This window comes from Cuculus canorus, chromosome 1 (genome assembly GCF_017976375.1).
Source record: "Cuculus canorus isolate bCucCan1 chromosome 1, bCucCan1.pri, whole genome shotgun sequence".
Classification (NCBI taxonomy): domain Eukaryota; kingdom Metazoa; phylum Chordata; class Aves; order Cuculiformes; family Cuculidae; genus Cuculus; species Cuculus canorus.
Window position 1 is genome coordinate 131,753,313 of NC_071401.1, and position 63,652 is coordinate 131,816,964.

General features: G+C 44.1%; 1 protein-coding gene across 5 annotated transcripts; it reads left to right on the forward strand.

The window, feature by feature from the left end:
- Positions 1-15,472: 15,472 nt before the first annotated feature.
- On the forward strand, positions 15,473-55,521 carry CCND2 (cyclin D2). Of its 5 annotated transcripts, XM_054053374.1 has the most exons (7): positions 15,473-16,197; positions 16,807-17,027; positions 18,487-18,702; positions 22,140-22,299; positions 33,583-33,713; positions 47,450-47,535; positions 51,397-55,521. In XM_054053374.1, the coding sequence occupies exons 2-7, from the start codon at positions 16,833-16,835 to the stop codon at positions 51,437-51,439; spliced, it is 831 nt and encodes a 276-aa protein (XP_053909349.1). In that variant the 5' UTR covers positions 15,473-16,197; positions 16,807-16,832; the 3' UTR covers positions 51,440-55,521. The 5 variants fall into 5 exon arrangements, with proteins under 5 accessions (XP_053909349.1, XP_053909323.1, XP_053909339.1 ...); XM_054053348.1 differs by lacking the exon at positions 47,450-47,535; XM_054053364.1 differs by lacking the exon at positions 47,450-47,535 and having other exon boundaries at positions 15,473-15,860.
- The last annotated feature ends 8,131 nt before the right edge of the window (positions 55,522-63,652 follow it).

Consider the following 63,652-nt stretch of genomic DNA (forward strand, 5'->3'; position numbering starts at 1 on the left):
AAATGCCAGATGTATGGCGATGTAGTTTTGTTTTCCATTGTTTTCTCTGCCAGATGGGTTTGTATCACACTCCTGACCATGGTTTGCAAAGCACTGACAATTTAGCTTTAAAAAAAAAATCAAATTCTCATATTACTTCCTTGCAATGTATTTTGTTGTGGTAGATACTTGCTAAAGTTCATTCTCTCCTTCCAGTCTTTTATCTTCCTTGTCACTTTCAGCACTGTACATTTTAGCTACAGTGGATCCTTTTGATTCAAACATTTACATCTCCAGTACTGGCTCACGAGAATGCCCTTCCTTACTGCAGTGGCTCTTTTCCTAAGAAGTCCTTTTAAATGAAGGATAATTCAGAACCTAGTCACTCCAACATAAATACTTCCAGTCCTAGCTGAGACATCGAGGGCTTTTTCAAGGTATTTTTAGGTGTAATAATTTAAATAACACACTGTTTGCCTATCCAACACTGATGGCTGGGTCATTTCAGACCACAAGTGAGAGACCTAAATATCCAAAGTGATCAGCCATTTTGTTTGTTTTTCTTTTGACTGCTTAAGAGTTGATACCTTCTCTTTTGAAAGTTGCCATTTGGAACACAGACCAAGGATGACACTTTGTGAAAACACTCCCAACCACTAGTTATTTTGTCAGGGAAGCGTTTCATCTAGTGACATGTTCAGTAACAACCCCTCTCTGGAGGCATTCCTTCTTCCCAGGACTTATAGCCCAGTGTAATGTAGGGTGGCCATGAGATTCCATAATCCCTCAAGTCCAGCTTCTGTCCAAAATACAGTATGGAAACAACGAGGGGTGGCAGGAGGGGGTGGTACATCCTTAGACATCTCCAGGGTAAGCAAATCATGAAAAATAGGCAGCAAGAGGTTGAGAAGACTGTTTTTTTGCCAAATAAACGTGATTACTTTTTGGATGGGTTACACAGTTAATGGGTAAAGGGAATATAAGGGATACAGCACGCTTGGATTTTAAAGAAATATTCAATCTCATGTCCCATGAAATCATCAGTAGAGAGATTAGTTTAGATTGGTTTGGAAGAAAAGTATTAATATGTGGGCTGCAAACCAACTACAAGACCAGAAACAAAGGGTAATGATAAACAGCAAAGAATCAGATTGGAAGGACTTTGCATTTTCTTTCCAGAAGTGTTAAAATGATCAGAGTTAATACTGGTGTTATTAAACCTCATTCATCATGTGGTCAAGGATGATTGAATTATTTCCACATGAGCGAAAGTTGCAGGGTATAGTAAATTGGAAAGAAATATAAACACAATCAAGGAATTTTTTTTTTTTTTTTTTCAAAGGCACAGGTATTAAGGAGTTTCTGCTGGAGCCTGGAAAACGAAGAGATGAGAGAAGAATCAGGTGAGGGTTAGGACTAGGGCAGTAATACTGAGAAGGGTATCACTAAGGAAGTGATCACTAAGAAAGTTCAAAATGAGCCTGATCCCAGGGGTGCTCGGAGTTCAGGCTGTGATCCAGCAAAATTCCTAAGCAGGTGCTTATGTAAATAGTTACTCAGTCACTGAGAATGAAACTAAGCCTTCTAGAAGCTTTGCTGAGACAAGGCTGCTCAGCACCTTGCAGATCGAGAACTTTGCTACTTTTTCCCCATGATGCATCTTTCATCTGCTCAATATGTGCTTAGGGTAGGGGTTTCCTGGGACCGAGGCTGTTTCTTAAGGAGCTGTACCCAGCAGCTGTGGGTTCTGTTCACAGAAAAGGATTTTGGATGTCCAAATACAGCTCAGCTTCTAGCAGGAAGAATACGGAAAACTCCACACTTCTCTGCAGACAAATTCACATAAGCAATGATATCTTGTGCCATAACAGTCCAAAGGATTTCAATTTGTGCTTAGCTTTTCTTTGACAGCAAGATCATACAAACTCAATATAAAGTCTCATTGAAAAAGGTTATTTCAGAGTGAAAAATGAATTTTTTTTTTTAAAAAAAGGTCAAACTGGGTATTTTCCTAGGTTTTCCTTTACACAGTTTCAGAGAAAATGAAACCAGTTTGCCAAATAACTCATATTTCACAAGACTGCCATTTTCTAAACTGTTTGATCTGTCCTTCTCCCCTTGCATTCACCCAGTACCATTTTGTCTTTGTCATAACAAATACTGAAATCACTGATTCTGTGCATGACTTGTACAAGAAATTCTAATTTTTGATTCTCATCAGCTGTTCACATGCTAGCCAGTGCACTCTGTTCCTACTGCTCTACAGTCCCAAGAACTTACCTTTCCCTTCCTAGCTCTTCAGAAACTTCACCTCCAGGTCTGCTTGGCCGCGAAAACTCCACAGACTTATAGAGTAACTTTTTTCAAAACATTTCTCTTTGATCAACTTTGGGGGCAGTGGAGGGTGGGTAATCCCAACAAAAACTCAGACCCAAAGCAATCAAACAAAAAAACCCAAACTCAAACAAGAAAACAGTATGGATCTTCTCTACACCCTCACAGCGTATAGAGTATTTTAGTAGGTCTTGGGGATTTTTCTTATGGCTCCAAGTTCTAGAGCCAAACACCATGGAAGAATTTTCAATTTCACAGATAAAAAAGAAAAAAGGAAACATGAAAGTAAGATTTCAGTGTTTGGAATGGAATGGAATGGAATGTATCACTGGTTTTAAGGTCATGTATTTTAGGGGATCCTTGTTCATGTTATATTAAGGTTCATGCTGCCATTGTAGTAACTATCACACCAGGATGGCATCTGACATTTTGCTACACTACTATTTTACCTCCTTATCAGAAGGCTTTGCTTCATCACTTGCCACCTGAAGTCCCCACCACAGCTCTGCCCCAAACTCCAGCTTGGACTGCACCACTGCTCAAAGAAACCACCATCATTCAGGAGAGAAAAGGCACAGAAAAGTTTCTGCCATCTCTTTAGAAGCTCTTTTTCCTCCACACCCAGGTGGTTTTGACTTGACAGCAACTCAAGCTCTCCCTAGAGGACTGCTGGGTAGAAAGGTTATGCAAATGAAGCTCTATCACTTTCTCGCCCTCCCCTTCATCACCAACAGGTGGGAGCAGAGAGCTCCCTCATCAAAGATCCAGCCAATCCAACAGTGCCTCCTACTCACCCCCTAGCTCCTGCTCTCCTTGCAGAAGTCTCTTCCATCCCTCCCTAATCCAGCAGGCGAAAATCCACTACTGTCATGCTCACAGCTTCACCCATACCCCATGTAAAGTTGTGAACTGTAACTGGGAAGTGATGAAAAAGCTTTACCAAAAATATTACACAGTTAAATACCAGAAGTGGTTAAAACTGAGCAGGATGGCTCCTACATACAGAAGGAGCTTAGGGACCCAGAGACTTTAAGAGATATATCAGGGATTCACCTTTTCTTGCGCAATACCATGCACTTACCAAGGTTAGATTCCATCTGTCCTTTGAATCTTCTTTCCTTTGCTTTTCCCCGGTGAAGATGAAGTTTTAAAGACTTAGAAAAAGAAGATTATTCCTACAAGGAAAAACTGCCAGAAGGGGAGAATTATCCCTGTGATTGGAGTCCAGAAGTGTTTGCATCATCACCATTGATGTTGGAAAGATGATTGAACTACTCTTCATTTATACCAGCTGATGAATACCATGCTTTCAGGAATATTGCAGTTTTGTTTTTCCCTGTAGAACCACAGTTTGAAGGAAGATGCAGGTCACCATGCAGGGCCCCTGGGAGCACCAAAACTTCTTGCATCCCTCGCCAGTGGTTGTGCTGATAACCTTTGAATATATGAATGTGCCAAATGACAGAACCTTTGGAACATGTTTGATGAAGAACCAATTTTCAGGATCAACAGGGAAGTAAAACTCCCTGCTAGTGCAGGAGCTGAATACCCCAACAAAGTCCTTGATATATCCAACTCTTCCATGACACAGTCTTCCCGTCGGTGTGCTTTGGGCTTTTCCTGCAGGATTTTCTTATGGAGTGCTGAAAAACCTTCTCAGCTGTGGTGGGGTTGTTTGGAATACATGGGTGATAAACCCCTTTGAGCTCAGCACTTTTGTTCAGTGGCCTGTGATCTGCAGAGGACTTTCTTTGGTGATGAAGGTGAATCCTTCCAGTCCCATGATGATTTTAAGGGCAACCATTTTATTTCTTGCTTGTTTACAAAGCGCTGTCTCAATTAACAAGACTTTATAGATCGTAATAATTCTTTGCTGCGAAATATTAAGACACACCATCATATAAGCAATCCCCCCAACACATTTTGGCTTCTTTAGGTCTTTAGCTAAAAACGTTTTAACATTTAGGTTGTACCCATACTGTGTTCCTTCACCTCAGTTCCTCGGTTTGCTCAGATTTCTGCCAGATTTCTTAATTACCCCTCAAGCCAACTGAGATGATGCGGCATCTCTGGGCCAGTACCATGCTGCAGCCTGTCAAAATGTGATGGAAGATGGCCCTGAATCCTTCCTTGACTTAAACTGCAGCTGTCATTTTCTATCAGTGCCCACTGCTGTAGCTTAGCTCCTGCTGGCACAGCACCCTACTCAGAGTTTAAGCTGTGCTTTTTGCTGCAGGTCTCCACTTTTCACACAACTGACACTTTTAACTCTTTCCCTCTTCCCATGAAAAAGCTTCCTCTTGCTCCACTAATTTTTCTCCTCTAGCCCCGCTCCTTCTGTTCCTAAGGTCCCACACAGTTTCATTCCCCTCACTTACATTGCCAGGTCCATGCGTTCACCACAGTATTAAACCATCATTAGTGGGAGTAGAGAATAAAAGAATTCAGAGAAACCTCTTCCTAGGCTCTCAGTGTCAGATGAGGAATATTTGCAATAATAGGGTAATGCTAGCATCAATGTCTCCACACCATGAGACCCTGCTCTTAGGATGACACCTACACTGGCTGGGAAGCACTGTCCCAGGCGAGCCTAGTAACCACAGCTTAGGCTTCCATTATGGAACTGGCCACACATGCAGCAGTACGAGAGGCAGCAGGTGGGCCTGAATTGAAGGGCAGGGAGCCCAAAGAAGAAATTAGATGGTACTGTTCAGCATGCTGAGCTGGTGTCCTGTGAGCAGCAATCACAGGACACCAGATGCAGTGCCGCTGCCAAGTTTCTGCAAAGGGTGAGGAAGAGAAGAATGGAAAGGTTTGTGGGACAGTGAAGAGGTTCTGCTGTGTTTTATAAGGAGCACTTTCCTTGTGTAAAGATCAGTAAGGCAGAAAGCGCACACTTGTTGGAGAGTGCCACCAATGAACTATCTGCGTCCCATAATCCACTTACTCCTCTACTCTTCTTTTCCTCATCCCTTTCAGTTACATGTCCTGATCTCATCAATACGATGAAAACAGGGAATAACTTTTCCAGACCTGGCACTCTGGCCTGTCAGTCTATGTGAGAGCTAATTCAGCCAGAGTATTGCATTTTGTCAGTTGACAGCAAGATAAATGTCTCTCAAGTCTGACTGTCCTCCACAAATGCCTACACCAACAAAGCAATGTGCCTTGGCAGTCTGACATTTGCCCAAGGCTGGCTTCACTGTCTTAAGCTGTTAAAATCATGTAATATTTTCACTCTGCCCTCCTACATGCTGTATGCACTTTGTATAACAGGCAGATGCCATAGAAGCCTTCACATCTTTCTCCTCACAACTCTCTTGTTGCTGGGGAAGTGGACTACAGGTCTAAAATGATCAAGCTGTCCTAAGAGAAGGTGGAACTGAACCTTGGTCTCCTTGATGGCACATGGACACTTCTCCCCGGGTGTTTGACTCTGCACAAACACAAATCCGTGGCATGATCTTTTCCTCAGCAACCTTGCAATACCGTGTGTAAGACAACAAACAAATGAAGCAAAGCAGGAAAACAATGGGCCACAGCTGAGCCAGTTCAGACCAAGGACCTGCGTAGCTGGTATCCTGTCTTCAGCTATGCCCAGCTTTCTTTTAGTGCTTTCTTCTTCTGTTCTGGTATCAGGCCTGGGTCCCTCTCTGCTCACACCAGCGGCCATCACTGGTAGTGTCCCAAGTAGCAGTGACGCAGGGCTGTCTCAGGGGGGCTGACCAGAAGTGGGCATAGCCCTTTTACCCTCCCTTGTCCATCTGTCTTCATATCCCTCCCCCCATTCCGAGCCCACACTGCTCTTCCCAGCACACACAAATGTCCATGCTGGCAAAGCCCCTTGGCAGAGGGGGCAAAGAGTGGTCAGCTCTGTGCCAAACCCATCACTGCACAGCCTCGCCTCCCCTACCCTCAAAAAAACTTCATGCACTTTGATCGGCGTGAGCCCCATCATGCTCCCTGCCATGGCACCAGGATCCATTTCTGTCCTCGAGCCCAGTTGTGCAAGAGTGGATGGTGGATGGTGCCAGCTAAATGGGTCAGCTGCTGCTGGATTTATTTCATACAAGTGGAAGAATTACTTCGAGATTGGGAAAGAAGTTAAGGAAGTAGGCAAACAAACAAATAAAGCTGATGTTCTCAGGGTCCACAAGCAAAAGCCAAAGCTGTAAGGAAACGTGAAAGAGGTGCAAGAATGGGACAAGTTTACATGATAGCTCCCCACATACGCCCCCATTTCCATCCCATTCAGGAGACAATGGCAGTCAGCATGCCTGGCCCACCACCCTCTGCCTGCCAAACAGCTGGCTAAATTTACTGAATCAAACCTCAAAGCATGCCTGAGTTGGATATACGTCCAAATATTTATATCTGCTTTCCCTGTATATAGCTACAAGATTTGCATGTGTCAGTGCTGGAACTACCTGAGAAGCCCTGATCCTCTCTTAAGCTCTGACTACTAAAAACAGAGGCTCCCCTTAGAAGACAATGTTCAAGATAAATGGCATACAGAAATGTAAGCATTAGGCTGTAAGACAGCATTTCCCTTTCTGTCATATGAAAGATGAGTTCATTATAGAACATCCTCTCTCAAGCCTGTAGGGAAAAGCTTGGAGGCTCACAGATAAAACAGGCTGAGTTATGTCTTCCTTTGCTTTAAGTGAGTACAAGTACAAGGATTTTCATTGTCTACAATGTTAGCAACATTGCATCGTCCAGAAGACCTTGTCCATTTATCAGCTTTCTTAAAAATCTTTAGTTCACAAGCTTGCTTGTGTGTGAACACAGGAAAAAAATTCAGCTCTATCAGTATCAGCCCGCAGCTGTTCAGTGACAGAAGGACTCAAAAGCTACGGATATGAACATGGGAAAATTCACCCAAAGCAGAAGGAAGACACAGTGAGCAACAGCTGCATGACAAGAATATGCTGTTTCTGTAGTATGAGAAAAAGAAAAAAGCTACAGTTACAGTAAGCACCAGAAAGTTGTCAGCAAACATTATAATTGTGATTCAGTTCAGAAAAGAAGCAAACTTAGTTCTCATTCTAACTTTCTCTAGGTATCTGATGCTCTTCTAGACATATGCTCTGATTCCCAGGAGGGTTTAGAAACTCTAAGCCAGGAGCTGGGTCCTTTGAAACATCTTCTAAGTGCTGGAGTCAGCAGATTTCATTCTGTCCCTGACTTTCACAGGCAAGAGGGTAATACGAGGAAAAGAATAACCCACAGTCCTCCAAATCTGCTAAAGCCTTTCAAAACCCTACACATAATATTCTGATTATTCATAACAGGGCTGTGTTTGAGTCACAACATGTTGGACCCATGTGCTTTTCATGCTTCTTTAAACCAAACAGATCCCAGGCAGAGCAGATTTCATTTTCTCAGGGCATAGGTTCTCCCTCGAGTACTTTTCCCTGAGACCCCACAACCAGTACTGGAGGCAAACACTGGCTCTCGCAGATCTCCAGGAGTTTCAGCTCTGTCTGCCCTTGTAGGCACTCTACTTTATAATTTACCACCTCAGAGATAAACAGCCATTAAAACACATAGCAGATGGACTGTGTAATGTTTGTAAAAATAATCAATCTCCACTTGAGATGGGCAAGAAAACACACAGAGCTAAATAACGCAATGGAAGACCCTATCTGCACTTCCTTGCACCTGGTTCTTCACCATCATTTTTCAGAGCCTTTCCAGATCCTCTCAGGAGGACCTTCTTTCACTCGTACACGAGGTATTGCCATGTCAAATGGAAGCCTTTCTTCTGCAGCAGCCACTCACAGGTACTGTCTCCCTATAAAGGACTCTCTCGCATAAGTATGTTCCTCGCTTGTTTTTTTAACTTCCTAGGCTTTGCATATGCTTTCTTAGCCCTGCTTCTAAGGGAATGCTTGTCCCTCAATCTCAGCCTGCTCCAGAAAAGCTGGGTAGCCCGATCTTCCCCAAGATGGAGCAATTCCTTTGTTATCTGAAGATACAACAGATTTGCAACATCAGGGATGAAGAAAGAGCATAGCTCACAACTAAGAATGGAGCTGAGGGAGGAGAGGGTGGAGGAAATCTGGAGGTTTCAATGAAGGAGGGTAGTATGGAACATGTGCTAGTGATTTTCTTAGTTAATAAGGCAGTATAGTTCCATTTACCAATAAAACCCCCATCTACAGATCCTGTAACCTATGTCCTGAGCTATGTATATGGAGTGATGCCAGTGGACAGCAAGCACTCACCACTGCTTCTTGCCGATTTTCAAATACTCAGTAACTTCCAAGTGATGGACAAACGCTGCAGACAGGCAAACGCGGACCAGACACAAGAGGAAGGTTCTTCTTCCCTGAGAGTGGCCCAGTAGTGTGAGAGATTACCCAGAGAGGATGTGGAATCTCCATCCTTGGATATTTTGGCTGGACAAGGCCCTGAGCAACCCAATCCAGCTTGGAAGGTAGCCCTGCTGTGGGCAGTCGATTGGACTAGATGACTTCCAACTGTACTCTTTCTATGAGTGATGTTTCTGTCAGACTTGCATACAGTAAGTCAACCAGTAAAACAGCTGAAGGGCAGCAGCACCCTTCAGGGAGCATTAATTCATGCATAGGAAGTTGTGCATGCCTGTGAACACCAACTTCAGAACCAGGGAAAACAGCAATGAAGCAAAAGTGTTCCTAGTTGAGAGCAAAACAAAACGCTGTAGAAGCAAGGTAGCAAAGCTGCAGAGAGGAGAGAAGGAAAATTCATCTGAAAGCCCTGGGGAAAGGTAGCCCTTGTGAACTGTTGTGCACTGATGAGGGAGTTTCGGGAGCTCTCTGGGATCAGCAGCAGTGGATTTTACAGAGACCTGTGAGAATTTCTTTCCACTTTGACAGGAGCATAGCTATCATTTCAGCTGCCTTCCTGTCTTGGTCTCTGCCCAAGCAACGTTCTTACTCGTATCAAGAGTTTTGCCCAAACAGGAAACTTTTTAGGCTTTGGATGTAACTCAGACAAAGCAGACACAGCTTTCACCATACCTAGCAAGATACATCAATCAGCCAAAAACTACTTGAATGAAAGTGTTAGGACCTTAGATCTGAAATGACCAGGACTAGAGCTTAAAACAAAGATGTTCATCACCCCGAAGTGCAAAGGCAAAGGCCAGTCTCTGAAGTCTTTGTTCCCTGCTACTCTCACAAATGCCCAGTGAAGTCTCAAGAAAGGCAGCAGTGCTGAGGATGAGGTCCTAGGATACCAAGGGATGCAAAGGAGCTCATGAATGGGAGAGGTTTCACATCACCCATGGCTTCTTACTTCTCAAGAAAACCACGCCTTCAGAAGCAATGTGGCACCCGGCAAGCAACTGAAGACTCTGGCTGTAACTTCCACTGTGAAAAGGGGCACAAACTTTTGAAGTGCTGTTATTTCATGACTGAGTTTAAAAAGCCTGCTTCTAAATTTGTACTACACTAATGGTGAGACATTTTGTTACAGGAATAAAATAGTGCATTCCAAAAAGAGAAAGAGACAAAAAACAAGTAAATCATAGTGGTCATTAATATTATATGCAATGTAATATTTTAGGCTATTAATGTTTTAAAAGTAATTAATTTTCCCCAGTGTAGGTGTAATTGACAGACCAGAGTAGTAAAATATCTGAACTATTTGTCTAAGGGAATAACTTTTAATTCAGCAGGTTTGGAAGAGGAAATTAACAAGTAAAATTGTTTACTTCAGCAGAGAGCATTTATTTACACTGTTTTATTTTGGTTTTCTCTTGTTTTGGTTTTTATGTGCTTGTCTGCTTGTCAGGCAGTAAAATGTTCTTTATTCCATTTGTTTGTTTGATCAAGTTAAAAAGACTAAATTCCCCCTGGAATGCAAAGGGGACATCCAAGACACTACATCAGTGGTTACTTTAGCCAGAATACTTGAGAAACTCAAGTTTATGGATAGTTTTTGATGCTTTTACAGAGGAAATAAGCCAAGTGCTGAAGGAAAACCTAGCTTTTCTTGCCTTCTAAAATCCACCTGTTTTTACAACTCAGCTGTGCTCTCTACATCTGTACAAAATGAGGAGTCCAACTTACTCCATAACAAGTTGTCACATAAGCTGTCATTGACACAGCTTCCAAAACAAAACTTCATATTGATATAGCTCCGTATAAACTATTTTGCGGTTTGCCAGGCAATATATGCCTCACTCATTTCAGCAAACTGTTCAACTGTGGGAACATGTGTCAGGATAATTCTCCTACTGACACTAAAAGAATCATTATGCTTAAAATACAGCTACTTCTGGGAATAAGAGTCATGATTATTTAGCAGCTCACAGTAATGTTAAGATAACCAAGGCTTGCAGTATCCCTTCCGAAATCCCCATAAAAGAAGCAATTTGCTCTGAAAGTCTTTCTTTCTCTCTCCTTCCCTGTTTACACAGATCTGGACATGCTACACACATACACTAGATGTAAAATCTTTGCCTCAGTGCAGGCAAAAATAAAATTGAATTGAAGCTCACCATTTGCTTTGGTAAGAGCAAAAGCACACGTATTGGATCAAGACTGGGAAACCACAGAGAAAAGACAGATCATTAGTTTTGAAGGAAGGTGTGTGACAGCAAGATGCATAAAAAATTGGAGATAATCTGAAGGTTTAGGGACAGAGAGTCTTTTCTTAGTCTCTCCTAACAGTCTGGAAAGAAAAATGATTGTGCATTTAATGTCAATGCCATCTTTGCACTTAGGACTAATACAAACATCCCAGAGGGCAGGGAAATCACACAGCTGAATCAAAGAGGTTAACAGCACAGTCAGTGTTAAGCACAAAAGCAAGCTGATTCATAAGGAGGGGGGAAAAAAGGATTCCACCATGTCCAAATCCTGTCATACCATTAATGATGAAAAAGATACCAATGGTTCCTACCTGTAATTTGTCAGAACTGTTCGTGCTCTTTCAAATATCTGCTCCAAAAGGCAACTTTTTCCCCCACACCACTCAGCCAAAAAAAACCCAAAAAACAAAAAAAACCACAAAAAACTTTTTATGTACAGTGATTATGTACAGTTCTGCATACCAGGGGCCCAATCCTGTAAAAAATGTCAAGAGTTCTCCTTTTCAATTGACTTCCTCGTGTGTGGGAGGCACCTGTTATGTGTTCCTGCTCCCTTTAAAGGAACGGCAGCCTTATCACCCAGCTCACCAAGGAAAGGATTGAGTCGGTTTGCACGTGGCAGCCCTGCAAGATAAGGCTGTGGGACCAGGAGAGTTAAGCAACACAAAAATTTCCCTGTCTCTCTTACAGTGAGAAAAATGCCAGTTCTAGACTTTCAGCTCCAACAGAAATTTCTCATTGGTTTCAACCTCTTTGCTGCAGAAAAGCCTGCAAGATCTCACTCAAATTCTGCGTGTGCCTGTGTTGCAGCAGGCTGTAGGTTCTACATAGACTCAAAGATCCAATAATTTTAAAGCCAGAATGTATCACAGGATATTATGTGTCTGATTGTCCCTGGTCACAGAACCCCACATAGTAACTCCCTCAACTCTGAAACTGTGATTTGTGGTAGAATATACTTTTTAGGCTTTAACACCACCTAATCCTACAGACACAGCCCTAACTGAAATACAGAGGGATTAATTAAATTTGTAGTTGAAAAGTTCACTTTGTTGTTTACCTAGATGTACCACTATCACCTTTCCCATCCCAAATGTCCCTGCATTTCTCTAAATTTCTCTCAGCGATGTTCCTGTTAAACCTGGGAGTGTCTTTGGGCTAACTTAATATTAATTCATAACTGAATTTATGAAGACGTCCTAAACATGAGTCCTAAGTACATGAACAAACTTGTAGCTATTTTTTGACCCCTTTCCTATCTTGTCTAATAAAGAAATCTAAGAGTGGAGTTGTACACTCCTCGCACTGGGCATCGCACAAGCATAATTCCTAATTGCTGCTCTGAAGAAATATAAGCTAAGGAATGAGAAAGGATAAAGATGAAACTTCGCATAAACCAGAAAGGAATAAATCATTAAAAATATCTTAGGCAATCACACAGAAATCATTAATTAATGCTGTAACTGTTATGCCTCCATAAAAACACCCTCCAAAGGTGAATATAGTTTTATTACAGGATACATTTCACCGGCTCAGTAATTATGTTGTTTACGGTGGCTGTTAATAACAAAGCTGCCACTACACAGGTATTTAGTCAAAAATTGCCTGTAGAATTGAAAATAACTCCTTCAAAATACATGTGCAATATGCAGCAGTCCTTGTGGTTTCCAAATCCTTTTCTAGTCTTTAATTAGAAATGAGAGGAAAGAAAAGATAATTTTTATCATGTTGTTCCTGTTGAATGCACAGCATGGAATTATAGAATTCACCTCTGAACGGCTGAAAATCAGATATTAAATAACAAAAAAGAAACCACCAAGCTAGATTGCTTCCAGTGCCTGAGGCTGGAATAATTTTATTTCAAATCTATTACACATTCTGTGATTCACGTTATTTCTTTGCTTTGGGGGTTCTCCTCAGCTTGGGCAGTGGAAACACATTCATCTGTTTCTCTTTCGGCTTCCAGCCGGTTTCACTTTCAGATTCTCACGTTTCACACTCCAGCCTTCAGGTTTCAAGCCCTGCAAGGGAATACTTCTTCCATTTAAACAAACAGAAAGCCCACGGCACGCACACTAGTTCAAACGCAAAGCTGGATCCCACGCTGCCCGACAGCATCTTCAAGAGGGTTCTCCGGGTTTGCGAAGAAAATAAATAATATAAACAGGAGTGATGACGAATGAAGGATCTATTTAAAAAAAAAAAAAAAAAAAAAAAAAACCAAAACCAGAGCCACCGCGTACTGCACCACTAACTCCAATAAAATACATATCGCAGATTTCATGATAACTGCGTGTCGCAACAATGAAGGGGCTCCGCGCTCTCAGCCCTAGTGACCTGAAGAAGAGGGGCTACAAGCAGTGACGGGGGGTTGCCCTGAGGGTACTGGGAGTGGGACAGCCCCGTCCTACCGGATGCGAGGGTCCCCGCGGGTCCCAGGGATGCAGCACCCGCGGGGATGCGCGCACCGCCGCTCCCGGAGCCGCCGGGGGAAAAGCGTACACTGACGGTGTTTGACTTCATCATTTATGCTTTTAAAAGGGCGAAGCTGCTCAGCAAAAGAAGGAGAAAGAGAGTGCTGGCTTCTTCTTCTTCTTTTTTTTTTTTTTTTAAATATTTATTTCTGTTGTTGTCATTGTTTTGGGGTTTGGGTTTTTTTCTGTTTTTTGGGGGTTTTTTGTTTGTTGCTTTTTTTTTTTCCCCCCCCGAGGGAGGGTGGTATTTAACATATGGCACTCGGTAATCTCTACACGGAGGCTGTTAAAACATCTGCTGTCTCCAAACGCGTGCGGCAGCGCCCGTGGGCACGGGGACAAGGCGAAGGGACGCCCTGGCTTCCGAGCCCGAGGGGTCCCCGACGGCTGGGTTTTCAGAAGACCAGCCCTTTCCCGTTGGGAAACGGGTGTCGACTATGAAAAAGCCGTCACACCGGTTAAAAGAAGAGTGTTGGTTTTATTTTTCACGGCGCCGCTGCAGATCATCGGCACCTTCGCGTGTAGAGCTGGCACGCGTCCACTGACTAATTTAGGATGGTTTTCTTTCCTAACGGGACCCCCTGTACCCCCAGCAGGGTACCGGGGAGGCAGCAGTCCGCCCGCGGGGTTCTTGGCTCCTCCGTCTTCGTCGCCGGGCACGTGGGACGCCCGCATCCCCTCTCCTGGTCCCCGCCAGGCATCCCCGCATCCCCCTTCCCGGTCCCCGCCAGGGATCCCTGCATCCCACTTCCCGGTCCCCACCGGGGATCCCTGCATCCCACCTCACGATTCCCGCCGGGGACCCCGCATCCTTCCTCCCCGTCCCCGTCGGGGATCCCCGTATCCCTTCTCCCGGACCCTGCCAGGGACTTTCGCGTCCCCTCTCCCAGTCCCCGCCGAGGGATCCCCTCATTCCCCCTCTCCGTCCCCAGTGGGGACCCCTGCATCTCCTCTACAGTCCCCGCCGGGGATCCCCGCCTCCCCTCTCCCGGTCCCCTCCGGGGACCCCTCCATCCTCCCTCCCGGTCCCCACCAGGGACCCCACCTCCAAGTCCCCGATGGGGATCCCCGCATCCCCTCTCCCAATTCCCGCCGAGGATTTATGCATCCCCTCTTCCCGTCTCCGTCGGGGACTCCCGCATCCCGCCTCCCAGTCCCCGTCGGGCATCCCCCATCCTTCCTCCCGGTCCCCGCCAGGGATCCCCGCATCCCCCCCGCCACCGGCAGCCTCGCCGTGCCCCAGACATCACCCCACTTCGGAAAGCCGGTGCCGGACAATTAGGACACCCGTTATCCTCCCCCCCTGCCTGCTCGAAACCGACATAAATCACAATCGCTGCATTGTCAGGCTACAAAGCCAGACGGGACCGTTTATGAATTTAAGTTTGGAGAAGGAAAACGTGCGCTGACACAACACGCTCCCTGTTCACAGGAGTAGCCAGGAAGGGGAAATGAATGGTGGAAGTTAAAGAGCCTTTCATTGCGGAGCACGGCCGCCACAGCGGGTCCCGCTCACCGCCCTCGACGTGCGGCGGGGGTGCCCCCTCCTCGCCCCCTTCCTTCCTCCTCCTCAAACGCGAGCCTTGCCGGGCAAAGCTGTGTCCAGTGGGGAAGAGGGGCCACACACGGCGCCCGGCAGCGCCGTCCCTTCGCTTCAGCGGTGCCCGGGAGCCGCCGGCTTCGTGGACGGGACGAGAGGGGCATGGATGTGATTTTGCGGGGAGATGATGCGGGGGGAGGGGGTCTCGGCTGTCCGGACTCGGCTCCGCGTCACCGAGGGATGGAGGGGGGTGTCGGGGGGCTGTGGAGCCCCGCAGGCTTTTTGGTGACCAAGGCGATTTGCTCCGACGGGCGGGTTGGATACGGGACCGTCCCAGCCAGTTTTTGCAAGGGACTCCGGCGATATACAAAGCCGGTGCCATCCCTCCCATACTTCTGGGATGCGGAGGGGCGAGGGCGGGCAGTGACAGCGGCTCCCCCGCCTCCCCCGATGCCCGGGGCGCCCCTGCGGCTCCCAGGACGGGCAGTGCGGTCAGGTGAAGGGGCTCCACCTCGCCCCCTGCACTCCCGGGCTGCTTTCGATGCCGGCCAGCACCGCGTCCTTAAAATATAATCTGCCCGGTAACAATCAGCGCGCAGCGGCGAGAGCCCCAGAGCTATTGGCTATGCAAATGCAGGGAGGGGAAGCGGCGCCCCAAACTCCCCGCTCACACTTTTAAGGCGGTATTTCTGCACCCCTGTCCCTCGCAGAGCCCCCCAGCTCCGTGGTGGCCGGGGGTCGGAGGAGGGGGGGCGGTCGCCCCGAGTTGGGGACAACTCGCCAGCCCGCCGGGGTCGCCGCGCTCCGCGCATCCCCGGGGTGGCTCAGCCCTGGATGGCTCTTGTGTCCCCCCCCTCGGGAGCCTCTGCTCTATCGGAGCAGGCAGCGGCAGAGACTTCGCAAAGCTGACACATTTTGCAGGCGGGGAAGCGACTGCGACGCCGGCGAAGTGAGAGGAGGGTGGAAGTCACCCAGCGCGGGACGTAACTCCTGTCCCCGTCGTCCCCCCCTTTCTCCCTCCTCCCTCCCTCCGTCCCTCCCTCCCTCCCTCCCTCCCCCGCTGCGTTTCCTAGAAAGTCCTATCAATGTGGCCATGCACTGCTTGAAACGGTTCGCCTGCACGAAACGCGTCTGTGCGCCGGAGGAAGCAGCGTGGTGATGGTTTGTTAAGATTTCACCCCCAATTCGTCGCCGAACCCCAACTCCTCGAAGAGCTTTAGCGTTGCCTTTTTGGGGTTTCCTGTCAGCGGGGAGCTCCGTCCCCGCTCCAGCTGCGGATTAAGGGGGTATCAGAGGGAGAGGGGAGCGAATCAAGGGCTGGGGGGGTGGAAAGAGGATGTGGCATCCGGCCGAGCCCCGACACTTCATCCTTGGCCCCGACAGTTCACCCCTCGCCCCCATCGCCTTGGTGGGTACCGAGCGGGGAGCCCTCAGTTTCTTGCAATAAGAAAAGGGGAGACTAGGTTGAGGCGGGAGGAGAGCAGAGCGGATTTCATTCGGTCGCTGGAAGGAAGAAAAAGAGAAGCTGTCATTTGTGTGTGTCCCTATACGAGGGCCTCCTGGTTCCTTGTTAGCTTATAGAGAGGGGGGAAAAAAACCCAACACCCGCGTTTGATGTTACGTCTGACCAGCTGCTGTTCTCCATAATAACAAGAGAGAGAGAACTGCCTGCCCCGCGAGTTGCGTCACTTTGCCTCAACTTTAGGCTAGAAATCAAGAGAGAGGGAGAGACGAGTTTCAAGGGAGGCAGGAGCGAGCTGGAAAGCCCTGCCGGCTTCCTCCCACCCACCTACCCCTCCTCCTTTACCCCCTCTCCTTTTCCCCACCCCCTTCCCCCCTCCAAAAAAAAAAAAAAAAAAAAACCACCACCAAAAAAAAAAAAACTTTTCCATCAGAGAAAGAGGGAGATCTCTTTGGAAACATGGAGCTGCTGTGCTGCGAGGTGGATTCCATGCGGAGAGCTTTGCCTGACCCAAACTTGCTCTACGACGACCGGGTTTTGCACAACTTACTCACCATAGAGGAGAAGTATCTGCCCCAATGCTCCTACTTCAAGTGCTTCCAGAAGGACATCCAGCCCTTCATGAGGAGGATGGTGGCCACTTGGATGCTGGAGGTTTGTATCCCGGCACCTTCCCCCTCTGCCCCCGGGAGCGGTGCCGCCCCAGGTAGGGGCAGGCACTTCGCCTGATCCCCTCTCCCCTTCCCTGGGGGTTTGGGGGTTCTTCTTGTCCCGTTCCCCCTTCTTCCCCCCCTCCCGAGCTCGCCCGGTGCGGGGCGGTGGGGGAAGGGGCGCGGGGAGCATCCGCAGCCCCGCTGGGGAAATCGCGCCTTCCTGGGGGGCAAAGCGGGGTGCGGGGGGGGGAGGGCTGGGAAAGTCATTTGCAATTAAAAAAAAAGCAAAGAAAAGCCGCCTCCGGCCGCGGCCGGCCGGGAGCGCTTGGGATTGAGGCTTTTCTGGGCGAGCGAGCTGCCCCCGGGGCAGAGCGAGGGCCGGGGGGTTCCCGGTGCCCCCCTCGGTTTTGCCCAGCGAGGATTTTCATGCCCACGTATGCAAGTGGTGAGGACGTGCCTCTTTTTTTTTTTTTTCGCCATGTTGCGTTGCATGCAACCCTGCTCGGGGGCGCCGAGCCCGTCCTTCCCCACTGCTTTCCAAGAAGGGGCTTCGGAAACGCCCCCCCATCCCGCTGGCCCCTGGCCGTCCCGGGACTGCCGGAGCTGCGAACCCCCCTCTTCCCTCTTCCCTCGCCCGAAGGAGGGCCCAGATCCCCGCAGCCTCGCCTGCCGTGCCCCGGCCCCACCGCCCATCCTTTGCCCCTTCGGATCTCCTTTTGGGGGGACCTTTGCAGGACCAAACCTCCCGGGTTGCAAAGAGCAGACTCAGCGCTTGGTTTTCGTGTGCGATTTGTGCTTTTTCTCCCTTGCCTCGATTTTTGGTAAATTTTTGAAATAATTTTTTATTGCGCTCGCTCGAAAGACTCCGGGCTGCTCGGGCTCTCCCCACCCCACCTCGTCCTCGCTGTCTCTCTCTCCCGTCCTTCCTTTCCTCCCCCTCCCCCCCCCCTCCCGGCGGATCGGGGGCGCGGGGCTGGGGGACCCTCCCCGGGAGAATTTTTACAATTGTCGGAAACGATAGGGGATCGTCCCGAGATGCCACTGTCACCGAAACCGGGACCCCCGGGCAAGTTTTGATATTTTTATCGATTTTTTGAAAATATGACGAATTAAAAAGAAGGAAAAAAAAGAAAAAAAATTAGGTCGCAAAAAAAAAAAAAAAAAAGTCGGAGGCTGCTCGCTTGCTGCTGGATGGGGCTTTTCGGCTCTCCCACACAGTGTCTTGAATTCATTTCTTACTGAATGAACTGAAGGAATGTGAAAGCCGATTGACAGCCTTCCCAGCCTCTCTAGAGATCTCCCCCTCCCCCAAAATTTAGCTCCCCGGGAAACAAAAATAGCTGGAGCCATAGCAGGAGGGGCAATGGTCTGTTTGGTGGGATCACTCATTTATTTATTTTTTCCTTCTTGTCTCTTCCTCACCTGCCCCCCCGACCTCTCCCCACGCTCCTCACTTGCAGGTCTGTGAAGAGCAGAAGTGCGAAGAAGAAGTTTTCCCTCTGGCCATGAATTACTTGGACAGATTCTTAGCTGTGGTGCCCACTCGAAAGTGCCATCTGCAGCTGCTGGGGGCAGTGTGCATGTTCCTGGCCTCCAAGCTGAAAGAGACAATCCCCCTCACAGCCGAGAAGCTGTGCATATATACGGACAATTCCATCAAACCCCAAGAGCTGCTGGTAAGCAGCCCCCTGCCACCATCTCTCCATCACTTCTTGCGCTGCCAGCCGTTCTCCTTCTCTCTCCCTTTCTTGCATGGCAAGCCATCACTTTTGCCACTGTTTAAAAATTGTGCTTTTCACTTCTTTTTTTTTCTTTTTTTTTTTTTTTTTTTTTTTTTAATGCATTCAGCGAATTGTCTAAAAGTGCGATTTCGTGTCGACCTGAGCAGCCTGGTCAGGTGGGAGGTGTCCCTGCCCATGGCAAGGGGATTGGAACCGGAGATGGTCTTTAAGGTCCCTTCCAAACCAAACCATTCCATGATTCTAAGACTTAAAGCTGCAGGCACGCGGTGCTGGGGCACGCGGGACCTCGCTGGTTCCTTCTCCTCAGAAGCCTCCCTGCCGAGGGGCGCTCAGACCGGCTCCCCGCCTCCCTCTGGGGCGGCCGGGGCCGGGGTTCGCTGCCCCCGTCGCGGGTGCGAGTGTCCCCGCGGGGGACCTCGCCGGGGGCGAGGGGGATTGGCGCACGTGCGCGGCGCGGCAGCGTCACCTGGCGGCAGACACGCGGCGGCGCAGGGCGGGACTGCGGGGCGGGGGGGGGGGGAGGAGGGCTACAAAGCAGGAGGGCAGCGTCCCCGGGCAGGGCACGTGCACGGGCAGGGAGGGGTGCCCGCCTCGGTGAAGCGCATGGGGGGCTTGAGCTGCCGGGGGGCACCTAGGAAGGCTCAGGTGGCAGCAGGCGAGTGGCTGGGTTCGTCACTTGGAAGCAGCGGGTGAAGGGCTGGGTTTGTCACCTGGGAAGCAGCGGGTGAAGGGCTGGGTTTGTCACCTGGGAAGCAGTGGGTGGATGGTTGCGTTTGTCACTTGGAAGCAGCAAGTGAAGGGCTGGGTTTGTCACTTGGAAGCAGTGGGTGAAGGTCTGAGTTTGTCACTTGTAAGCCATGGGTGAATGGTTGGGTTTGTCACCTGGGAAGCAGTGGGTGAATGGTTGGATTTGTCACTTGGAAGCAGCAGGTGAAGGGCTGGGTTTGTCACTTGGAAGCAGCAGGTGAAGGGCTGCGTTTGTCACTTGAACGCTGTGGGTGAATGGTTGGATTTGTCACCTGGGAAGCAGTGGGTGAGTGGTTGGATTTGTCATTTAGAAGCAGTGAGTGAATGATTGGGTTTTTCACTTGGGAAGCAGCAGGTGAGGGGCTGGGCTTGTCACCTGGGAAGCAGGGGATGAATGGTTGGATTTGTCACTTAGAAGTAGTGGGTTGGCTGGGTTTGTCACTTGAAGCAGCGGGTGGATGGTTGAGTTTGTCACTTGGAAGCTGTGGGTGAAGGGCTGGGTTTGTAACCTGAGAAGCATCAGAGGGATGTCTGGGTTTGTCACCTGGGAAGCAGCGGTTGGATGATTGGGTTTGTCACTTGAAAGCAGTGAATGGATGGCTGGGTTTGTCACCTGGGAAGTCATGGGTGAATGGTTGGGTTTGTCACCTGGGAAGCAGCGTGTGATTGGCTGGGTTTGTCACTTGGAAGCAGTGGGTGGATGGTTGGGTTTGCCACTTGGGAAGCTATGCCCTTGCTCCCATGGTGTTTGTGAATGTAGTTCCCTGTGGTTTTAACACTGAGCCAGGCGATAAGATGAAAAGTGAGCCCGGTGAAACATCACTGTGAGTCACATCTCATGGTCGGACTTCTTCGGTGTCCAATTTGGACATAGTGAAAGCAGAAACAAAAAGGATCAAATTATTTTTGATGGAGTAATTGATATTTGCAAAGCGCTTTGTGGTACCGAGCGCTAGGTGAGTATTTAAGACTCTGAGCAAGATGTACGTTCAGGCAGATAGCTTTATTCTCACAGATCCTGGTGGATGCGTGTAGACAGCCGAATCCCAGGAGAATTTCTCCTATGAGTCACTGGGTGAAGGCAATGGGAATTCCCCCAGGGGAGGGGTTGGCAGCTCATGCTTCTGCATGGTAAAAACCTTTGCACTACAAACCTTGCCATGGCTGTCACAGATGTGAGCTCCCACTGGGGGTATGGACTGTTAGGGGAGGTGCCTTGGGCTGCACATGAGAAGGTGTGGAACAACATGCCTACTTTTTAGTGCCACATGGATTTAGGCATGCGCTTCCTTGTGTTCAGTCTTCTAGAGTAACTGTTCTTCTGTATCAAAATCTGTCGCAATAGAAATGTTGGGAAGATTGGTCCTTAGTTAATGTAATTACTGTTATGTTCAAACATTTTACAGGTTTCTTGAGAAAGGAAAAAAAAAAACTTCTGGTTTCTAGGGGCTTTTACATACATGAATGTGAGATTTTTTGAGCTATGGAGGGTGCTGTCATAATCCAGTAGGAATGTCTGAAGGAAAGTAACTTGCTGTTAAAGAGGGCATCTATTCAGAGAAACAACTGCAGAAATGGCATTGTGGGGTCCATGTTTATGGTTTCTCAGCAACGCTGGTTGACGTCTCCTCGGCTGCAAAATTAAAGGACTTTTTTTCAACTTGCCAGCTCTACGAGCTTAGCTGGGGCTCCCTGCCATGCTAGGCTCCACCAGCCTCACGCATCATCAGGACTGAAGAATCAGTGCATGGAATTTAGTTAATAGCTAGTAGTTGATGCATGAGACAGGAACAAATCCAAGGCCTAGGCATTGTTCACTCTGCAGGACACTGTAAGGTATTCAAAACTTATGTTAGATGTTGAAGCATGCAGGTCTAGCCCTGCTTGAACCCCATGGCCAGATCTGTTGATTAGGTACCGTTCCTGCATGTGATCACGTTGCAGGGAATAGTAACTAGTAGTTACTATGTGCCCGAGTGTTCCTTTGGTTTCACTCTGAGTTTTGAGCTTGCAAAGAATGTGGGAATGGATTCTACATGATTTATTGGCAGATAATTTACACATGCATTTCTTTTCTGCAAAGCCTGTCTTAGAGCAGTTTGAGCGCCATCACATTTATCTGCAGGAGCTTTTGAATATAGTTTTGGGAGAGATGCCATCAAGCTCACTTCTCCGGTTATGAAAAAAAAAGATGTATATTTAGGTTATTTTTGTGCATGGTTATCCCTAGGGCTTTAAATGGCTATAAAGTAAGGACTATAGCAATTTAGAAGAAGTTACTAGGAAAGGACCACAGTGACCTTGGCAATACCTAATTGCAGGCTAAACTTTCTGGGTGGGCATTCAGCACTGGTACAAAAAAAAAAAAGTAAAATCTTGGCAAGAGCTGCCAGGTCTCATTATTTTCATTAGAGCTTGACATTTTCAGTGTTTAAAAAAAAAAACCCCAAGATTAAAGTCAACAACTTCAAAGCAGTAGGGGTATACAGAAAAAAATGTTTGAGCAAACCCAATTTAGCAGTGATATAATTACAATCAGAGAAATAAATGAATTGAGGTTTTCTTCAGGCTTGCTTATGGCTTTTTTTCTTTTCTCCCTTCCCTGTCCCCGTCCTCCCTTGCAGGAATGGGAGCTGGTGGTGCTTGGGAAGTTGAAGTGGAACCTCGCAGCCATCACCCCGCATGATTTCATTGAACACATCCTAAGGAAGCTGCCTCTACCTAAAGACAAGTTGCTTTTGATCCGGAAACATGCACAGACGTTCATTGCTCTGTGTGCCACAGGTAGGCCAAGGTGCTCCATGTGCACCTGCTACTTGCTGTGTGGTTGAAAGGGCAGAAAACTGAGGAGAGGGCTTTTATCAGGGAGTGCAGGGATAGGGTGAGGAGCGACAATTTTAAGCTGAAAGAGGGGAAATACAGATTAGACATTAATTTTTTTTTTTTTTGCTATGAGAGTGGTGAGGCACTGGCACAGGTTGCTCAGGGAGGTCGTGGATGCCCCATCCCTGGAGTTGTTCAAGGCCTGGTCTGGTGGGAGGTGTCCCTGCCCATGGCAGGGGGGTGGAACTGGATGACGTTTAAGGTCCCTTCCAACCCAAACCGTTCTGTGGTTTGTTACTGATGATGCAAAGACTTTTCATCCAGTCTGTCCTTATGAAGTGGGAGAAGAGTGGCTCGAGCCAGTGGGACGGTTTGCAAAGGGCGTCGTGAAGCAAGCTCTGAAACTGTACAGTATTTTGCAGTCAGGAGCTGTAGTAGAGTTTCAGTCCTGCTCTTACGGACATGTATGGGGCTTTTGTGATACAATAAGACTGGATCAGACCATATGATTTTTTACTTGACCCATGTACTAATTGTTTTCCAAAGTCCACGGATCATTTGTAAGGCCAGATATGGGGCAGCCAAAATACTGGAAGTTATGGCACATTAGCCCAAGATGCATTGGGGTAATGCATTAAAATATTGTGTTCGTAAAATTTTCATTAACTGGGCGCTATCCAGATAGAAGATAAAAATTGTATCTGAAGGTGTATGTGATGCTACCATCTGCAGCATAGAGAATGACGATTTAAGAAGTAATTTTTTTTTTTTAGACATTTGAATTCTTTCTCTAAATTCATTCCAAGAAGGCAGCGAAACTAGTCCATTTCATACGGAACTGTTACACTCGCCTTTTGTTGTATGTTTGGCCAAATACAGTTTCTGAGGATATAGATGAGAATAATTGCCACTGTGGAAGAGAGGCTTTCAATTTATACCTGTCTACAAAACAATGGGTTTTGTTTGGTTGCTTTTTTTTTCCCAGTGACTTTTAGAAAATAAAGGTACTTTAATTTTCAGCTGAAGGATTAACAGATAGACCGCTTCTTGAAAGTTAGACCTGGAACACTTAAACGGCATGCAGTGTTTTCCAGAGTTCTTATCAAGTGGTATATGGCTCAATGTTTGCATTCACTACAGCTTGACATACCTAGTCCTTTGTGATGGGAACCGTTCTGTCTGTGTGTCTGCAGAGGGAAAAGGAAGATGATGTGCAGCTTTTGGGTATGAATGTCTACTGCTGTGCCTGCTTCTCAGTATATGAGATGTAGTGACTGCTTTTATGATATAGGCCAGTTTTTCCTACATCAGTCAGTGTGTTCAAGAGAATCTTCACATGGGCTGTGTTAGGATAATTGACTTTTTGGTTACTGAGATGCTCAAGCTTTTCCTTCTTTTCCCATTGCTGCATGATTCTTTTCAGGCAAGAGATCACAGGACTCGGTAGAAATATTGCTCAAAGTCTGCAGGATCTGTATGGATAATTCATCAGACATTTCTGTATTAACTAGCATTTTACTTTAGTATCAATCTATTACATCAGCTTTGCATTCTTTCTTTGCTTTCTTCTCTTACTCAGGATTCATTCACACTGCCTTTTTTCTTATAAAGATGGTCTTTCCTGTGAACATTCCTCTGGATCCTCAGCCTCCAGCATACATGAGTGTTGTCTTCCAAACCAGACCAGTCTTCTCTCTCTTTTGCTGCTTTCACCTCCTACGATAGTGTTTCCTTTTGTTCTGTTTTATCCAAGAGAACTTTTTCTTGAGTGACATAGATGTAATTATGATTTAACTTTTCATATTCAGGTCTGCAATCCTTTGCCCTTGTAGTTTTCAGTATAATAAAATTATTACAGGACTGTGGGCTTCCAAAGTTCATGGCTTCTTAGCACCTTTTTTCCATTAATATTTTGACAGTAGCTCTGTGCTTTACTAGTCGTTTTACTGAGAGTAAGAACAGCATTATCTTCTTCCTAGCTCTTTGTCCCATCATGCATTTTTCTCCTGTGTTTTTCCTGTGTGATCTGCTACTCAAGTTACATGTCTCCAGTGCATGAACCAAAGTCCTTTACCTGTAGTTTAAAGAGGCAATGGATCAGAGTTTCTTTTCTTGCAAGTGAAAGACATAATTGATTGCATAAGGAGCTTCTGGAGAGACAGGGCACCATGGTGCTGGCTGTAGATTTTCTTTTCTTCTCATCCTGCTTTCCACAGACAGCTGTGTTGGCATTTTGTTTGGAGGAGGACTCACAGCCCAATGCAGTTTGAAAAGCAGAAGTCTTACCCAAGTCCTCACTTCCAATTTTCTACCTCATCCACAATTTATTAGGAAGCTACTTCTCTTGTATGGAACTGTCATGTTATTATGACTCTATTTCCATTTCACTGCTGCTCTCTCGAAGTTGTTCTTACCCTCTTTGGTGAAGAAAAGCCCCTTCTCATCAGACTTCCTTCCAAATCCAGTTGTCATCTCCTTTTCTTGTCCTGTTTGTTGCAGAGGTCTCATTGGCTGCTATGTTTCTTCTTTCCTTTTCTCCCTCAAAGCTTCTGCTCTCTGCCAGCTTGGGTTAAGCCTGGTGTTTCATTTCTCTGTTTGCCTTCTTTCAGTGAGGTGACCTCCTTTGACACATGGCTGCCCCTTCTCTTGCTCTTACTGTGTGTGTTTTGGGCCCATTTTTGGGTCTTTACTGTAACCAGACCTGACCTCACTGGTTGGCTTACAGCTCTGGTCTTGAGCATAGTATTGAATATCTTTTTATTTCCTGATTCATCTCGGTGCAGTTTCTGTACTCTCAAGTACTTTGTTAGTGTATCATGAAAAATCTGGCATATACTGACTTTTTCTCCTCTAGCCTGAGTTCTTCACCAACTGCTCTGTTTTAATTTGCCAGCTAAAGCTTTATACCAGAAATTCCCAAGTGTTCCCTGCCTTTACAGAGCTAGCTGGGATCTTGGTCCTGCAATACTTCATGTCAGCAGAGATGGAAGCAATCATTGACAATTCTGTATGTTAGGCTGTATGTATAGGATGATTTTGGTAGTCATCTCTGTTCTCCTTTCCATTTGAATGTTATGCAAAAGATGATGGTGCGAAAGTCTTTTATTTATTCCTTCCAGTTATGTTTTCTCATTTTGGCATTCTCTCTGTCTTTATTTTAAGCCCAGTTTCTGAAGTAAGCTCCATGGATAAAAATCTACAGCTTCTCCTAGTTCTTGCAGTGATTAATGATTCACACGAGCATGACTGAAACTGGAATGCATCCCTCATTGCCCTTAGTCCCATCTAAACATAAAGCTGCTGAGCAAGACAGAAGCTTATTCCCTGAATAAAAAGTTGCCTCTTTCCTCGGCTCTGCACTCAACATTCTATAAGGAGCCTCCTTCACCACTGGAAGGGCCCAAAAGCTATATCTGCCTGCAGCCCGTTCCTGGCTGTGTTGCCAGCCGTCATTAAGCGAGCGCTCAATCTGTTGGCTGGGAATTGCCTGTATGTAGACCAGCTTTCTTCAAGCTGCCTTGCTCGCTGCGCAGTAAGAGTTTATGAATTGACATCCACTAGCATAGCCTAGTATGTCACAATGTCATTTGTTTTCTTATCCTGCTGGTGTCTCCTCATGTAAGCTATAACCTCCATCAGATTCTTCTGAATTTTAAGGACACTAAAAGACTGCATCTGGACCCTTTATCCTTACAGTATAGCTTGGCAAAATTGATGCTTGCAGCTTTTTCAGCTTGAGATGTTCCTGTTTATCTGTAAGACTAATAGAGATCATCCTTCTTAAGCTTTCTAGGACCCATCACTTTCCTGCTCTGACCCTACCTCCATCTGTTCATTGCTTTTTACCCTTTGTCCCTCCTCTCTCTCTTCGCGCAGGGCTCCATGAGTTAGAAATGTGTCCTCTGGGATTGCCTGTTTGCTTGTATGTGCTGTGCTCTCAAGACAGGGAACCATGCCTGGTGGAGTGAGAAAGGGCACCGGCTACAGAGCTGCATGCAAGGCAAAAAAGACAGTGCATTATTTCATTGAATTCAGCGTGCCCTTCATTTCTTCTTTTTTATTTCCAGGCAGTTCAGAGTCACATAAGCCCAGCTACTCCCTTGTATTACGCTGTCGTGTTGGAGGCTGTACATGCCACTGTTTTGGTGCAGGATACTCCTTTTTATGTCAAAGCATGTAAGGGAATGGGTTTGTGGGAAAGGCAGGCTGTATAAGTCATGCTTTCAGAAAGAGGAGCTGTGCGTCTCTGAACACAAGCTGTAATGGAGAGACTAATCTCAGCGAGGAGGTTTTCAGTGTTTAAGTGGCATGGAAAACTTGGAAGCAAAAAGCTTTGCAGACTTGTAGAGACAGAAGGCAATTTGTGTAGATCCCTAGACTCAGCCATTTGCATAGTCTTTTCCTGTGCTTCAGCTGAGCGGTATGGCAGGTGAGATGTTCCCATGATGGATACAATGCAGCATCTCATAGACCTGTGGCTTTTAAAGCCTGTGTCTGCAAAGAGGCTGAGAAAAAGGAGGAAAATTTCAGCTTTAAGTCAGTTCTGTACAGTGTGCCAAACCTCTGCCCACTGTCTCTGGGACATTAATCATCTACATTTGAAAGCTGAGAAGGGTTTTTTTAACTTCTGGGCCAAAACCTGGGTCCTTACTCAGACAGAAGTTCTGTGGAAGTCAATGAGAGTGTTGTCTGAGCAAAGACTGCAAGATGGGGCCCACAACCCTAGTGATCTGGAGGGTAACCACACAGAATGCTTTGTAACACCAAAAGGCATGTTTGGTCCTCAGGACTCCTGGGCAAGTCTACTATGCATCCTTCCCCTCTCAGCCAATGTAGGAGCTATTGGGCTTTGTCCCTGCAAAGGATAAAGGTGTGATACAAGTTTTGTTTGGGACCTTTTCTTTGTAGAAAGAAAGAAAGGAGTCCACAGAGGCTTCATTGTGTGGATTAATCTCTGAGAAACAAAATACAAGTTGCAAAGTGGCAGTGGTTGCACAAATACTTCTTGCATGGCAGAAGAAAGAATAATCCCCGTGAATTTCTTGCCATAGGAAAGAAGCCTCTTGCTTGTTCCTGGGAGAGGCAGCTCCTATCAGTACATTGAGCTTTCCAGCAAAATGAAGCTACGAGAACCATGGAAGTTCCATTAAGAAGTAAGCAGGGCCTGGGGAGGCTTACGTATGAGCAGACTCGTTCCTTAAGTTGTAGGACCCATCAGATCTGGGAAGATGAGGTGGAAGGAAACGGAGGAAGAGAGACTTTGCTGACACAAGCTGGTATAATTCCTGTGCTGCTGGATAAGTTGTCCTCCTTCCTACCAGCTGCAGATCTGACCTTTTTATAGTTCAGGCACTAACGTAACCCTGATCCTTAGGCTTCCGTAGTGAAGGTGTAGAACAAGTGTGAATAACAATGAGGGTGAATAGTTGTTCAGATATAGTTTATGATCAGCTAATAATTATGGTGTACTGAGTGTACATGATATACTTCACTTAGGCTGCTTAATGTGTTTTACTGTTTTGACCTCACTTGGATGCTTGTGATGTAGCATTAGCATTTAGGACACGTTAGAACCATTTGTATAAAGACAAATAGCTTTTGCCTTACTGTAGCCCAGGAACAGAATTAGGTGTCTGCCCTCCTGCCTACTCAAAGAATAGAAGCAGGTCTGCATCCTGTTTTTTGGACAGTTTTCTCTTTGATCGTACTTGGCACTGCCATGCTCTGTTTTGAAGGGCTGAGAGTCATCTGGTTTTGTCTTTAAAAGCAGAGACAGTTATAATGGGTAAAAATTGCTGTATCTTGTAGAAATGTCAGAGCAAGAGAAAAAATGGTCAGTACAGTTAAACCCAACAGCATTTAAAAAAGAAAAAAAAAGTGGCATACTGATGCTGGAATTGTGTTTGGATCAAAACAGGCAAGAATTAAATTCACTGCTTGCACTACTTGCATTGTTTCCCTTAGACCTTTCTTTCAAAAAATTACACAGTAAAATATAGATCCGTGTTTGTCCTCATAGTAAAGTCACTGGCTGGGTGACGTTTATAAACCAATACTGGTGACTGTCATCTGTTCTCATGGAGGTAACGTCCCTTTCCTTCCCTGCCCACCCTCCCACTCCCCCCCCCAGCCCCGAAAGCGCTGTCTTCCTCCAGATGGGTTTCCAATTGTCCATTTGCAACTCTGAAAATAAACCTCTATCAAATTATAGAGATTAAAGCTGTCTGTTAAAGAAAACAACTGCACCCAGAGCAGTAACAAAGGTCATTGTAAGAAGGTAGAGTTCCTACCTGGCTTTGGCACACCAAGCACGTTCAGCCTGGATATTTGTCAGTGCTCTTTTCCTTCCGGCAGTTTTCATTTATTGGCTGTGAGTTAGGGCTTCCCCTTGCAGGACCTCTCTGGGTTCCTGATTCCAGTTCTGTCCTGCTTTAAACTGACTGTCAACCTAGCATTTTCTGGGCTGGGAGGTAGTGAAATACACTGGATGAGGAAAAAGCCAGCAAAACAGCTCATCTGCAGTGCGTGGCGTCCTAGAACCTGGCTGTCATCTACGTGTGCTGCACCAGCACAAAACCATCCTTGGCATGTGCATATATTCATCCCGGGCTCTGTTAGTTCCAGTCTGAAAGCAGGGTGTGGGTTTGGGATACCCTGTATTTGCTTGATGACTCCGGCTGCCAAGTTCAGAGTTGGCTGTGTTCCAAAGGGAACTGCTTCTTATACTGGCTGTTTTATCTCCCAGCACTGAAGACAGTGAGGGTGTGCAAGGTTGATCCCTTGTTTTTAAGTTCCTTTAGGAAAAAAAGTGATTCTGAGGTGAGGATGGGACTGTGTCTCGTGTTTATTGCCTGGGAACAGAAGGTAAAAGGAATCCTGCTTTTTAACAACCCATTTCTTCCTTGAAGTGTTCATCTGCTTAGATTCTTGTAGACTACACGTTGTTGCACTACTCCTCTGACTTTTAAGGAGGCTGACTCTTTCGTACTTTGCCACAGAACTGCATAAATCACAACAAGGATGGAATCAGAGCATGTCTTCGGTGCAGGCTCTGGATGCCCATTAACCCAGACTGCGCATAGGTGCTAAAGAAGGATTTAGCCCATGGCTTTGTTTCAAATGGCCAGTAAGAAGTGTTTTTTAGGAGATTCCTTCTGTGATCCAGAGTTCGTCGTATCCAACAAGATTTTAAAGTAACAGTATAAGCCAAATGTTCAAGTCCTCTCTCTTTTTTATTTTGATCTTTGTAAAAAAAATCTCAGGGTGAGCTTGTAACTTAGTTCTGAGAGCAGTTTTACCTGGGCAAAAACTGAGTGAGAATGGTGGGACTTGGCTTCTCGTCACTGGGGAAGTAGAGATAGAGGTTTATAGTTGAAAATAACATGTAAAAAGCTTGTTTTGAATTTCTTGATGGAATGTAAGGGACTCGGAGGGGGTTCTGCATCCCCTCAGATACGGTACTTAATGTTTATGCTTTCATCGCACCTTGACAAACATTTCACGTAGTTATTGCTTTGCTTGAATATGGAAATATGTTAATTACAGCCTTTATACTGCTGCCTGCTCTTTTCCTCAGCCTTTTCTATTCAACCCTCTAGGTGGCCCAGAACAATGTGGCTTCTTTTCTTTCAATGAGCGCTTTCCACACTAATAGGGTCCAGGGTGATGTGGAGAACCATGTGCACAAAATTGGTGCACCACCCCCCATCTCTTTGTGGGCATGTCAGGTTAAATTCATATCAGCAGGAGGGTCACTGCCACGATTTTCAATAGCGTGAGATGAGGTGATGACTTCAGACAATGGCGCCACACTCTCCAGTTGGAGACACTTGCCTCACCAGTTGCAGTAGTTAATTAATATGCTAAAAATAGAAGGCAGTGATACAAATCGCTGCCTGTTGTACAACAAAGACTGGGCATGTGTAGCTTTGATAGCCAAGTTTATGGTGCTTGTTATGGAGGGAAGTTAGTTTAGAGCTAGAGGCAATGTAAGACTTTCTGGATGCTGAGCTTTAGTCACTCTGGGCCTCTGGCCATTCGCTCGCTGTCTCATTTGCATTATGAATGACATTAAGGGAACTAACAAGGTTATTGGGCATAGAAATGTTCTCATGTGACCCCACGTGGAAGCAGACCTACAGCAGTGCTAGCTGGCAGGGGCACTGTGGCTCTTTATTCAGCTTCCTAGGAAGATGGTTTCTGGAAGTAGATATAAAATCAACCATGAGAAAACTGGTGTTCGGATAATGTGAAGGTCTTGATGCAAGCCCCTAGGAGGCAAGGAAGTTCAGAGGGCAGGCAGGAGCTGTCCTTCGCTCAGGGTGCCATGCCTGGCCGGTCCTGAGTGTTGGGTGTAAGACATGGAAGCTGCCTGTTACTTGGGTCTCACCACCAGCTGCCCCGGGGCCAGGTGAAGCTGCTCCGTGGGGGCTCATTGACCATGCGTGAGGGTGTGTGTCCATCTGGGCCTTTGAGTGGGTCTGTTTCACCCTGCTGCTGGCACAAATAGTGGATGGGGGAGGGTGGGTTTTCCTTCTAACCCACTGTGTTGTGGCTTCCATAGGGACCGTCCAAACATTGGCAGAGTTTGAGAGGTTTCGCACCATCTTTTTACTATATCTTCCCCAAAACTTGAGATAAGGAGGGGTAAACTATGGAAAGTCTGTTGCCACTCGTAGTTCCCATACATAGGAGAGGGTTTGTTAGCGCCAAAAATTAAGTGTGGGAATCACTTCCCAATTTAGGGGGATGTTGACGTCATTCACAGCAGTGCAAGTATACAGGATTTGCAAACCCAAGCAAATGCAGCGTGTACAGGAGGAAAAACAGACCTGCGGAGATGTAGACTGCTTTAATTTATCCCTTCTCTAAGTAAATCAGTTGGATTGCTGGTGAATCACTCTATGTAGATGAGAGAGAGCAGTTTTGGGGGATGCTACATCTCTCCCGTAAATGTTTGAACTTTCTTAAATTTTATAGACATTTGGTTTTTGCTCCGTGGAGGAGGAGTAGACTCTGGACAGTCACACAAGCACATAAACTTTCATGACCTTTATAAAACCTTCTCATTATCAGAGCCTTTTAACCATTCCTGGCTTTGATATTGGACTTTGTAAACTGGTTGCTTGTTGGGATTTGTACACTGGTAACCCAGCTACCACAGTTCTTCCGTGGAGCCACTGGCTACCAGATCAACTCACAGCAGCAAGCTACTGCAGCAGTCACTCAAAGCCAAGTGCTGGGGTCTTCTGTCAGTAGCAGTGAGTAAGAAGAGAGGTAGAATGGCATAAACCAAGGGCTGTTGCAAGGGCTTAAAATGTCACTGTATTTATGGCCTGCTCTTGAGGTCTGGCCCAATGATAAGGATAGCTACAGGCTGAAGCACTGAGGATGGGGAAAGCTTTGTGGGCAGAGCATGTGCCATGTGTCAGGTAGCTTTATTTATTTATCTTGGTCATCCGTTTACCAGGCTGGATGGCACTAGCCCTTGTGTGTGTGTGTATAAAACCACGTGAGGTAAATGCAAAAGTGATTTTGATCGTTGATGTGCAATTCCTGCTGTGCTGAGATCAGCACCCTTACAGCTGTGTCCTGCACTAGTATGTATGAGTCAAGACTCATACTTACTGTGGACTCACTCATTAGTGGGGCCAATATGACTTAATTTCCAAGATCATCAGCTTTCCTATGTACAGTGGATTTTTAGTATTGCTGTAGTGAATAATTATTATTTTTTTTAATAATGGCATGCATAATTATTATAATAATGGATTATATATATTTTACAATAATAATTCATTGCTTCTGTTGGTGGGAATTTGCTCGTCCAGAAGTGTCTGTCACAGTGTGATATCTTCTGAGCTTTCCTGGTAGGACAGTGGACTTCAGCTGCGTACAGTGGTGGGCTTGCATTTGGTCACGTCCTTGTAGCGTTCTGAGACAGACAAATCTATGTAAGGATTTCTCTCTCCAATTCTACCATCCCCCCTCCAGTCCGTTTGGATGAACGTTACGATTTGATTCCCGTCCTTACCTGACTAATTCATTCCTCGTGGGTCCCAGGAACATACTTCAGCCTGGAGAAGAATATGCCATCTCCACAGAGATTGCAGTATCTGCCAGCTCAGAGTCTGTGAGGCTGAGAACAACTCTCCATGTGTCTAAATCTTGAGTGGTTATGCAGACATAACAGTGTTACAGAATTTGTATTAGCTGAAGAGAGGAGGCTTGGGATCTGCCCTTAACAGAAGGACAGTTTTCTGTACCAATCTGTTTCTGTAGGTAGACTGAATACGTTGATTGTGGTTTATTTTGTGTTAAGTATTACTTGTGTTTCCTCTTCATTGTCCTCCAGTCCTCCCAATAAAAACTGGTAGAGAAAGGTTTGTTGATGAGTTACTGTTGAACCAAAGAACTTGCAAACCAAGTTTCTTTTTAGGAGAATATTAGTGAACTAGAAGATCTCCTGGAAATGTTATTTAGTAAGATATGCCAATAAGCCAGTGCCTATGGCAGTATCATAAAGCATAAAATTGCCTTATAATGTTCACAAGAACTTTGTTTTATTTTCTTTTTCTCCTGATCTTCACAGATGTGAGAGAGGAGGTTTTGAAATGTAGTTTTGGCTTGTTTATTAAGAAATAGTGGTAATGACAAATGTGATCTTTGTTTTCTCTTTGATCACGTAGCTATGGGCTGTAAGTATTCTCACTTCCTAATTGCAAAAGTAGTAAAGATGAAATGTCAATTAAAATCTCTTTCCCCGGCAGGTCTTTAAGTGCTTGAGTTAATTAAGTCTTTAAAAATTGATGTGACTAAACTCTTAGTTTGGTCCTTTGTGATAGCTTATTCCAGCTAGTTTTCCAGTTATACAGAGAGCTCTAATGTGACTGAGACCCAGATTTCTGACATAAATTACAGAAAGCCTCCTTCTTCTTCTTTCCATTTCTTTAAAACTAGGGAAAGACTATTAAAAGTTGTCCAGGTTTACTTTATGCATCAGTGAGAATAAAAGACTGAACTACATTTCCATTTTAATTTGCAGATCTGTTACCCCTCCTTTGACTGCTTGTGATGAGCAGTGTGACTAATGAGCTCTGTCGTACCAAAAAAAGTGGCACTTTCCCCTTTCTTCTACTTCCCCATTTTTTATTCTTGGGTGTGGTTTTTTTATGTTTCTTGCCTCTGATGTTTTGCAGCTTTTCTGGTCTGGGCTTGGACTAATTCCCAGATCTGTTCTTGCAGATTTTAACTTTGCCATGTACCCACCGTCAATGATAGCAACTGGAAGTGTGGGAGCAGCCATCTGTGGCCTTCAGCTCGATGACAGCGACAGCCTCACGGACCTCCTGGCCAAGATCACAAACACAGATGTGGTGAGTGTCCTGCATTCCTCTTCTCTTTTCACTTCTGAGAGTGCAGGGGAGAACCAGGCCATCAAACTTGGCCTGGTCCTGAAAGCCTGGTGCAGTCAAGGAGGGTGGAGCTCCCAGAGTGAGCAGAGCGCTGGCACCTTGGCTGCTGTGCTTTGGGTGTCCAGAGCTCCTGGGCCTCCCAGGACCATTTTTCCTTCACACTTTGTTCAGCAGCTTGGTGGGGAGAACCTTCTCTGCCCACTGTAGTATGGTCAGGCTTGCTATAGGAGGAAACCACCTTGGGTACCACCCTGAATGATGGAGTGAGCAGGCAGACAGCATCCCCTGGGGCATAAGGTAAACCAGTATGTATCCTGGTCCTGTGTTCGCAATTGTGAAACTGCTCTTCTAGTCTCAGTGAGGTATCATGTAAAAAACTGTGACTTAAAGGAAGTGAAATATGACCTAATCCTCCAGCACTGGCACAATGTTGAGGCAGGTGCAACCCAGGCTGTCTGACTCTATAACCTGGGGGTTGGTGCCTCTAGTGCTGCCCTGCCAAATTGGTGGGACATTGCAGGGAGACCTTACACTCCTGTAAATCCTGACTGCTTGTTCTATGGACAAACAGGAGTTTCATCTCTTGCGAAGCCAACAGGTTTTGCTGTGATGAAATACACTCAGATGGAAAGAAAATGAGTGAGGCTTTCTGAAATGCAGGTCACTGATAAGATAATGCTTTTTTTTTTGTACCATAAGAGTATCAGTTTCTAATGTGTCCTTCTTAACATCATAAGCTAACTATAAAGCTTTTTATTGCCTTCAGTTTGCAGAGTAAAGAAATACACAGTACCACTGTTAGATCTGTGATAGCATTGTCCAGAGAATGTTTGTTTTTTCCAACAAATATTCTGTGTTTCAGTTAAAAGGGAATAGTCCAGTTTAACAAAAAGGGAAGAATTTTGCTATTTCTTTTTTTTATTTCAATCAGATAGATCACAATTTTCAAGTGCAGTTCTGGGGCTCCCCATTTCTTTTGATTGGAACTGGGTTTTGCACAGAAAAAGGAACATTTCCCATTCTGAATGCATATAATATAAATCAAGTAGCTGCAGTAATTTAACATACATTTATTTCAGTGTAAATGAAATTTTACACATTTTTGTGTCTGTGATATAAATGCAGAGAAACAGTGTTGATACATTACAGTAAGCAGCAGGAGCGTGCGTGTCCTCTATAACAATTGAAACTGTGTGGCCTGTTACAAGTATTGCGCAAAGCTTATTTGTAAAGTTGTGTACCTTTGGACTGCATAAATCCATCAAGTTTGCTTCATTTGTGTGGAATTACCTGTTAGTGGTACTGATACTGGCAGTTATTGGCTGAATGAAATTTTCTTCTTGGATGTATGACTGGATGTAACACAATGACTTTTAGATGCTGCATCCAGCAAATGACCATGAAGACTCTTAAAACAAGTGGGCAGATGTGAGAGTGATATGAGAAAACAGGGCAGAGGGAGATGAGGAATTAGGGAGAGACTTCATGTTTTGTTAGTGAAGGTGTTGTCTTCATCCAAGATTGCGAATATCCCCAGAATAAGGAAAATGGTTGGTGCTAGCTACTAAGAACTTCTTGTGTAACTCCGTGTCTTAACTCCCTGAATGTCTGAAAGGTTGGTGCCCCACCATTATGATTTCCTTGTTATATGATGATGCAGATGAAGTTGTTCATGCTCAGCTGCTGCTTGGTTTTGCTGATTTATGCCCGCAGAACTGTTCATGCCTTTGTGCTTCAAACTCCGCCCTGGAACCGATCCAGCTTAAAGAAGGGAGGAAGGACCACTTTTTGTTTCAGAGATGGGGGTCAGGGAGGCTTGCTTAGTTTCTAAGCTGGATCCAACAGATTTCTAAGAACAGCCTCACAAACAGCTGGGAGAGCTGGCACAGGACAGGACCACAGGGCGAGATGGGGACAAGAGGAATACGTTTAACCATCATTTTCTGTGATACAGCTCTAGAAATCACAGCCTGACTGATGGACCAGCCTGGCAGTCAGCAGGACAGGGATAATGATGAGTGTAAGGGAATGACTGCATGGGGTGAGAGATGGAAACGCAAACAGCCCTTAAAGTGGCAGAGGAGATAAAGGGAAGTGTGCAGAGTGAAGAAGAGAGTATTTGGAAAGTATAGGGGGAGCCTTCACATGGTCAGTACCTGTTTCAGCCGCTGTGAAGCATATCAAAGCATATCACTGCCTGCAGAAATCCCTGGGTAGGCCTTTAGAAATCCTTTTTAAAGGCAGAAACAAGTAGTGCTCAGGTGCCACCAGAACAGATCTTCTCCCTCCTTGGTCTTTTTCAGCATAGACAGGGCTGCACAGTGCTGATGATACTTAGGTGAGGGCAAGCAGCCTCAATACATAGACTAGGGCCACAAGGGCTGCATCATTGGGACCTTGCAAGATACTTAGATGTACCTTGATTCCCTCTTCACAAAGAAGAGTATTTCCCTCACCTATCATTTTTGCCTGCAAAGACATTTTGAGCATCCTTTCTTCATTCAGCCATTGTCACAGTAATCAGTTTCTTAGTCACCTTTCAGTTGGGTAATTGCAGTTGTGCTGCATGGAGTCAAGTTCAGAAGGTCCCGCAAGGCTAGATGCAGCTGCTTGCTTGCTCACGTGTGGAACTACACCTATGGATTTCCCTGCTGCACCTCTCCATGTGTTTCTTTCTGATTCTTGGTGGGTGCCTTGCTGCTTCACCTATGAAGCCCTACTTGAATCGGGATCCCAGCTGACTCTTTCCATGCTCAGTCTGTGTACTGGAGATGTTTGGCTTGTAGAGACAGGAGAAAAGTCACAGTAGGGTGTCTTTCCAATGGGGTTTTCTTTCTTCTTGGTATGGTAGAGCCCATGTTAATTGTTTTTCTAAGCACGTTGCAACAATATTAAACATGACCACTTTTGTGGGGGAATAAGTGGCTTCTTTTGCTGTCTCAATTTGATATGTATTGATATACCTTTAAAGCTTAGGATCCTTATCACACAGGAGGCACTTGAAGCATTCTTGAGCATCCCAGCACTTCTTATTGTAAGGCTTTTCTGCAGCATCTTGGAGACTGGATAAAGTTTATATCTTCTAGCAATTTTTTACTATCCTGATTGTTTTAGTCTGAAAGAAAATACCTGTCAAAACAGCTTAGTAGTTCTTTAATAGTTAGAAATAAAAAGATGTTGTTTTTCACATTTCTCCATGCCTTTTCTTTGAAATTTAGCAGATGGGGTTTTGTGAGGAATGTGCTTTTTGCCATCCTGGTGGAAATCTTCCCGAGTGTGGCTAAGCGTACATGCCTTTGGGGGGGAAGATGGTCTTCCCAAGTAACAAAGAACTCTTAACATTTTACTGGTCACATCCTTTCCAAGAGTCTGTTGGCAGTGGGTAGAGACAAGCATTCTTCCTTTTACTCCTGGTCTCAGACCACAGAAGCACAGACCACTGAGGAGAGTCTCGCTCAGTAATAATTTAATCACTAAAAAATTTAAGTCTTTGCAGAAGGTAGAGGTGCTGTCATTTTTTCAGAATGTTTGCATTGTTGTGGCTGAGGTGGCCTTAACTCAAACTCTGTTTCCTGCAGGCTTTTGAGTCTTAGACTTGAATTTTTAACTTGGGCAAAATAGGGTATTTTTTGTCAACCAGCTGTTTGGAAATGGGAGAAATATTTCGGGAGATAGTTTCCGCATGACTTTTGACTAGAATCAGGGCCCAGGACTGGAAAATTTCATCCCACATGAAGCCTGGGAGAGAGGTGAGTTACTGAGAGCAGGACATCTGAGAAGTACCAGGCAGTTTTACCAACAGGTAGTAATACTAGCCTCATCTCTGAAGTGTATTGTTGGAAAAAATGTACTGTGTAGATTGTGAAAGAGTTAGCCAATGAAGAGTAAAGACTATTGTAATAGATTTTATGCTGGGACTTGAAGTTGAATGAACAGTTTCAGTTCTCCTACTTCCTAATTTCTGATGCCTGAGAGCTGTTCCTGCAGCAACACAAGTAATTCATTATCATTGTGTGAATGATTTTGTTTTCAAAGCGGAGGTTGAGCAAGAGGAAGAAATGAGAACTCCTAGGCTTCAGGAGCATCGCGCAAGGGAACTCACAGAAATTACAGTTCTGCAGAGGAAGAGCTTTTTGCTTCCCCTCCCTGCTCCCCCTGCTCACCTCCTGGTAGCCCACAGAAAATGTCAGAGTTCTTCCCAACCAGAGGGTCCCAGGGGCATCTGCTTCTTTTTTTCTTTTGGTGTGTGTGATTACTTAGCATGGAAACGGGTGATGAGACTTTGCCATTGGCTTTCCCAAAAATGTCACCAGCTGAGGTAAAGCATGAAAAGTTTCGGCTTCAAAGTTGTAAGTGTATGGAAATAGAGAATGATAATGAAATCTTGATGCTACTTCACTGCAATGAGCTTTTCTGAACTTTTACTGTTCTGTAATAATAATTTGAGGGTGCAGTCTGTTTGCTATGAAATAGATTAAATCAAGAGGCTGAAGTCAATGGAGTTAATCTAGATTTACACTAGTATAACTGAGACTGGACGTAGATACTTAGTGCTATAATGTTTTTAATGGATGTTTCGTGAAGAATTGGACCAAAAATATGTTACTAATAAACAGCATTTAATTTATAACACGGCTGTTGGGTAAGCAAGCAACCAACACATGAGTGTTTCTTTAAAAACACACTGGTGTTGACCGTCCTTGTATGAATCCAAAGCAGTGCTGCAGACTTTGGATGAGATAGTACAAGGCATCCTGCCAGTGTCATTCTAGGGAAAGCAGTTATTTATGGCGAATAGCTTCCCTGGGCCGTTTGTTGAAGGTTGAATCACAATATGAAGAGGCAGCGACAATGAGCCCATGCAAACTGTGCAAACTCTTTCCACTTACCAAAATAAGCACTAAGAAGCTACTCTTTGAAGAGCTCAACAGCCTTATGGGTATTGGAAGTAGCTTTGCGTGGTATATCTGAATTGCCTTTTCTGATCATTATTGTCACAAAAAGTTGATAAGAGCTAGTCCCACATGGTTCTGCAGGATAGGGATTGCATTTACTGATCTGTTTTGCTGCCAGAGTGGGAACATTTTCTTTGCTGGTTTTTGAAGAGGAGAGGAGGGGCTGGTGGGCAAAGAGTTAACAGACCTATTCACAGGAAGCCGCAGAGGTCCCTGTGCATCTCTTGGTGGGTCATTGCAATAGAAAAATAAACAACTCAGGAAGCCAGGAATTTCCATAGTATCCCAGACCAGGCCTCAATTGCGTGCAGTATCCTGTCCCTGGTGGAGCCATACGCTTCAAAAGAGGATACGAGCATCCCCACCATGTACAATTACGGGATATGAGAAAGGATAGCTGAATGAGTAGGACACATTTTAAGGCCTTACAATCAATATTCTCTTTTGCCGTAGACGTGTCTTGGGAAAATCTCTCTCCTCACCTCCTGGAAGAGCAACTGTCAGCTCAGTGTGTCAGCTCCAGAGGTCTCTTCCAACCCCTTCCTATGTGACTGAGTACAGTGGAATGTAGAAATGATTATCTCATATTAAAAATGCGTTCAGGCTTACATCATTGACAAACGCTGGCAAGGTTAGATCCCAAATTAAGCTGGTTAGTAGCTGTTTGTGTATAAACTCTGTAGCACCATAGCTACCAGAAAGGCTGGCCAGGTTCACTCTGTGTGATAGTGAGGGTAAGGAGCATCTTCTTCCTAAAGTCCAGCTCACAAGGTCACATGCAGATGACAAAAGGAGTTGTCTTCCCTAGCATCAGCATCAGGGGAAGGGTTTTCAGGCAGAATCAACATTTAGGTTTGTACACAGGTATAAGTCCTTTGTAAAAATCTGTTCCCATATGGAAGCTGGTGTGTATGGAGTCGTTTTGAAAATCCAAAGCATATTTAAGGGCCTGAGGTAGAGAAGAAAAACGAACCAGGGTTTTCTTGAAGTCTTATCAAAACAGCTGGCTAGGAGCCCTTGAAAGTATGGAGTCAGACTGTTTTGAAGACTAGATCCATAATAAATGGCATTTAAAATATCTCCACTTAAATGTGCCCCATATGTCAGGACTGGCACCTTTTTTTCCCCCCAAACTCTGAATCATCCCTTCTTTATGAACCCTGCAAATTTCTGCCCAAAAATTACGTTCAGAACCACCGTGCTCAAGAGTTTCTGTTGAGACACAGTGTAGTTTCATGAAAATCTGTCTTGAACGGTTAGCATTTGAACATTGTCCCTACAGCACACAGACCATTTGTCCCCTCCTTTGTAGTATTTAGGGCCTGTGGTTTTGGAACCAAGTAACCGGACCTGCTGTATCTTATCCTGCCTTACTTGTTGCAGACCGCATTTTGTATGCAAGGAAACAACTGGCAATGTAGCCTCCAAAAGAAAGGAAGAATGAGATAGTTTCCTAAGTTGTCTTTGCCTGAGTTGGCAGCTGCTCTGCTTCATTCAGCTTTTTGTTCCCCAGTGAGTGCTGTGCGTGTGTAGCAACAATGGGGTGATGCAGTTACACCACAGGCTCATGGCGGAGTTCCGTCAGATCCATTCATAAATACAGCCTTGGCCAGTGCGCCAAGGAAGCCAGGCCCCCCCAAGGAACCATCTTTGTAGCCCAGGCATCGCTGCTGGAGGAGCTCAGGGGCTGGCGGTAGATAGTCTGGTCGAACACTTGCCCCCAGCCCCTGGCGGGGAGTCCTTACTTGGCTCGTACAGCTTTGGATAATGCAAGCGGGATGTCACAGCTTTTTTAAAATCCCCTTTTTCAGTAAATGCTTGCGGCCTTTATTACTGCAGGGTAAATTCACAGCTTTTCACAGTTGCAAAGTATACCTCTTAGAGATTATCCTTGACATCCCAAACCACATTAAGCAGGGATTATAATTTCAGGCACAGCATCTGCCCCTGCGTCACCCTGCCAGTGTTTTGGCTTTACTCTCACTTTTTTTCCAGTTCTGAAAACATTGTTCTCTCCTGTTGCTATGAGAAATACCCACACAAGCAACAGGAAACCAACAAACTAACTGTTGCAGCAAACAGTGGAACTGAATCTAGAAAGTACACTGTTGAAAGTGCTAAAAAGACCAAAAAATTGCAGAGAAAAACGTGCCATCTTTCAGATACTGAATGTTAGGCATCTTATATATTGCATTCTTAACAATAATGTAGCAATTAATGTAGCAACTGAATGGAGAGATTCTGGCACAGATGAGGTTTGGGTTTTGGTTTTTTTTAAAGCCAGATGTCCTCTTAGTCTGTATGAAATGGACTTTGGAACAACAAATACTGTTTTCTGTACTTCCAGATGGAAAAACAAAGACATAGACACTTATCTGTAATTGATGCTGTTTGTTACAGTAGCAAAAATAGATATATTTAGGAGCGAAAATATTTCTGTTTTTAAACTGCGTCCATTAGACATGAGATCACTGAGATACAGTGAATGTAGTAAATGGGCATGATACTCCTACAGCAGCTTTTCAAGCTCTTGTTTTGGAGAACGTCAGTGAGCTAAAGGCCAGTGATCGGCACACGAAGGCCCTGCTTTGGGGAGGAATCCCTGCTTATGTCAACAATGAAGCATGTGCTTTGGAAAGGTCTGAATTGGGGCTTAAATGTGAACCAGTAGAGGAATCCACTCTTCTTTTGTATTTAGGAGTACAGATGTCACATTCTACGCTGGAATTTATGTAAATCCCAACCGTTTAATGCATGTCTGATTGCTGCTTTCTTAGATCATCCAAGCAAAGTGTACATGACCAGTGAAAAGTATTGTCACTTCGGCTATCTCTAGCATCCTTTCCATTTATCGTACCAGGTTCCACACCCCAAAAATGTCCTTCTCTGGTTTCCTTTTGCAGTTAGTTTTAAGAAAGAGGAAGAGATCTTTATGGCAGTCGTTGGGGGCGTTAACTGTTAGTTGTGAAGGAATTAATGTTTATGTGGAAAACCAACCCACCTGTAACACAAAAATGCCAGCAGGCTTTTGCGGTGTCCCCAGCGCTGGGACTTAGATCACTCAGCAAAGCACCCAGCATTTGGGTCCAGGCTCCTAAATGTGGTCAGGAAACATGAGCGCGAGCGCATCAAGAGGTGTTCAGTAGAGTTATAGCTCTGTATTTTGTATCATTTGTATACTGTATAACAACAGTCCTACTGTTACTCTTTTGCTGCAGTTGTATAGGGCAGTAGGGTTGTAATTTAGCTTTTGAAAGCACTTGGGAGATGACCCACTCACTCATCACACAGTGGGATTGTTTTCAGCCTTGGCATTGCAAATAATTTTGTGACTCTGCCTTGTGTTGGCCTGAGCTTGGTGCAGCTTGGGCTGTAGTAGCGATAGCAGGTGTGCCAAGCCCTGCCCACTTCCCTGGAGTTACCAAGCTGTGCTCCTGGCCACCAGGTGTCCATACATTTCAGGTAGGGCTCTGAGATACAGTTTTGCTTCTCTTCAGTTTTTTTAAGACTGGTCTGAGCAAAGCTGTTTAACTGGCTTAAGATTTGACTGGCGTTGGCCTTATTTATTCTATGGTTGCTAATGGTTGCTGGTGTACAACAGCTCACCATGAAGCTAAGATCTTGTAAAGGTTTAAGTGATATTTAAGTTTAACAGAATTAAAATGGAACCTTGTTAAACAGTAGTTTTGCAGTCTTTGTTTTCTTCCTTAAATACTGCCATAATGTATTTTCTCTGGATGCTGGTCTTCCCAAATGAATGCCATCTTGTATGGGCAAAAACTGGTTGGCTGCAAGGCTCAGACCAGTTCCCATGTACCCAGAGGTTTCCCTAAATTTAGTTTTTGATAAACAAACAATCAAACAAACATTTGGAGGATTGCTGGGGTAAGCTTTCTAACGTCTTCTCCCAGGCAAGATCAAAACTGAGATGAAAATTGGAATCTAGAAGTCACAATACAGTCAGCACTGTGTCCAGAGGCATCGTGGAAGAGACTAGAGCTAAGTTCATCACTTCTGCGTGGAGAGCCCTGTCTGCCAGAGTCAGAGTGGCAAAACTGTGGTGGTTGCTGGCACAAGGAGCATGCACTTCTGGTAGACCTGGGTGTTATGTGACCAGTATGGATTCAGGAGTGCGCTATTGTTTCTCAGCCCTGCCTGTCTGTGAAATCAATCTGGTGCTTTAAATCTGTTTAAGGGCAGTTGACATTGTGGGAGTAGGTGCAATAAATGCATAGCCGTAATCCCCCTATGATCACAGAAGCTCTGGATAGAATCAAAATGGAGAAAGATAGAAAAGATTTGTGGTTGAAACAGATTACCTTCTTGTGATAGGCATCCACGATCAGCATTTGAGAGCAGTGATCATCATGGAGAAGGTGGTGTACTGCTCCTCAGTTGCAGCAGGATCCAATGCAGAGACCCTTGTCATCCAAAATGTACCATCCATCAACTTCGATTTGGATGGGGTGCCAAGGAAGACTTGAAAATGGCTAGATAAAATGTATGGAAGAAAGCCAAGCCAAGTTGCTAACTCAGCTCTAGAATGCCTTTTTAATATCCCCACTCCCTTTTTTATTCTTTTTGGCTTGTTTTTTTTTTTTTTTTTCCAATTTATCAGTCCACTCATGATCTTGCAAGATGATGAGGATGCCTGACATCTGTTTAACTCAGTAAAGCTACGATGACAAGCTGCGTAGATCACAATGAGGTAGTCCTGGAGCTCCAGTCAGGACTGAAAATCCTAGTAATTACCAGTGTAAAGTGAGAGCCTGTTGGTTGAATTGTGTGGGACGCCTTGCCTAAGCTTGCCTAAGCACTATAAACATCAGTTTAAAATTGGAAGCTGGGGGGCAGTATAGGGCATTTGTATTATAGAGGTGTTGAAAAGTTCAAGGAAATGAATTACATATAATATTCTGCAGGATCTTTCCTAATGTTTGTGCTTTCTTTCAAGATTTTCATGAATGGAAATTGAAATTCTCAATTGTTATTGACTTGAATAAGTAGATCCTGCCATTGCGCTGCTGCTGCCTTCTCCAGTCATTTTCACTGCTGGTGTTTCCATCACAGCCACAAGGGTGCTCGTTAGACACAGAAAAACATTTATTTTCCTTCAAATGCATTTCAAGTGTGGTAGTAAAATCACCCAGGGATGAAACAGCTTCAGAAAAAAAAAAAGCCCAAAAGTTAATTGCCTTTTTAGTTCTTTACATGCTGAAGTAAAAATAAAACTATGGAATGGAAAGTACCTGAACTACTTTAATCATTAAAACTACTAGACCATATAGAAGAATGGGGAAGTTGATCCATGTGACACACACTTAAAAAACTTTCTTATAAAAACAACAAAGGCAACCCTACAATATTGTGAAGGAATGGCCCAGTCCCCATACTGCAAATCTTGGGCCATTACTTCAATAAGTTATATTGTTCTTTCAAAGAAGAGTGGCTGAAAATAATGCAATTCATATTTTTTTCTTTGATGAGCATTTTAAAGCTTTAATTTTCTCTTTTCAGTGCTACCTAGAGCTTGAAAAATCAAAGTAAAATATGTACACGTGCAGCTCCACATGAAACTTGGAGGGGTTAAAAACACTGCAGCGTGGGAAGGCCAGGCTGTTTGTCCCGACAGGTTTTTGTATTTTTTGTGTTATATCCTTTAACTTTGGATTGACAGAAAGTTGCAGTGAAGCACATGGAAGTGGTAGCCCCATCTATAAAATAAACCACTTGCTGTATCACACTATTACAAATGGACTGATAAGATAATCATAGATTATCTTTTTCTTCCTTTCACCCATGAGATTACCTCCAACTGGTGTGCTTCACACATCTTAAAGCTAGTTGCAGACTGAGACAGTGGTTCAAGTGCACAGCAAATGTGGTTTTGGGATTTTCTTGTAAGGGTACACCACTTTGCTCACGTGTCTCATTGGGCAGGTGTGAGCTTATTCTGCTGATTCCAGTTTATTTGAAAAGGCCATTTACAGGTTTAGCTGGCATCTCATCTGGCATAAAACATGTTGCTCAGATCTGTCCACAGCACTCTGGCATTGTACTGTGCCAGGTATCATCTGTTGCCCTGCAGTTACCATGGAGAGTAAAACCCACTGTGTGACTTGAATACCTTGGCAGAAGCGGTGGTGTGGGTCTGTGTGTGACCTGCAGCACACCAAGGTGGCTGGCTGATCTGCAGGGCTGGGATTAATAATTGCACAGCAACAGCCTCAGGTGGACGGGTTTGTTGTATTTCCATCATCAGTACTGGAGATTTTGGGCTGCATCTGCTGGTGTGTTCCAGTTCGTTTTGCTGCATGACTGAGGTTCACTCATGAATTTGATGATGGGTTTTTTTTTCCTTACTAGATTTTGATTGTAGACCTTGACAACCTTCGAAATAAAGTTTTTCACCATTATTGGTTTATGGTGGCCAGGCAATTTCAGCTCCTGGATGGGTGCTTTATAGAGGAGACTAATTAAACAGAATGTGTTACTCAGACTAATAAAAAAATGGGAGTTTTAGTATGCAAATAGCAACACTTGTTTGGGAAGCTATTTCATGGTGAATGCAATATGCTGGCCATTTCAGCAGAGTTCTTCATTTTAAAGAATTCAATAGTGCGTTATTTTAATTTCAAAATCTAAGTGCGGACCAAAACTAACACATAACAGAAAAAATCAGTGGCCACTGGATCCCCATATGAAATAAAATCCATGCAAACTGGCAGTTCCAGTCTGGGCCATTTCATAGAATCATAGAATCACCAGTTTGGAAAGGACCTACTGGATCATCGAGTCCAACCATTCCTTACACTCCCTTAAACCACGTCCCTAAGCAATTCATCAACCCGTTCCTTAAACACCTCCAGGGAAGGCGGCTCAACCACCTCCCTGGGCAGCCCGTTCCAGTAGCTGTGAGAAACTGTGTCAAAGGATTTACCAAAGTCCAAGAAGACTACATCCGCAGCCTTTCCCCCATCCAGTAGTGGAGTCATTTTGTCATAGGCGATCAGGTTAGTTTGGCAACACCTGCCTTTCGTGAACCCGTGTTGACTGGGCCTGATCATCCGGTTTTCTTGCATGTGCTTCATGATAGCACTCAAGATCACCTGTTCCATGACTTTCCCCAGCACTGAGGTCAGACTGACAGGCTTGTAGTTCCCCGGATCCTCCCTGCAACCCTTCTTGTAGATGGCCACAACATTAGCCAGCCTCCAGTCTAGTGGAACTTCCCCAGTCAGCCAGGACTGATGGAAAGGGGTTTGGAAAGGACATCCGCCAGCTCCTTCGATACTCTTGGGTGGATCCTATCCGGCCTCATAAATTTGTGGGTTCTAGCTGGGCAAGCAAGTCTTTAACCTCCTCCTCTTGGATCATGGAGCCTCGTTCTGCTCCTCTAACTCCTGGGTTTGTACACAGAGGGAACAACTTTCCTTGTTATTAAAGACTGAGGCAAAGAAGGCATTAAGTACCTCAGCCTTGTCCTTATCCCCTGTCACTGTTGTTACTTCTGCATCCAGTAGGGACTGAATATTCTCCCTAGTCCTCTTTTTCTTGTTGATGTATTTGTAGAAAGATTTTTTATTATCTTTCACAGACTTAGCCAATTTGATTTCTAGTTGGGCTTTAGCCCTCCTTATTTTTTTCACTGCACGATCTCACTTCCTCCCTGTAGTCCACCCAAGATGCCTGCCCCTTCCTCCAAAGATCATAGACCTTCTTCTTCTTTTTGATGCCTCTCAAGATCTCCCTGCTCAACCAAGCTGGCTTTTTCCCCCGCCGGCTCCTTTCCTGGAACATAGGGATGGCTTGCTCTTGAGCTGCTAGGATTGTTTTGAGCTGCTTTCATTGTTTTGTTGTACAAAATGAAGATTTCAGAAATAACGCATTTCTCTGTAGGATTATATAGAGATTTTAGGCTCTTCATGAATTAACTAAAGCATCATATTGATCACTAGAAGTCTGTATAATAGAGATATAAAGGTGTTTAGAAACAAAGTTGGCTCTAAATGCTTAAGCCTTATGTTCCGCCTGTCACCACCCTTCCTTCCCCAACTCTGGGTGCAAGGAAATTGCCTCATTAAGCTCTTCAGTCAGAAGCTGCTTGTAAAAAATCTGGCATATATTCAGAAGGACATAATATTTTGAAGTTGTGCACTGCTATGCTTTCAAAGAAGAGATTCTTATACCAAATAGAAAGGTGCGCTATGTGTGTAGTCTGTTACAAAAGTCTCCGAACTCGTGCTCTGTTCTTCCTTCTGTTTGAAAATGCCTTGACCCTTGAAGGGATTTGTTGCTATTGCCCTCTCACAAACAGGTAAGTGCTTACAATGGACCTGAAACCCACTCAGGCTAATAACTGGGAATTATCTTTATCTGAGTTTCTGATAGCTTTTGCCAGGTAGATACTACAGAAGAAAGGCTGAGGAATTTGTCCACCTCCTATTGCTCATTATTAAATAAGCAATTCCAGGATTAGGAAATCACGAAGCTCCCAATAATACAAGAGCAAGTTCCAGCTTATTAAAAAAACGTTAAGTACAAAAAAACCCAGCTTTTCTAGCAGCAGCAGGAAAGTGGCCACAGACAGAGAAGTCCGTCTTTACCTTTTTTGCTAAAAGGAAAGGCAGAACCCCTTGAGGTGAGGCATGCTGAAAACTTACCTGTCCTGGATCTCGTCACAGAAATCTTCTTGCACTTATTGCATCTTCAAAGGCATTTGCCTTGGTCTCTCACTTCCAGGGCTTCCTGCTCTGCTCCAAGCAAACTCAGACACTGAAGCTTCCCTTCTCTCCAGAAGCAGGAGTCCATCAGACAGCAGACACCAGGTAATGGCCATGCAGGTTGCTCCCCAGTGCTCTGCCTGCCATACAGCTCTGGGAGGCCTGGATTTAGGTGTACCCTTCTCCATCAGACTCGGGCTGTGATGAAGCTGATGCACATTTTTTTAATTAACATCCTGCTGGCATGGTTTATACATGAGGAGTTTTTCAGTGTGAGGCTGTGCCAAAGGTAGTAGTCACTGGTGTGAGATGGAGATAGGGATGCAGCCTAACGTGGATCTACCTAGGGCTGCAGCCCAGGCACTGGGATGAGCTGATGTCCTGTCTTAGGGCAGGGGAAGCAGTGACCGGACACACCAAGACGAGTGTTTCCAACACAGGCTTCCAGCCCGAGTGCTGCCATTTCTCTTGAGTGGTCATTTACTTAGGTCACCAATAACACTTGCATCTCAGTTAGCTATCTTGACATTCCAGGTGCTCCGTGGTTCTAGGCCCCACAGTTGCAAATGATTGCGATTATGCACTGGCTGTTGCAGTGCCCATGAGGTACCTCTAATCTTCCAGGAGTATCATTCCTGCTTACACAGTGTCGGTATGAATTACAGTAGTGACAGAAATGAGGGAATACCAAGGTAGTGGCTACAAGGAGTTTGAGTTGAACTCTGCAATACATCTGATGCAGGAGTTGTTCCAGTGTATGGGCAAGGACTGGTGTGATCAAGAGCAGGTTGCAGCAGTCCTTTGCTTGACTGTGGGCTATGCTGGTGTTTGCTGGGGCTCAGGAGGAGAGTGTTGTTCTCTGTGAGACAAGGAGCCTACAACCAGTCATATGAATTCAGTGTTCAGTGCTGCCTAGGCCATCTTAAACAAACTCTCAGTTTCCCAGCTTCCCTGCTTTAACACTCTGCTTTATTTGTATTCTGGCTCTGCACCAGCGGTATGGCACATACATACTATATTTCCTATAGCCTGGTTTCCAGAGGAGGGAAATTTGGGTGCTGGGGCTGGCAGGGAACTCTCCTGCACTCGTGCAGGGACTGTCGTGTGCTCAGCCAAACTTTGATGCAAACAAGGATGGTGGTTGCCTTCCTCCAAACCATAGACCTTCTTGACCATAAGGGCTCTTAATGAAGATCACCAGATTTAACACCATCTCTGAGTGTTCACAGACTTTTGCAGCAGTGCTGCAGTTTGACTTTGGTCTTATAGGCTGAGGAGACAGCAGGTGCTGTAGGTCTGCTCCTGAGGCACTGTCTTTCAGGTCTGATGCTGTGGGAGCTGAGCACTAAACCTTGAAGGAGCTTCCTGAGAACGGCTATTATGTAGTTTTCCAAGCCATGTATCTTGACTAATCCTGGCCTGCATTTTTTGGGGATATCAAAAGGTGTCTGACGCCCCCCTCCATGTGCCATGCTGAATCCTAATTATACTTAATCTCGGAAAAACACAATTGGAAACTTTGGTTAAGAGCTGGCTAATGCTGGTAAAATTACCTGCTTTCCTTGGGCACAGCAGCACTTTTTTTGTTGTGGTTTCTCCCCTTCCATAAAAAAAAAAAAAAAGCAGCCTGAGGCAGAGGGTAAAGCATGTGAAAATTTAGTGGCAGTGACTGAGATTTGGGAAAGCTGGTGGTGATGAGAGACATTGCTTACAGTGGAGCTTCATTGGGGTAGGTAACAGTACAGCTGCAATCTGGATAAGTTGACCACAGCTCCTTTTTCAGGGACAGTCCCACAGTCCCCAGCTCTTGGGACAAAAGGCAAACATGAGGAAGGCTCTGTCTGCCTGCTGCACACACACGATATTGCAGCAGAGGTTTTCCATGTCACTGTCCCCGTGCTCTGTTCGCTTGGTGTTATCATGCTGAGGGAACAAACTTCTGAATCAAGTTGCATACAGGTAGCCCAGATACTCAGGAGATTTTGATGACATCTTTCTCTGGCTTTAGCTGGAGTGATCCACATCACTGTGAATATTTTTTGCCTCCAATACAGCCAGCATGTCATCCAGCCCCCTTTTCCTGGGTCAATTTGAAAAGCCATCCCTCACAGCCTCGCTTTGGCAGAGGCAGCTTCAGGGAAAGGGTGTGATGCTTCATTACGTTAAACAGGACAGTTTCACAACAAGGAGAGGACATGATTTTGCAGCTAGCAGCTGCTCGCTACTAGCCAAGGAGAATGGGTGTTCGTGAACCCTCCAGAGTTAATTGCACGTCATAAACGTAAATGTCATCAGCGGAATGGATACTCTGCATTTGATGTGTTAAACATTCAGCCTAGTATGACAAATGAAATCCCCATACATTAATATTTCAAGCTCCCCTAAGTAACCTGGTATTGCATGGAGAAAATAGATGTGTGGTCCCTACACAAGTTCCCATGGAACCCCAATGAGGTCAGTGCACAGCTCTGTTCTTTTGCTGCCCTGCCTGGAAGTGGGAGTGTTGGTACCAGGTCGCACCACCCATGCCAGATCCTACCAGGGTTCTGCTTAAAATGCTCTGCTGTAAAACTCCTTGCTATTAAAAACTGTGTTTCTCTGTTGCCTGAAGCCTTTGGGAGAGACCCAGCTCTTACCTAGTCTGAGGCTTTGGTGAGTTTGCAGCATTGGTACCTTTTCCAGTATTGCAGAAGGACTCAACAGGGCTGCTTTTACAAAAAAAAAAATTATCATAGCACCACCGGCTCACCTGCACAGTGTTGCATAGATACTTTTACAGTCCCAGTATGCTGCATGTAATTGTCATTGTGTTTATGCATTCATGGCTTGGCTTTTTTTTTTCTTCAGTTTCTGCTATAACCAAGTGTTTGTCAATGTTGTCTCACATCTTTATTTTTAAATAACCATGTTATTTGGTCTTCCAGTGTATTATCAAGGATGTGGAACATCCTGTAATATTCTAATGGTTGTCTTCATTGCTGTGTCTGGTTTAAGTGTGGTGAATCCCTCACACTAGTTTACTTATACTTCATGATTTTTGCAGGACTCCTAATATACAAGGCTTCTGAATTTGTGTGGCTGAACTGTGTCCTGCTCTTTCTCCAAATACTCTGTAGTATAATTTGTAATGAGATGTTCCCTGAGGCTTGACTGTGTGTTTTTGATTTACATCTTTTTCTAGTAGCTGTCCTTGCTTTAATGTCTTCTGTGCATTATTGCCAATAGCTGTTCCTGGTGGTGTTAAAATAGTCCTGTTCTCAGAGCAAAGGTGTGGGAGCATGCCCTACACCACATACTCCTCCTCCCCAGCTGCTGAAATCACTTTTTTTCTCTGGAATGCACTGAGATAATGATAATGTGGCTGCATGTTTGGGGCTGCATCGTTCATTCCCCATGTGTGAATTTCCACAGATAAACAGGCCCTTCTTTTGCCTTTGCTTTGGAGACCCAAATGCATGACTCGTAAAAACTTAATGACAGAACACTGCTTTTTCAGGAACCTCAAAAATTCTCCTTAACTTTGGTTTACCCTCAAATTGCTTGATGCTAAAACTGAAGTGCTTCTGACAGTGTAGCTTTGGTATAGCACACATTGATTATTTTGGGAGAAAAACACAGCTTTTTGTTGTGAAGACCCACCCAAGTGACTTAACTCAGCAGAAGAGAATGCAAAAATTCATATACCCCACCCTTTTGATTTTTTGCAACACTTTCGGTTCCTGCTCAAGAGGACCACACAAATGAGCAAGAACAGGTAAAATATCAAGATTTGGAGAGTCTAATAAATACAGCATTAGAGTTGTTTAACCCTGAGAATTTGGACATACTGATTACCTGTGAGAATTCAAGGTCATTTTCACAGCAGACACTCCTTGGGAATACCAGAATGATGCTCTTCCAACTTCTGCTAGCTCAGTAGGGAAAAAAAAACTATCATCTCCACTAATAGCTCAATTTGCTTTCTAGGACTGCCTTAAAGCTTGTCAAGAACAGATCGAGGCGGTGCTAGTAAACAGCCTTAGGCAAGTCCGGCAGCAGGAACAGCAAAGCAGTCCTTCTAAGACGATGGATGAACTGGACCAGGCCAGCACTCCCACAGATGTGAGAGATATCAACCTGTGAGGACATCGGCACAGAGCGTCACGCTTGCTCCCCCCAACCCTTTATTTTTTTTTATTATTTTTAGAGTGAAATCTTTGGGTTTTTTTTGAATCTGCCCCCACATAGAACGTATTTAAAGCTCTTTAGGTAAAGAAAAAAAATACAAAAACTGAATAATGGAAAAAAAGCATTGGTGCCTGTGATGTTCTTCAGAAGGGAATCCCACAATATATTTGGTAATTGCTATTTGATTATGTATCAGTGATATTAAATGCTTATAAAAGCATATGAAGTAGCTAGATAAATGTAAGCCTGCATTTGTGGGAACAAAGTAGTAGAGTATACTTGTCTGTGTATTATGACCTAGTGCATACACCCCTTTTTTAGATTTAAGAAAGGAATTGTGTGTGCGATTTTATGGCTTGACTAGATTGCAAAGCAATAGAATAAGGGGTTTAGGGCAAAGTGGGAGAAGATCCCTGAAGCAATTGAACCATTTTGAATGCAGAAGAGATTTGCTGATCTGTCACCTCTGTTGTTAGTCAGAAGTGTTTGTTGGATCTCTGTATGTTAGTTTTGTTTCTTGCTGTCTGTGGTAGCTGCTACCTAAGAAAGAAGATGCTTTATTTTGCCAGCCAGAAGAGCAGGTGGTGGGGTTTTGGGGTTGTTTTTATTTTTGTTTAATTTTTTTGTTTGGTTTTTTTTTTTTTTTTCAAATTCCCCTCTCTCCTCGGGACATTTTTTCCTTTTCCTTCAGAAATGGTTCATCCTAAACACAGCAGCGTCTTTGGCATAAGGGCAATCCTGTTTACCCAACTGTGGGCCAAGCCAAAGCTATTGACTGTTCACATTAGATGGGGGAAATGCATCAAGTAATTCCAACCAGTCAGTTAATCAGACCGCCTCTGACCTTTGGATTGCAAGATGTGGTGGATCATCTGTGAATAGCATTATATTCCTTTACAGTGCTAATGCTTTACATCAATGTTAACTTCTGGCAGCTCCTTAGCTTGGCCGTAAAGATATTTAAATAATGCTCTGTCCTTTTTCTTTTTTAACATATCCTCACTGTGTTAAAGAAGATGAGATTTGGTTTGATCCCTCTTCTACCTACCCGTCTTCCCCCACTGCCCCCACACACTTTTTCAGCATTTCATTAACTTTATTGATCCACGGTGAGCATTTTTGTAAACCATTTCATTCAAAAAGCACTTTGAAAATTGTTCCTAAGGGATTAAATGAGATGGTTTATGATTATTTTACCAAGAAAAAAAAAAAAGGAAAAAAAAAAGAAAAGGAAAAAAAATAGAAAAGAAAAAAAAAAAAAGAGAAAGTCACAAAAGCAAAGCATATAGCTTTTTCTAATCAATATTTTCCAGTATCTGGTGTACTTGGTTAGTTGCGGTGTTGCTGGAAATACCAACACTTGCTTCAGATGACATTCCTGTCATGACATTCCGGATAAAAGCCTGATGATTTGTATTGTTTAGTGTCACAGAAGGATCTTAATACCACGTGCATGCTTATCTATGGACAACGAAAGAAAATTGCTGGTGCAAAAGACACGAGTGGTAAACATCAAGGTGTGCGACTTGGGGTTTTATCACAAAGGTGTATTCAGTGTACTTGAATTTATATTTCTGCTCCATCTGTAATGAAGAGGCATTTAGATGGCAAAGGAGTTGGAGCAACTTTTTTTTTTCTTTTTTTTTTTTTTGCACAATTGTATTAACAGTTTGGGAATACACAGTTGAAATGTTGGTTGAAATGTTAGTGTTTGCATTTTTAAGACAAAAATCCAGAAAGAACATGCTACTTTGAAGAATATTATATGAATGGACTCAGCCGTGTTTGGCTAGATGAGGGTAGAAAATGGGATAAGATTCTAAGGTTCTGTTGGTTATATTTTTTTTGGGGGGGTTGGGTTTTGTTTGGTTGTTTTTTGTTTTTTTTTGCGCTGCTAAGAAGCTATGATTTGTTTCATTCTTATTCACATTAACAGTACTTAGCTGTATTGTTTCACTGAGTGTGCTGCTATTTTATAAACATTTTTATAATATATTATTTTACTGCTTAAATTTCAAATCCTGAAGTAGATGGTTAAGTGGAGATATGATGAGTTCTTTGATTTACTGGAAATGCCCTGTACAGTTTTTTTTTTCTTTTTTTTTCCTAATAGCGTGTTCATGATTTTTTTATTTTATTTTATTTTTTCCTTCTTTCTTTCTTTTTTTTCTTTTTCATCCTTTCCTGATCACATCCTGCAAAGACAGTATACTTACCTCAGGTTTACTGGACAAAACAGAAATGGTTCCCATTTTCACAATACCTCACAACGTGACAGTTTGGTTTTTCCCCAAGGCCCATGCTCTGGCCACGGAGCCTGGGGAGAGGCTGCAGGCAGTCAGGGCGCTGGCTCCCTTTTGGTCTTTGGTATCCTTTTCATAGTGGAAAAAATACATTGACTCTCCACCAGGAGCTTTGCTGGAGCAGGTTTGGAGCAACCGTCTTCCCAAAAACTGGTGGTAGGGACAGCCTTGTTCTCACCACTCCTCCCACCTTGATGTACCACATAGAGAGCACCTGAAGTTCAGCAGCAATGTCTCTCCATGGAGACAAACAAAAGTTGTGTTGTGGAAGCAAGACTGTGGAGCTGCATGCAATTCACATATGAGAGATCTGATCGCTCCCTGGCAGCCATCCTGTGTTAGCAAACGTGACTTCACAGGGAGCATGGGGGAGGATCCCCAGGCAGTGGGATACCTTCTTGGCATGCTGGGCTGGAGCAGAGCTGCCCACGGTGAGCATAGGCACCACATCCATCATATTTGCATGGTTTGCTCTCCTCCGTGTTGTGTGTCAACCATAGGCCAGTGCAGTATTTACGATGCCTGCCCCTGCTCTTCATCACTGAATGGAAGGAGGGTGAGGTCCACTCAGGTCAGCTCCTCACAGGGTGGTTGGAACAGCACAGGAGCTGCAGTGCCGTTCAGCAGCACCAGTTGCTCACAGTATCCCAGCAGGTCTGGGCAGGTGACCGTCATTGTTAAGACTGTCCTCAGCTGCAGTGGTGCACTTAAAAAATACAAGCCATCTGGTTACACGTAGAAATGTCCTGTATTTGAAGTCTGGAAAACTTAGAACTTGACCATTTTCACCGCAGCATCCAAAATTAAAATACTGCGTAGTACTCCTTTTTAAGAGAAGTTAAAAAAAAATATGATACTGCTATTGCAAATGAGGTGTGAGTTTTTTTCCTTGAACTGCAGAAACCATAAGCCTTCCTACTGATCAAAAAAATAATGCTTTGTTGATTATACCTGCACAAGTGCCAAAGGATTGCTAAAACCATTTCTCTCTCAGCTTCCTATTGATGGTACTTTTTCCCTCCTCTTACTGTAGTGTAGGAGCACCTCAGAATCAATTTATTTATATTCCAACATGCTTGTGAAAGAGAAAAATACTATTTGTCCCATTTTAATATCAATGATCTATGTTTGAGAAATTGGACGGCTCTTAATTACTCAGCAAACCACCTGACCATTGGATTTTTTCCACTATGTTTATTACCATGTTCTCATGTACCTCAAAAATCACTCTTGGTTGCACAGTTTCTGTTCCCAAACTTCTTTTTTTGGTTTTTTTTTGTTGGTTTTTTTTTTTTTTTTTTCTTTATCGAGTGTGATGCCATATCAAGTCAATGTTATTCTCTCACAATGTGCTCTTTAAGAGGTGTGGATGTTTATATGGTCAGGGGATGCTAGGAAGTGCAGTAGTAGATATGATCAGTTTAAACAAAAGTTTTTAGAAAGTACGTGAGACTGTTTTCGATGGATAAGACTGAAACAGTGTAGTCTTGATTACCTTTTAAAAGGTCTTTGTTCAGTGTTGTCGTTTTTATTAATAACCCATTGTTTTGACTAGTTTAAAGATGGTTCTAAGAAAAGTGTGTTGGTGGGATTAGGTATGCTGTATGGACAATAAACTCACCTTGACCTAAATTAATTTGCGGTCTTCGTTTCATTCGTTCGGTGTGAAGATGGTGCAAAACAAGATGTGATTCTGTGGCTCCAGATAGATGGTGTTAACAGGCATATAAAACATGAACTATTGAATGTTGTGGTCACAGAACAAGTTTTCCTCTAAAACATGGTTACTGGGCAAATTCTGGCGTATTTCTTCTGTGAAACAGTCCCATGAGATCTAAGGAGAGCAAAGTCCTACAAATGGTAAGTTGCTGGATCAAAAAATTGTGGAAATTAATTTGAGCTGGTGGAGAAGTGCACGTAAGTATACAGAATGCATAGTTTTGCCACTAATTGAAATATTTAAGGCTTCGCTCAGTTATTTGTTACATTTAAAAGGCTACTGCAAAAAATTTGTTGTTTTTCTTTCTATAAGCTTTGGGCAAACTGCAAGTAAAAGGAGAGGGCTTGTGGTGAAGCCAAAGGGAAGAAATGAGCCTCCCCACACCGCGTCTCCATCCTGAGCCTGAGCCCAGGAGGCAGGATGCTCAACCTTTTCCCTCTCCCACTTCCATGTCTCCTACTTGCAGATGCTTACCTTGAATTGACCAACTTCCCATGTGACGTGCTTTGTGTGACGTCAGGTTTAGGTTCTCTCCTTCTCCAATGCTATCCGGTGGCAGTTTTCTACTGAATCTCAGGCCGTTGGGCATGCCTCGGGGAGAAAAGGTATCTGGGCAGATGTGCTGGGGAAAAAGTAACACTATCATGAAATCAATAATGCAGTCAAAAAGAAGAGAAGAAAAATTAAAACAAAAATAAAAAGAAAAAACCCAAACCCAGATGTAATGAACAGGGAGAGGGAAAAATACTCAAAAGAGAAAACACACATTAAAACACATAGTAAAATGAAGAACCGTACAAGCAAAAACAAATAGGACAAATAGAATAAAAACACAGGATAGGAAACGCAAACTAAAACATGAGGTTGCGAGTCAAGAGATACAGACCTTTCTAGTCATAATCACACAGCCTTGGGAGCTGTGGATTCAGGCAAATTCTCCTGAGACTTCCCTGCGAAGTGACTTTTGAGGCTTGTATTTCACAGGTTTTCTGCACCAAATGTGGAGATTTTAAAGCATCATGAGTCCATCCGTTCCTCGGCCCACTAATTAACAACATGACCAGCAATCTGCAGCATTTCTTAGGTGTAACTTCGAGCCTATGAAGAACAGTAACTTTGAGAGTAGTTCTTGCACCTTCTATTTTTGGTTTAAAGCTCAAATAGATGCTTTCCAGCCTAATTTCAGGTTTTAGGGGATTAATTCCTTTCCCACTACAGTGTCACGAACAGCCCTCCTGGAACTTCAGGGATGTGCTCTGCAGCTTTGTGTTTTAAGAGGTTTTAATAAATATACATTTAGCAGAAAAGAGACTATGTTTTCATTAAGTAAATGTATGTTTTCAGAATTAGTGGATACAGGGTGCAGAAGCGAAAATTGAAATTAATCGGACACAGCCCATTCCCTTCCTTTAAAGAAACTTGGCTGAATGCTGAGAAGCCACATACAATAGGGTTAAGTTCCATTATTATGTGGCCTGTGAAACCATTTCGTATTGTTGTCGTCTTGCCATCTGCAAACAATTTCTGCCCATCATGATCCTACACTTTACATAAGGACAGCCTGAGGATTTTAAGGAGGGGCAACACACCAAAATCATGCTTTAAAACAACTCTACACTGAACTGACTTTTGTGTTTAAGAAAACAGTGGGGGCAAAGAGAAGAAAGCTTTAGAATTGAGCTTTCAGAAGGGAAAAACACCACACAATTGCTCAGTGTTACCAATCTCAGTATATGAATTAGATTATATTATATTTCCCCAAATCTTTCTTTAGGGAACAGAATGGCAGCTTGTCTTTATAAGCAATGGGGCTTCCTTTGTGTTTCAAAGAAAGCATCCTTAATGCTTGTTTCCGGAGATTTTTCAAACACTTCTACTGCAATTGCTGTATTTTCTAATAGTCCATGAGCTACGTAGCCACTCTTCATTCTGTGCTGCTCTAAAAAAGCAAAATCCCCTACAAATCTCATTCAACGAGCACAAACAGAATTAAATTCTATCCCTGCTGAAGACAGTGGAATCTCCACTGTTGACTTTTAACAGGTTTAATAATTGCCCCACCAACTCCAGTTCATTCTTGCCTCCTACTGTAAATTACCAGTCACATCAATAAATGTGAAGCTGATGTAAAGGCAGGTGGAATTCCTGCTACATCTGGCCAAGTAATTTCCTTTTTTTCAGGAGGAAAAGGCAGGATCTGGCTGCCAAGAGGTATGAGAGGTGTGGGGTCCATCTTTCTTAATATGGTGTTATGTTAACCCTTGAGTATTATGTTGAGCTTCATCCTATTTAAAATCCATGCATGGAACTCTTTAGGTCACTGAAGCCTGCTGTCTGTAGTCATAGCCTACACTCTGGAAGGATGTACAGGAAGATGTGCATCAACATTTTCAAACATACTGTATCTTGAATGTCCCATGGTAGAGAGCGAGAGACATGAAGGGTACCTCTTATGCATTATCAAAGACATGGACTGCTTAATGACAACATAGATAATAAGGTAGAAAAGGTGTATTGTATGTTGCGTTTCACATGGAAGAAACAGGCCAGGAAAGAGTATGGCTTTGCTCTTGCAGGCGACTATTGCTGATATGCTTCTCCACCCTTCTGCAGCCACTTGCAGGCATAAACATAGAGTAGTTGCATTCAATTTTTAGAGAATTACATCGGAACCTTCTCTGCACTCTTTGCAAATCGCAGCCAGCCAGCTGGCATGAAGGGAAACAGGCTATGCTCTATTTCTTTGCCCCCTGCAGCACACTGAATCATTTCTCCCAGCTAAGGGAAAGGTTAATTTAAAAAGACTTTGGGAATCCCTTTAGATCTGTGGAAAAAGCTGGTTGTACCACATGTACTTTGTACTTCCTTGAAATATTAAAGAAACCATCCCAGACTCTTTCATTTTTCTTAATATAATGGAATATTTTAAACGGTTCTCAAAGGTCATTTGCATTTCAGCTATGTGCAGCCGCAACATACCACAGTACTACAGGTACCACAGTATTTTTACATCAAAAAGAGTGCCTGGCAGCTGATGTTACTGCTGATGCTGCCAGGGTACAACAGGGAAACATGTGGCGGGTCTCAGTAAAGACACTTGTCAGGGAGAACGTCAGGCCAGTGGTCAGCATGGTGTTCAGATACCCTGTGGGGAAGGGCATCCCTCGATAGCGGATACATTATATCAAGACCTGTTAGGCTTACAAGTTAAGATAGGTAAAGCTGAGGTATTAATGCTTAGGTATGAGCTCCGTATGCAGTATGTCTGCCATGAAGGGCTGTTCTGATTTCTGCTGCAACCTGCTAGAGATAAAGGAGGGGAAGGGTGTCCGTCTTCTTAAATGTCTGTCCTTCTGTGGAAATGATGTGGTGATAGCTCTGTCTTGCTATTGAGTTTTCTCTAAAAAAAAAAACTGGGATGTTATTTGAGCTCTTTCAAAATGTAACATGCAGAATCTACACGAGGAATTAGGACAGAGTAGAGAAGGAGAGAGAGAAAGGTCAGCAGACCAGCAGCATTTGGGGCTGCTTCTCCTCAGATTACTTGGTAATGCTTCTTAGAACAAAAACTCTGGTTCGTCTGGCAGGAGACTAGCAAGCATTCCCGAAGAGCAATAGAATAACCTTTCTGATAACTGGGGTTTTCAGAATTTGAACGGAACTATGAGTGGGACATAACTGACTAGAGGATGAGGAATTAATTCGGGACCCCTAAACAATAGTAATCTCTCCCACTTTTTCCAGCTTCCTCAAGCTTAACCTCTTTTCTTCTCCAAGAAGGTTTTTATTTCAATTTCTTTGGATTTGATCCTTACACATAACAATGTATTGATCTTTCTGAAGTGCCCTGATGGCATTATTTCGTTTTTATAAGTTTAGATAATAAGGCTTCGCCTAACATTAGAGAAATTTGCAACAGAAATGGATAAAATCTGGATGTGATTCTCCTTGATGGCTAGCAGCGCCAGAGTTAAAGATTAAATGTGTAATCTAACCGAAATGCAAAGCTTGCGTAGCGGAAACTGACCAAAATTGGACTGTAAAACCCGAGGGTGCAGACTGCAGGAGAACCACTAGATGACGGTAACGTAACTCCTACAGCTGCAGCTGTTGCTGGAGCTCGCCAGGAGCTGCCTGGGTTTTCCTAGCCTTCTGGAAAGTAAAATGTTTAACTGAACCTTCCCACCTCTCAGACAGCTCATCTGAATGCCTTCATCAACCTGAAAGCCTGAAGCTGTGACTTGAACTTTTACACCTGGGGGGGTTGAGCAAATGGGTCTGAAGTGCTGCTGTTGCAGAAGCACACAAGGGTTTTGTTCAGTTGGGCAGTCACAAGAGGCTGACTGCTCCCTGTTTGCAGCTGCTGTATCACCCTGAAACCCGCTTTCCTAGTTACTTTTCCATGAAAGCATCTGATGTAGCTGCCACAAAGGTATTGCATAGGCACTTTCTCTAGCCTGTCCAGTTCAAGAACTGGCCACAGCATAATCTCTGTGCTTGAATTTGGCCAAGTTATTAATTTCTTCATGTCAGCATGTCCTTTAGAGGCATATTATGTGGGCAGAGGAATAGGAGTGGAAAAAACCCTGAAGAAATTCAGCCCAGGTTTCTACTTGTAAGAGCAGGAAGCAATATTGGATCCCAAGTGGCCAGTGGGCTGCAGGGAATACAGTCCATCTGGTGATTTCAGTTTCGTGTTCCTAATTGCCAACTGTTGTTTCATGGAGACTAGATAACTCCCCCTTGATTGATGATATTACCTGTTGTTAGTGTTACACAATTCATATGATCATGACTTCACTAGATAGCCAACATCATTCACATTTAAAATTTTTCTTAAAAAAACCCCCGTTCTGATACAAAAGTTTTTAATTTCCAGCTCTGCAAAAACTTTTTCTTCCTCAGATGACTTCTTCAAAATACTACTCATCATATGATGAGGAACAGTGCTCATGTTAGCAGTTGTGCTTTATAAACGTTGTTTAAATGGGTGCATTTAAGAAATAGGCTCATGAACACAGACTGACAGGGTATGCTACAGCAGAACTAAGAAAGCACTGAGGAGGAAAAAGTGAAAAAACAGAATTGCAGTGCTCAGGAAAAAATGTGTACATGCTATAAAGATGAAGGAGACAGGAGCAAAGAAAAGAGGACTAAACAATGGAAAAGGGAAAAATTATCTAGTAGCCAAACCACAAAGCTGTAAGTCAGAAGCTGCAGGCCTCTGAGCTGTTTTCTCACAAACCCAAACTGTGTGCCTTCAGAAAAAAAGCCTCTTTAAAATTGTGCCTGAAGGGCTGTCACTTTTGTGGAGGGACCTGTAGCAAAACATGCACTTAGAAGATTATTGATGCTAACAGCGTTGGCTCATATTTGTTTCTGTCCTTCTAAAATGTGCTTGAAACACAGCTAGGATCTTATCTCCGTAGCAAAACACAGTTGTTTTCAATGGTGATACAATAGAAATAGGCCGGAACTGAGTCATTTGGCACATTTAGAGTCTAGACATGTCACCAGCTTCAGCCTTTGAAAATGTCAGTTCTGAAATCTGTGGAGGAGAGGCACTACAGAAATACAAGGTTGTGCCATGCTGCCAAAGGAAGACTTAAAAGGGAATGAAACAGATCCATCGCTGCATGAAATATTTAATTTAGCATCTGTTTTAAACTGCTGTCAAATGAAACAAATAATGGTTTAGTCTTCATTTAGAATTTGTTTGGTGTTAAATCCCAATTCTGTTTCAAAGTTAGGTTAGATCTGTGGGCATCTCATAAGAAGTTCACAAATGACTGATTTTTAGATAGCATTTTTTCCATCCGGTTGTGAAATCCTAAAGGAAATATACTCAGCTATCTGACCAGCTAATATTTTGGGTTATCAAGATTGTCTGTAATCCATAAAACCTCGGCTTTCTAAGGGGAAAAGGAAGATTTGCAATTGTTTCTTCTGCTACTTTGTCCCTATTAGCAGTAGCAATTTCATAATGCTATGATTTAACAATAGTGATTGAGTCCTTGCTCTTATTGTCTATTGTAAATCGCCATTAGAAAAATGATAAAAATATTAACTTTAAATGCTGTTACCTCATTTCTTGTGTGCTATTATAGCTCCTTGGATATTTTCTTCACCCTTAAGTGACCTTCCCATTTCTTTCCTTGCTTTTTGCAAACATAAAATATCTATTACCTGTTATTGCATTCAACATCAGTAACACAGTGATGATTTGACCAAGTTTTTTTGGTTAATTTCCAAAAATGTTATTAATATTGAATTCTTAGTATTTCTGGCCAGCAGGACCTTTCCTGACGTTAATGTTGTGTTTCTGTTTTGAGGAAGACATCTTCTATGTGGTATACTTACAGTTTGCTGAGATGTACATATTTTTATTCATGAATCTTCAAAAACAGGAAGTGGGGAAGGAACAGCAAAATAAATTTCTACTTCTGTAAGACTTAGTTATTTTTGCTTTGCTTTTTCACTCTCACTAGGAAAAGTGAGAGCCTGAATGTCAAACCTTAGCAACTGATGGAAGAATCCCCTTATTTCTCTAGCAAGTAAAGCTTAGGCAACAATTATGAACTAAAAAATGCCAATGTGTCTTGTATATTCCCACAAATGTTGTCAATTGGCCCAGAAAGAACACTGCTAGACAAACAAGGAGAGTTGATTTATAGGATCTAGCTCAAACGTCAGCTTTACTTCTGAGTTTGAAAACATCGCTGTAATATTGAGAGTGTGGAGGTAGTAGGCTTGCTTTTCTCTTTCCTCCCAGCTGCCTTAATTCCTCGCTTTGTTATTTCCCAAATATGTTGGTAGCTGTGAGCAAAAGTGGCCTCTGTCAAACAAATCAATCTGCAAAAGTCTCAATATGAAGCTCACCCATCCCAGAACTATGGATCCCAAAACTGCATTCCGCCAATATCCCATCTAGATCCCAAGAGCAGAAATTATGTGGATAAACAGGACCTGAAGAGAAAGATGACAATTTGTCCCAATTTTCAGAAAACACGAGGCTCTGGACTCTGGTCACTCAAGACCAGTATGGCCCCAGATGGTTGTGGATGTCTGTGTTGTGGATGTCTACACCACAGACTGCTTTGCCTTGTGAACTGCTGGTCTGAAACTTGCTTTGGAACGGCTCCCGTCTTTGCTAATAATTACTTAGGGCTATGATTTGGCTTCCAAGACTTCTAATTGACTTGCAATTAGAAGAATTTATCTAATTATTGATATTACTCTGAGCAAGGTCCTGTTGTCAATTAGCATTCTTTAATTTAGTTGATGTAACAAGACTGAACAGCATGTTTTCTGCAATGTGGTAAATTTACTCACTCTCTGCTCCCAGAATCATGAGATTATCTGAAAACCAGAGTTTTAAGGTGAAAACCATCTGACTATAACTGTAATGTAAGAACACAGAATAATAGACTCATTTCGGCTGGAAGACTCTTATCAAATCTACCATTAACTTCACACTATGAAGTCCATCAGTAAACCATGTCCCTAAGCACCACATCTTTTAAGACATTCCAGGGATGGTAACTCAACGACCTCTCCAGGCAGCCTGTTCCAGTGCCTGACAACCCTTTCAGTGAAGAAATTTTCCCTAATATCCAATCTAAACCTCCCTTGGCACAGCCTGAGGCCATTTCCCCTTGTCCTATCACTTGTGACTTGGAGAAGAGACCAACACCCGCCTTGATACAACCTCCTTGCAGGCAATTGTAGAGGGCGATAACATCTTCCCACAGCCTCCTTTTCTCCAGACTAAAAAAGAAACGAATTCCCTCAGCTCATTCTCATACAAATTGTACTCAACATGTGCCTTGAGACCTTGAAAAAGCTTCAGACTGGACATATCTACCATTTAATTTCTAAAAATGTGTATTCTGAGCAGGTAGGTGGTCAGGCCCGTTTCCACGCAGCCCACCCTGTAGCCACACATTCCCTGCCAAGCATCTTGCTCCCGCACAGATGCCGGCATGTGCACCTCTGCCAGGATTTAAGGTGATGAATGTGTGCACTGCAGAGC

Bases quoted from the DNA above. Each gene is read 5' to 3' on its own strand.
- CCND2 (XM_054053348.1), top strand. From the start codon at position 16,833: ATGGAGCTGCTGTGCTGCGAGGTGGATTCCATGCGGAGAGCTTTGCCT. The intron at 22,300-33,582 runs GTAGGCCAAGGT...CTGTTCTTGCAG, and splicing joins CATTGCTCTGTGTGCCACAG to ATTTTAACTTTGCCATGTAC. The intron at 33,714-51,396 runs GTGAGTGTCCTG...TTTGCTTTCTAG, and splicing joins AGATCACAAACACAGATGTG to GACTGCCTTAAAGCTTGTCA.